Genomic DNA, 72,089 nt, shown 5'->3' with positions numbered 1-72,089 from the left:
GGCAGTTTGGACTGGACTGTTCCCATGAGGCACAGGATCAAGACTGATTTGCATATGGATGGGTTAAAAATGAATTGGTATGGGGATCAAAATAAATGATGGCTTTAGGCCCAGCTCTCTGTACTGGGATGAATGAATGACATTGTTCTGCATTCTGTGCATCAATTGTTCTTTTTGTATTTGTAACCCTGAGTGGGACTGTAATGCCCAACATGGGTCCTATGCTCTCCATCCCACTGGAGTCAAATTATTCTGGTTGATGAGGGGTGAAACCCTGAAACAGGTCCTAGGATGCTTGTTTCCAGTCCAGGGAGGACCTGGCCTGGCAGTTCGGGCTTGTCTGTTCCCATTGGGCCCAGGGTCAAGACTGATTTGCATATGGCTGAGTTCAAACTAGAATAGCATGGATAGAAAAAAACAATGGATTTAGGCCCAGATTTCTGTACTGGGGGGAATGTATGACATTGTTCTGCATTCTGTCAGTCAATTGTTTTTATTGTATATAAATTGCACAGCATGGAAAAACAAATGAAACACAGATCTCAATTCAGCCTAATACTGACATCTATGTGAATATGTCTCTAAACGAGTGATCTGCCAGTTCAACAAAACCTGCTGAGCTATCAAAGATAGATTGGACTGCGTTTGGCTACTTCATCGATTTAGATACCTTTTCTCTGGATCCAAGTGAACCAGAGTCACCGGCAGCTTCTGTTTCCCACAAAGAAAAAGATACCTTTGGCTGAAAGAGACTTACTTTGTTTCTTGCTGGCTTCAGCTCTGGGCTGCAATTGGTCTATTTTTCCTAGTCCTTTGGATCGGTGTAGTGACTGTCTTTTTCCTGCTGCTAAATGGACACTATCTCCCAGAACGCTCTGCAGTACAACATGTGAACTTGGTCTTGAAACCACACGCCATCTTATCGTAAACAAAGACCTGTCTTTTGTGAACATAACAGCAGTTCCCGTTCCTGAAGGAACATTTTCAGATACTGTTTTGTATGCTGTATTTGGTCCAAATGAACTTCTGAAAACATCACATTTGTTTAAAATTTCATGGAATAACATCACCTCCAGTACTTTCTCTGATGATTTAGATTTTGAAACTGTAAATTCTATGCTGTCTGTTTTAGAACAATCTTCTGCATTTTCTAGTAACGAATTGTATGATGATACATCTAATTTTGACACTATGCATTGTTACCAAAACTATGGTCATCATTTCTTGCACAAAGCAAGTATCCCACGTAATGTTTTCACTTATCAATGGGAACATTGCCGAACACCACCGAAAGGTAGCTCACAATCGTTTGCACGGAACCTGCTTATTTTTCTGGGTTTAAAACTTCAGACCAGACATCTTATTATAAGATTGCGCCTACACCCGCAAAGAAAAATATGCTCACCAACACAAAACAGATATACTCCACTTCCTTTATTTCCCAGCTGTCTTTACAGGGTTTCAACTTTTGGAGGGACACCATAGACAAAAAATCTGTCTGGGTATAAAGATTGGCAAGTTTAGGAACCTGAGGCACATTTTAGAGCATGTTTCATACCCTCCCCTAACACACTTTGAGGGGCAGCACAACTATACAGAACATAGTGAGGATATGCTAGATGACATTATACATGATGGTTCGTACAATTCATCAAACCGCAATTGGAAGGGATGTTTGGTTTGGCCTTTCGACACAAATAGGTGTCAGTCAAGATTCAAGGGTACCACTGAAGGGTTTAGTATCCATAGGCCTGACCAGCACTACATACAGGAAGACTCGGGGTGGCGACACCCTACAGTGTTGGGAAGTTGTGCCTAGAGTGGCTAAAATCCTCAACACTTTCCCACGTGAAACAACACTTGTCATTGCTATCGGATGACAATGTTCTTAGGGATTTTTTTGTTAGGCTCCCAGAAACTGGGTCACAAATGCTTCTTATATGCTATTTATAATGAAGTATGGAAAATCTTTCAACAGGAAGCTGCAGAGAGATTGCGTGAGATTGATAGGATTAATTTAGAATAGCCTTTGGCAGTGATCGACAATGGTATGACCACACTAACATCTAGTACTTATTCACTAGGCAACATTGGGTCTTCTGCTATAGATATAATACAACAGGATTGGATATTCTTCAGCATGGGCAATCACAATTGCAGTCTATTCTACTATTGAGCTTGACGCTACCCTCTATGCGCTCTGGTCATGTGTCCTAGCGGTATAACAGTAAGTCTCTGTTTTCAGCATATAATCTAGCAAAAGACAGACAATAACAGCACAAAGAGATGTGAATTATACAATGCTGCACATTGAAAAATTGGAACAATTACCTTTCACTCTGGCTGAGACACCCTCCACAGAATGGTTATTCCATGGCCATATTACACTGCCAGTCACGACATTCCAATTTCAATACGGTCTACAAAATCACCTAGTAGGTAGGTATGAAGCATTGGGTAAAGAATACATTCATGAATCGTGGGAATTATCGTACAGATTTAGATGCATGAATGGAAACACTGAAGTCTCTCAGCGGTTCAGACTGTTAGAACTCGTTACATGGGTCTCTAATTTGTCAGGACATAATGCTTCAAGGAGCTTGTAATGCTTTGGTTGGCTTTCGGCGTGCTCAGTTGGTCTAAAAGTGAATTGACTATTTAGAGAACTTCTAGAGCTTTATCAGTTCCACATTGCTTTTAACACATACCTTGTTTTTAGACTCATATTTTAGCAATGTCTTTTATGATTTTTAAACAGCCATATTTTAGCATTTGTTAATTTTGTTGTCCTGGCGGATGGGGAGTTCCTGTTAGGATTTCCAATTTACCCCAATATAGGCCTAGGTAGTTGCAAGACCTCTTAACTACATTAGTCCTACCTTGCTCTACATACCAGCTCTGGTGCTGACCTTTTACCTAGTTGGGTGCTATATTAATGTCGTCGAAGTCCCTGCCTGAAGACACTCTAGCACGCAGTGGTCTGACATCCATTAAAGGGGTGTCAACTTAATTCTCTCCATCAGGTAATCGGGATGGCCCTTTCCTAGGCGGATTCTTGGCTACACACCTACATACATGCTAGGTACACTTAGGCACATCGATTTAGGGTTTGCATCGTTGGAGTACTCCTGATTACTGCCATGTATCTATATGTCTGCATATATTTGTTGTTTAGAATTCTACCTTTTATTTACTCTGTTGGTGCTTATAATGTATATATCTGTTTGTCTAATGTTTTTGCTGCACACGTATTTTGTACTAGAATGTCTTTAGTTTAATAAATGTCAATTGAAAACGTCCCCTCCATTTATTCTGTACATCTCTCTGAGACGGAGTGAGCAAGAGTGACTAAGTGAAAAGCACAGTACTGTTTCCATGATCCATGAGGGGTAGGGTTGTCATGCTCGATAGTTCCCAGATACTATTTGATGCTTGGTAAGGTTGTGGGGCTTATTGTGGCCCTGTAAGCTAGCTGGTCTACAGACTATCATATCCTTTGGGGGTGTCTGGAATCAGTCTGGACACCAATCCTTTAGTTTATTTTGTCTAAAATGCACAGACCCTATGCAGAATTCTAGGAACTACACAACACATTTTCTTGGAATTTGTATCTTCAACAGCTTTGCTAACAAGAAGTTAGTAGATTAAGTAATGCCTTCTGTTATAGTGGCAGGCAACATGCAGAAAAAAAATCATCCAAGTGAGAAGTGGAGACTCTGCTGGGAGGATGCATGTGAAGGAAGCCAACAAAAAAACACATTTTACAGATTAATTGCTGAATGAAAAAACATCTAGCCTTTTTATGTATAGCGTAACAAGGCAAACAGAGCAGATTTGCACAAAATCATAGTATTTGGTAAATGAATAAAGAAAGACAAACATTTTACTGAATCCCAATCGTATGCTTTTAAATGTGGTTCAAGGAGTCTTCTCCAGAAGCATTCATTGTAGAAATAAAACCACTTCCATTATATCCATACTTCATTTTCTCATGAATCAGGCTCTGAAATGTTCATGGGTCGTGAGGTAGAATAAACCCTCCTTGCTGGACTACAACGAAGGGCAAGTTGTGGTAAATAAATAAATAATACCTCTATTTTTGACTAGATATACAATAACAGATAGCTCAATAAATAAGAGTCAAGATTCGAGGTAACTGGAGTTTGCAGGTTTAATACAGCATAAAGGACAGGAATAGGACAACCTGCACAGGAATAGGATGGCAGCGCTGCACGGGGCAGGGACAAAGGAATGGTAACTTTTCATAACAGTGCACAAGTATATATACTTAAACAAAATACATGGTATTCAATACAATAGGCGTAGCAGTGGGCAGGGCCTGTAACAGTCGCGAAAGATAAAACAGAAAGTAGGTGTAACAAGAGGCGTGAACAGGGCGTATACATGGACATGTGATGTAAACGTAACGGAATATGTCATAAATGGGGCGGAAACATGGAGGGGGCTACCTAAGGAGCCGGGACCTCTAACCTAGAGATGCGTGCAAACTGACAATGACGTGTTACCAGGGAGAAGCTGGGGGCTATGACTTCTGCGCTAGAAGAAGAGACGAAAGTCTGGAGAGTCAGAGCGACATGTACCTAAACACTATCTAGTATCTGATGTTTAGAGAACATGTCGATAGAATCCAAAAGTTATCAGGGTAAAGGCTAACAGACTCTAAGACTGGTGCATGCATTATTCTACATGTAGTGCGTGTTGAGGAATATTAAATGACCATAAATACAGTATTTCTCTTACACGGAGACGTAAAGGCTAGACGATGACTGAAACTATTGATGCGATTCAGTAGCTTAGGAATGCAGAGAAGGAGAGCTGGACTGATAACTAGAATCATAACATACTCTTGGCAGACTGGCAGGCAGAGCCAGGCCGAGCCGGGCACTGTGAGGCAGGAAGTAAGTGAAGGGTCAGGGATACAGGTGGGGGCTGTATCGCTCCTCGGAGAGGGTTCAGGAGACAGGAGCTGAATCTGATGTTCGGGCCCTTTTGAGGCCTAGAAACGGGGACTTTGCAATGAAATAACGTGCACACTGTGAAACGTGGCAACATAACTTTACATAGGCCTGATGCTCATTGTATTCACGAAAACTAGGAACTGGCATACTAGAGATGGACACAGCTGTAATTGCGTCTTTAATCGATCATAGGGAATACATATGCATATTAATCATGCACATACAACATAACATGGGGAACACGTAGGGACACAGAACATGGCAAAATTTACTTTTCCACATTCCCTCCTTGTCACTACGTTTCCATCAGGAAACATCAATATTCATGATACCATCTATCATTTCATACAGTATCATTTGCTCGTCTCGAATTGTCTTGGAACGGGATTTAGGACGGGACTTGGGACTAGGAATACAAGAGGTAGCACAAATGCCGCAAATCGCAGGGCCACATTGTAAACAGAGGCAACAGCTGAATATGATCGCTACTGCAATACCTAGAAATGACAATACTTTCCATCCCCAGGCAGAAACTATACTCCAAAACCAACCGGACCATGTCCAGGTGCCTCGATTCTGGTGTAACTGATGGGCAATTTTATGAAGTCTGGTTATAGCTGAATAAACAGACGGCGCGTTATTAGGAATGAAAATGCAGCAACTAGATCCGATGACTCTACATGCTCCTCCTCTATCGGCCAGTATGACGTCAAGAACGAGACGATTTTGGAGCACGACAAATCTCATAGCAGATTGCTCTTCGGTTAAGTTACCTAGGCCAGAGGCAGTCTCATTCACTACTGCTTCAAGAGTTCTGGTTAACCTACGGATTAACTTACTATTCTGGATAGGTCCTATAAAAAAGAAGAAACCTTTATTGAAATCTGTATACTGTTCTAGAGCAGTTTCAGTTTGATCGACAATTGGGGACTCAATCTCCCTTCTATGTCTGGCATGTACTAGATGTGTGTTTCTATGATAATCAGATGGGGCTAGGAAAACTGGTGGCAGTAGGAAGGCAATGTAACAGGTTCCATCCCAATCGAGGGGCAGACGAACATATGCGGTCTGACCACAAACAAAATAAGAATGACGTGAGGCTTTGAAAATAGATTTCCCACTGCCACTATACTTGACAATAGTAGTACAATCACTATGTCCTACATGTGCGGAACCATTTTTTCGGACACATAATTCGCCTTTGACTGGTAATACTGAAATAGCAGGTAAATCTGGAGTAGTATCAGACTGGACATTCAGAACCATGAAATTCGAAGAATAATTACCCAAATTATAAACTTCATTTTCTAGATCTAACCCTGTTCTGTGGGGAAGACCTTGCTTGTCTGGAAAACATGTACTGTTCAGAAGGGACATATCAGTTGAGGATGACGTTAACATGGACCAGGCTCCACACGAACCATTATGTGAAAACGGATAAGGAAACAGTGGCAGAACTCCCTTCGGTGTCTGGAAAGGGGGGAGTCGACCACACACCCAACAATTAGTGGCATTGCTGGTCTGGTGTGAATAGTGTAACATACGGATAAACGTATTGTTGCGCATAGCAAGACGATAGGATAGTTCGTGAGGAGGCAGATCACTAAACGTGTGCTCTACTGTAGCATTAGAAAACTTATTTACATGAGAAATTGGAAAACATAAATGAAATGCATAACTCGTGCAGGTAACCATCAGACTCAAAAACAATATAAAACTTAGAAAAACGATACATCGGATTGAGTTTTGACTAACTCTCTCACTATGGGGGTCTGTCTCATACATGTCAGATACCTGTCTAACCGTTTCACCCAGGGGGACTTAGACAATTAAACTGGCTGACTTATTTTACTAGACCGTAGCTTACTTTTATACTCCTGTTGCGGAGTTTTCTCTAACAGGGGAGGCTTTGAATCAAAGTCATTAGCGGGACAGTCCTTAAGAATAGTATCTTGGCAGTCTTTAAAATCTTGACAATCCTTGGAAATGTTCTTGGAAACAGTTTTTAGTCGGAGTCCGTGAAATTTCTTGACATGCGACAGGTGCACCCACCCCTTCCTGCCTTCCAACTTGACGGCAGTGCGGGTGGTCAAAAGGACTAACTTCGGCTCCTTCCAGAGAGGCTCCAGCGGACTTGAACGATCGAAATTCCGGACAAGCACTAGACTTCCTGGAACGATTTCATGCGGTTTCACCTCGGTATTGTCTGGAAATGCGGCGGCAACCTGTGAACGACAAGAGTGTAGGGCAGACATCAAGGAAGCTAGGTAATCTGTCAGCATATTACTGGAAACATCGGTAATACTTCGGGGTCTAGGTGTACCCCACATGTTCGGGGGGCGGCCGAATACGACCTCATAAGGGGACAGACCTGATCTGGAGTGTGCGACCATGCGCATATAAAATAGGGCGACTGGCAGAGCTACTAGCCAGTCTACAGCTTTCTCTTTACAAACTTTGGCAATACGGATTTTCAAGGTTTGATTATGTCTCTCTACGAGACCGGCTGCTTCTGGATGGCGTACACAATGGAACTTCCACTGGTACCCTAACAAAAGGGAAACATGCTTCATAAGTTCGGATGAGAATGGCTGGCCGTTATCAGAATACACGACCCTAGGGAGTCCATAGCGGGGGAAGAATTCACGAACCAACTGCTTGGCAGTGGTCGCGGCTGTGTAATCTGGGACTGGATATGCTTCTGTCCACCTGGACAAAGCGCATACAACTACAAGGACATACTTGAAACCTCGACATCGCTCCATCTGAATATAATCCATCTGGAGGACTTCAAAAGGGTGGTCAGGGGGCTGGAATCCACCTTGTTCCACCGGAACACTTTTACCTGGATTGAACTGACAACATATCATACAGGTACGGACTTTCTGCTTGGCTGCAGCTCGTAAATGCTTGGTGGACCAAATGTTCTGGATACTGTCTATCATGGCTTTTTCTCCTAAATGTGCAGGACTATGTGCGGTATTAATAATGACTTGAACCATTGAGTCGGGGAGAAACCATGTGGCCTTTCCCTTCGTCAACCATCCCTGATCTGTCTGGACTCCTCCTTGTTCGGACCATTTCTTGATTTCCTCGGGAGTAGCATGTGACTGGATATCTATGACATCTTGGGTAGGGTCCTTAACTGTCATACAAGTAGTCTGTTCTAGAGCGGATGTCGGTGTCTTGTTAACTGGTATGTCTGGTGTCTGTGCTGTAAGCTTGGCTGTTCGATCTGCTAGATCATTACCTTGGGAAATAATGTCAGTAACTTTCGTATGTGCTTTGCACTTCATGATAGCGATAGATGTCGGTAAATGTATTGCATCTAACAGAGCTTGAATGAGGAGACCATGCTGAATCTTGGTTCCATGAGAAGTCATGAAACCTCTCTCCTGCCAGAGCACTCCAAAGTCGTGTACGACTCCGAATGCGTAGCGTGAATCTGTGTAGATATTAACTTTCAGGTTCTTGGCGTGTATACAGGCTTGTGTCAGAGCGACTAGCTCTGCTGCTTGAGCAGACAGGGTGTCAATACGGTGTGTTTCAATAACTTCAGTGTCAGTAGTCACTGCATACGCGGCTACTAGTTCTCCTGTACTTGTTCTCATACATGAACCATCCACATAAAGTGTCAGGCCGGGATCTGGTAATGGAATATCTGTCAGGTCTTGTCTTGGCTTAGTCATAGTGTTAACTACTTCCACACAGTCATGTGTGGCAGGATTTGAAGTAACTGACGGTAACAGTGTAGCAGGATTTAGAACGTTGCAGCATCTGATTTCTATGTGTGGCTGGAACAGTGTCAGTTCATAACCTGTCAAACGTGCAATTGTCAAGTGCTGAGTCTGTGTTCGGTTTAAAAGAACTTCCACGGAGTGTGGAACTTGTACTGTCAGGGGGTGTCCTAACACTATGGAATCACTTTGTCTGATAGCTAGGGCTGTGGCTGCAACTGACTTGAGGCACGCAGGCAGAGCCTGGGCTACTGGATCTAGTGTGCTCGAAAAATAAGCACAGGGCTTGTATTGTCCTGCTTGATCTTGTGTGAGAACAGATAATGCAGTACCATCACGTTCTGTGACAAAAAGTGTAAAAGGCTTACTGTAGTTCGGTGTTGCTAAAACAGGTGCTTGGCATAAAGCTTTCTTCAACTCATTAAAACTAAGTGTATGTTCCTGGGTCCAAGGGAGGACAGTCGATACGGCTGCCTCCTGTGTCGTTAACTGTATCAGTGGCTTGGCTAGAAATGCATACTGAGGAATCCATTGTCTACAATAAGAAGTAAGGCCGATAAAAGCACGTACCTCCTTCTGGGTCTTGGGCTGAGGAAGACTCGCTATTAACTGGATACGGTCGGGTGTCAACTGCCTACCCCACTTGGACAGTAAGTGGCCTAAGTAGATCACTTGCTGGACACAGAATTGAAGCTTTGAAGGGGACACCTTGTGCCCCATCTCGGCTAGGAAGTACAGAACTGTAAGTGATGCTCGCTCGCAAGCACGTTCAGAACGGGCTGTGATCAGTAGATCATCGACATACTGGAGCAGGGCAGTGTCAGTTGGCATGTGAATATTGTCTAGTTGTCTCTTAAGTGCTTGACTGTAAATACTAGGACTTTCTGTGAAACCTTGAGGAGCTCGTGTGAATTTATAGCTCCTTCCATTTAAACAGAATCCGAAAAGGTACTGGCTGTCTGGATGAATGGGGACACTGAAAAATGCATTCTTGAGGTCGATTACGGTAAAGAATATTGCCTCAGGATCAATAGCTGTCAATAGAGATGAGATATCTGGAACGACTGGGTACTGGGGAATGATACATTTATTAAGTTCTCGAAGGTCAATCACTAATCGATATACTGGGGGTGCATTTGGATCAGTACGTTTCATGACTGGAATGATAGGAGAATTACATACATTGGAGTCAGTTTCTACAACTACTCCTTGAGCAATGAGCTCGTCAATAATTTTGGATAAGGCTGCTACAGCCTCAGGTGGCAATCTGTACTGTCTGATTCGTGGTAACACTACATCTTGCTTGAGAGTCACACGATGGGGTGTGATTTGCATAAAACCAACATCAGTTGGACCTTGCGCCCATAGATGCTGCGGAACATTAGACAATCTTGGATCAAAATCTCGTAAAACATAGTGACCCTTGAAGTCACGTAAAAACAAACGTATTCCCTCTGGGGAACAACAAATAACTGCACCTAATTCTTTCAATGTCTTAATGCCTAACAAATTTTCTGGACATGACTTCGTAAGTAATAGATCAGTAGTTCGGGACAATGGACCTACTTCTAGAGTAACTGGTTTGGAAATCTCGTTAACTATTGGCTTTCCTGAAAATCCAAGGGAAACATTTCTAGAGCCTGAGAGCGGAGCCCCTGGAACCTCGTCATGACTAATAGTAGTCCTACTTGCCCCTGTATCAATCAAAAACTTTCTGTCTTTCCCTAATACTTGACTGTGAACATAGGGACCCTCTTGGTCTACAGGAATCTCGATGAGAGGCAAGCCTACCTCCCTCTCTAGGCTGTTTCATGAGTACGGCTGATACTCTGGATACTCGGACTGTGCATACTGGTACATCTGCTGTGTAACATGCTGTGTTGCAGCAATAGGCTGCGGTGCTGGAACTGTCTGTTGTGCATTCTGTGGCTGAGAAGTCTGTGAAACTTGTTCTTGTCTAGGCGGACGTGGTCTTTCTTTAGTTTTACCAGTGGCTATATTGTGTTTCAGAACTGCACACTCGTTTATAAAATGACCTGGCTGTTTACAATAATTGCAGGTCCCTTTAACGGGAGCTGCAGGATGACTGGCTTGATTCGGACCCCTCTTCTGACTGTCTTGTGGAACAGATTGTGCAACTAGTACTTTCATTTTTGTGTCTTTCATACGTCTTCTCTCGTGTTCTTGCTCTTCTCTGATTCTATTCTGGTGATACTGGAGCATCTGTAACATCTGTGACGGGGTACTAGCTTGCCATGTACTTTCGACTTTCAAAACTCGATTCTTAACTTGTGGACTTGAATTCTCGACTAATTTAGTAACAAAAAGATGAGGGTATGACTCACTACTCGTCTTCAAACCACTGTTGATGCTAAAACATTTCTCAAATCTAGAATAAAAATCACTAGTATCTTCGTCTTGTTTCTGTTTACAGGCTGAGATCGCATCCCAGTCTTCCTTTTTAGTGGCTAATAACCTAGGCAAAACTTGTATTAACAGTTCAGGTAATTCTTTACATTTATCTCCAAGACTGGTACCTGGTACTCGTATCTTATCTTCAGCTTCTAGAGCTGTCCAATCGATCTTTTTCTCTCCCACCTCCCAATCCTTTTCCTTGAGTTTTTCGTATATGCCCGCAGGCAACAGGACTTTTAACATTTTAATTATATCTGGATACGTGTATTCTCCCATACGGAGCATGTCTTTTAATTCTCGGTGGAACCCTGCTGGATCTTTGTCGTGACAGGGAATTAATTTCTTCATCTCTAAGAGTTCCATCTTTGTAACTGGGGTGTAAACAAATACTCGTTGCATTTCACCACCCGCTGTCCTAACTGGGTGTACTTCTCGTAACGGATGCTGTCTATCTATATAAAACGGTTTACTTTCTGGAGGTGAGACATGAACAAAATGTGGATTTAGGAACGTTCTATATTTGTGGCGCTGTTCTAGAATGACACTAATTAAATCAGTACCTAAACCTTTCCATCTATACTGGAGTAACTCGTTCAGGACATCATGTAACGGACCTGGATCAGAATGTTGATCCTCATACAGTGTAATGAGGTGCTGGATCATATACATACCCACCAGTCGCTGCTCGGCTGGGGGCAGTTTCAGAAACATTTGTGCCACTATTTCGTCTGGAAAAGTGGTAGAATCAGTAATCCATCGGACTGCTGATCAGGCTAGTTCTTGTTCATGCATGGTACTTAACTCACTACAACCGATTCGTGATTTCAGAATGTGATCGGTAGCTTGAAATACTTGTTCTAGAGAGCCTTGTTCTGGTGCTGGAAGATGAGAGACTTTCTTGTGTTCTAGGCGTAAATGTCGGTCTGGAAATCTAGATTTACCTACATACGCTATTCTGGCGGTGTTCTCGTCGTCTACCTCTTCAGTAGAAGAGTCATTTTCTTTCTCGCTTCCTAGAGCTTCTTTACGTTGTTCGTGTAACCTTATTATTTCTTTACGTATTTTCTTGTACATACTCTCTATACTATTGAGTGTCTTGTGCTTACCCTCGGCTATATTATCACTCCACTTTGTCAGAATTTTCATTTCGGTCGGATCTTTAGTCGGGGAATCTTGTTCCCTAATTAAACAATTGATCAGAAACTTTAATAACATGAACTGGATCTCAGATTTTCTGAGAGACATGACTTCACCAATACTTTCTGGATCTTGTCCTGTACGAATGAAACGATACATTCTGTCTAGATCTTCTTTCATATTCGGTAGGGTGACCAAATACTCGGACACCTGTCTTATACGTACGGAATATAGAACCATACTATCCTCGCCTGGGACTGGATCATAACAGAATTCAGTAAGAACTCACCTGATTTCTGCAATGGACTGATATTTAGGCGTACGCTGTAACGCACGTTCATGTAACTCGACTGCTCCTAGACGTCTATTTGGCGGCGGTGTACCAGGAGGACCTCCTCCCGCGGCCCCTAAACTGGAATCGTCGATTGATACTCTTCGTGCTGGCAGAGTGACCAGTGTAGCGGGTACTTGTAATGTAGGCTGGACCGGGGGTACCGTAACAGGTGCTGTAACAGGTGCCCCGGTGACTGGAGGAGCAGGATTTACATTATTTACAGGAGCTGGCGGAACAGGATTTGCATATTCTGGGACTGTGTCGTCCAAATAGGACGAGAGAAAAATATCAGCTGCGGTCGGTTTGTGACGTAGCTTGGTCGGAACTAAGGGTGGCGGAAAATTACTGGATGCCTCCGGGGTTGCTTTTGGCAAGCCCTCGGCAAGAAGAGGATACATACCCTTAATGAGGACATTCCTCTGTCTGTCTGACTGTTCGGTTTTAACTCGTTCACCTATTTCGATTAGTTCCTTTTCTTGGGCTTTTTCTAAGGATTCTCTACTTAATTCTGACTTTCTGATTTCTTTTTCGGTTCTTTTATGAGATTCTTTGCGCCATAACTCGATGGCATCTTTCTGTGACTGTCTGGCTTTCTTTTTCCATAATGCTTCTTCTACTCGCATGATGCACTCGGCATCCCATGTACCCGATACGGGCCATCTATACTTTTCTTCTAATTTTTTGGTGTACTCCACCCACAAATCTAGATACAATATGGCACTTATACCATGCTTTTGATACATAAAATGACCTGGACTGTCCCTAGGCGGGACAGGAACTGCCTCTTCTAACAGACCTTTTCTAGTTTTTAGCTGACGTAACTTGGAAAATAGAGGCATGACTGGGCTGGAGTCTAGACACAATACAATACACAATGAACACGATAATTACTGAAGAAACACCACTTTCATACCACGACATTGAAATACATGAATGACATTTAGGATAACAGTTCGGACAAAACACTACCTGGAATACTGAAAACAGAATACATGAATTTCTCGAGAACAGAACGGACTAGAACAGAAACTAGATGCACTGCTGAAACAGTACGAAACTTACCGGTCTCATAAAGAGACACGTCAGGACCCGCATCCACCTAAGTGGACACTTCGTGTTGGATCTGTGTACCCAAACCCACGGACCAGAGACAATGCAATTGACCCTGTCTAGATACTACCCCAGCAATGGTACTCACCGGGCAGCAAGAACGGAAGGCCTCGGACTGGACTGGACTGCTACGACGACGGACGGACGAACTTCGGACTTCTGTTACGGGTGGGCCTCCGGATACCTCGGACCTTGGACTCTCGGCTTGGGCTCTGGTCGGGACTCGCCGCGTTCCTCCACCGCCTCGTCTGGACGCTGGACCGCAACCTCCGTCTCCTCCGTGGGCCTGAGGGATACTTGAAGCAGAAATATCTGCACGTGCACGGTATGGTTCCGTCACGGCTGCAGAGGATCAGGGGGCTTGCGTGGCTTCACCGGCGCGTGGGGAAAGGGCAAGTCCCTGTTCGGGCGCCATTATGTGGTAAATAAATAAATAATACCTCTATTTTTGACTAGATATACAATAACAGATAGCTCAATAAATAAGAGTCAAGATTCGAGGTAACTGGAGTTTGCAGGTTTAATACAGCATAAAGGACAGGAATAGGACAACCTGCACAGGAATAGGATGGCAGCGCTGCACGGGGCAGGGACAAAGGAATGGTAACTTTTCATAACAGTGCACAAGTATATATACTTAAACAAAATACATGGTATTCAATACAATAGGCGTAGCAGTGGGCAGGGCCTGTAACAGTCGCGAAAGATAAAACAGAAAGTAGGTGTAACAAGAGGCGTGAACAGGGCGTATACATGGACATGTGATGTAAACGTAACGGAATATGTCATAAATGGGGCGGAAACATGGAGGGGGCTACCTAAGGAGCCGGGACCTCTAACCTAGAGATGCGCGCAAACTGACAATGACGTGTTACCAGGGAGAAGCTGGGGGCTATGACTTCTGCGCTAGAAGAAGAGACGAAAGTCTGGAGAGTCAGAGCGACATGTACCTAAACACTATCTAGTATCTGATGTTTAGAGAACATGTCGATAGAATCCAAAAGTTATCAGGGTAAAGGCTAACAGACTCTAAGACTGGTGCATGCATTATTCTACATGTAGTGCGTGTTGAGGAATATTAAATGACCATAAATACAGTATTTCTCTTACACGGAGACGTAAAGGCTAGACGATGACTGAAACTATTGATGCGATTCAGTAGCTTAGGAATGCAGAGAAGGAGAGCTGGACTGATAACTAGAATCATAACATACTCTTGGCAGACTGGCAGGCAGAGCCAGGCCGAGCCGGGCACTGTGAGGCAGGAAGTAAGTGAAGGGTCAGGGATACAGGTGGGGGCTGTATCGCTCCTCGGAGAGGGTTCAGGAGACAGGAGCTGAATCTGATGTTCGGGCCCTTTTGAGGCCTAGAAACGGGGACTTTGCAATGAAATAACGTGCACACTGTGAAACGTGGCAACATAACTTTACATAGGCCTGATGCTCGTTGTATTCACGAAAACTAGGAACTGGCATACTAGAGATGGACACAGCTGTAATTGCGTCTTTAATCGATCATAGGGAATACATATGCATATTAATCATGCACATACAACATAACATGGGGAACACGTAGGGACACAGAACATGGCAAAATTTACTTTTCCACAAAGTGAACGTCAGACTATCATTTGATAAGGCAGGCACAAAAAGAAAACTAATAATGACAAAATAGAAAAATTACCAATCATAGTAATTTCAGAGTCTGGAATTTCTAACCTGTTGGTGAATAACAGAAACTGGTGGAAAGCCATACATAACAGAAAAGCCATGATTAAACTATGAATAACTTGCTAGTAGGAAAGTAATAGACAGCCAAAACCTGACAAGATCTCGCCTTCACCTCTGGCAAAGCCCGACACCGCACTAATTCAGGAAGGACATCAAGACCTGTCTCTTCGAATGACCCCAACAGAGCTGCTCCCACCCACCCCTCAGCGCCCTGAGACCCTAATGGGCGAGTAGTGCACTCTACAAAACCCTGATTGATTGATTGAAAAGATATTTGTGTGAAATACCAGATTAGGAAGGAGTCCAAATACTGTGTGGTCTATGGCCAATGTCTGCTAATAGCAGCTGCTTCCACAACTAGGTCACTTGTGGCAGGGCACTGCAACTGCTCTGTCTAAAACCCTCACTCCTACTTGGCAAAAAAATTTAGCGAGATCCCGTAGTGATTGTTCAAAAATAAAACTTTAATTATATTGCTGGTGAAGTCTTCAATTCTCTGCATGAGAAGGAAAGATAAGGCTCATACATTAAATAAGTGGCGTAATATGCATGCCTCCGACGAACTAGACAAAAGATCTTCATTCATGTGGTGGAGAGTCTTTTATGGAGCAGAGGAACTCGGAAAGGAAAACCACACAATATTTTTACAGCCTATTCAATAAAGTGTATAGCACCCGAATTGTGACTGCCATTTTTGCACACTCTGGTTCTGCCATCGCATCTCACTGCAAAGCAAGATGCCCTGAGAAACCCCATCTGTAGTCCAGCAAAGAGAACATGCCAAGTACAAGGCCTTCCAGTCTTCATAACCACATCATATTATGGGATAAAAAATGCCCAATCTTCTCAGTCAACCAGCATTCTTTCTGGAGACTGGTATAGTCAAAGGACTATCAACCGCTGCCATAGGTATAGCATGAGGCTCCATAATGGCACTAGCAGGAGCTGGTAGGTGTGAGAAATCCACGTTAGTGCATTATCTACATTAAGAAGTGGACCTTTTTATTACTTTCTTCACTTGAGAGGTTGAAATTTGCCCCTTCAGAAAGCTGCCTTCACAACAAACTGCACTAAAAGGCTCCCTGTGATAAGTAAAGGACTGCAAAATTGTGTATATAATTGGTTGTCTATGAACTGAGAGCTGGCTTTGAGTAGGGATTCTCTCATAGAGCCTGAATCTTCTATAGAATGTAGGGCTCAAAGACACATGCCAGGTTTACGAGTGGAGTGGGCCATGTCATCCCCATACCGCTGTGCAGTACTGCAAGGGTCTCAAATGAGTGACCTCAGACCTTACCTAGCACGATTAGATTGGATAGGCACAGGTTCTTATGGTTGCATGTACTTGTCTCAGTGCCTGGCAGTGATGGAGTTATGGGACATGGACCATTGGTACAAATAGCCCCTCCCCTAAAAGCTCAAATTCCACTGCATCTTACTTTTCTTCCAAAATCTGGTGTGAATATGAGCAAGATAGGGTCATAATCTTGGGTCCAAAGCTATTCCAGCACCTCTGGATAAATCACCCAGCAAGCCAGTTAAAGATGTCCTTCCCAAATGGCACACAAAGCTAGTGTCAAACTGTAGGAGGCTGGCCTAGTATATGGTGCCCACTTAAAGTGATGCACCTTGCACTAATCCTGGCAACCCTTACTGTGACTTTAGTGGTCTTTGATAACCTTTTTAAAGCTCTCGAAGTGGTAGCTATGGCGTGCAGCCTTCAGGCGTATCTTGAAAGTGTTAAGCAGCTTATTTTACCAGGTTAATCATGTAGTGTAGGTTAAACGAAAAAGAATCACACAGTGTACATATAAAAATTTCTTTATTACACAACACTCACCAACACATTGGTATATCTCCTACCTGGAAATATAAACACAAATACACAATAATACTTTAATTGCAGTAAGGTAAGTAGCACAAAATACAGTGGTCTCCAGGGGGAGACCAAACTGTATATTAGGAAAGTGGTATGTGAACAGGGACCAAAGTCAGACTTGGACCAGAAGACTTAGAGGAGCTGGGGACACAAGAAACAACCCAAGGTAAGTACCCAGGAACCCCACGGATGCTGCGTGCAGAGTGGAAACAGCTGCGTTTCAAATAGAAGTGAACGGGGAAGTCGCGGTTGCAGTTCTTAAGAAGGACCCTTTCCAGTGGACCCTGAATAAACCCTGTGGAAGAGAGAAGGTTGGAGAGTCACCCCACCCGTGGATACACCAGGAACCAGGATACCTACAGCAGGGAAGCCTGGTGCATAGGCACAAAATGACGTCTGAGACCGCTGTACACAATAATGGAGGACTTCAGGAAAGATGCAGCTGGAGAAGACTATGCAAGTGTCCAATGGAATCCAAGGTTGAATTCTTGAAATGAAGAACCTATGAGGACCAGGCTACGCGAAGTAAGAACAGGAGCCATGCACGAGATGCCCCACGTTAGAAGTCGAGAACCAAGGGCTCGTTGTCCAGCGGGAGCACCAACAAGCCATGGCAGCTGCAACTGGTGTGGAAAGCGAAGAACGAGCTACAATGGCACCAACAAGGTCCAAAGGACTCGACACTAGCAAGACAGTCAGAGCAGGTCCCGAGCAAGCATAGGAGCTCACTGGAGCAGAAGAAGACCCTCAAGAGGACCCACACGCCAAAGCCTCAGGAGTCGCAAGAAGACCTCGAGCAGCTCACCAAGAAGGAAGGCCCACAGTGCAGAAGATGCAGCAAGGACGCAATACTTGACAGGAAGAGATGCTGGAGTTTCTTGTAGCCTGAAGATCTTGGAGTGCAGAGCTAACATGCCTTGGCAACGGCACGTCAACACGGTGCACAGGGGTTTGCACCTAGCAGTTAAGACGGAGGAAACTAGCCCCAAAAATTGCAGAGAGGACATGTTAGGCCTCAAGGGAGTTTCAGAATCACCACTTGTGTTACCAAGCCTTTTGTAGTCAGTGGGACGTCAGGTGCAGCAGAACGGTCAGCCTTGTAGCGGTGCATGTAGATGAAGGGGAGTGACTCTTTCACTCCAAGGGAGATTACTTTGATGCCCACAGGTACGTTGAAGATCTTGGGAGAAGCACAGACACCGACATGGGTGGAAGACTTGCAGAACCGAGAGTCCAAGAGCAGCAGGAGTCTTCCTTGATGCAGTCTTGGTTACAGGTTAAGTCCAGGTAAGTCCAAGTGTCCCAACTGTGGAATAGTGACATGGTTTCAGGCTTCAGCCTGCCCATGACAAATCTGAGGCTCCACCCACAGGTAAGCCATTAAATACCCTAGGAAGTCGGTTAGGACAACTCAGGGGTCCTTCCCAGTGGAGAAGGAAGTATCCTCCCATGTCCTTTGTCCAGATTTGCACCAGAGCAGAAGCCAAGGGTTCCTTGAACTAGTTCCTGCTGGAGTATGTAAGGAGGGCACCAAATGTGCCCTTCAAAGTAGTCTGGTGGTGCTGGCAAGCACCCCACACCAGCTCAATTCACTCACTTTTGTCCGGGAGGTGGTCACACCTCTCCGACAGGAAACTTATTGTTCTGCCTTCCCCCTCCTAGAGCTTGGCTCTGCAGAAGGAGGGCAGAATCGTGTCTGGTCAGCAGCAGCACTAGCTTGCAGTCAGACCCCTGGAAGGCTGTAACCAGTACAGTGGGGTACTCTAAGGGAGTACGTGGGATCATACTTCCAACACTCTAATCTGAGTTGGGGTATAATTGCAACATTTTTGATACCAAAGATGAACAGGTTCGGTGCAGCCATTATGTAGTAGGACATCTTGTAATCACTGATAGGGTACTGGAAGCTCACGTAGCCAAATGCCTTTGTGCCTTTATCAAACAGTCTGATTATTTTGACACTCACCAAGCAGGGTTCCGCCTAGCCCCAACAGAGGCAGTGATATTGACTTTGTTGGACACACTCCGGAAGGAAGCCGATAAAGGCTCTCCACAGGCCCTGGTACTGCTGGATTTCTCCGCAGCATTCGACATGGTCGACCATGGCATCTTGGTCGACCGTGTCAGGGATGCAGGTATCCAGGGATCAGCTCTTAGCTGGATTAGATAATTCCAGGAAGACCTCTCCCATTCGGTCGGCACATCCCAGTTCACGGCACCTAAAATGAAAACCACATGTGGAGTTCCTCAGGGTTCCTCTCAATCCCCTCATTTGTTTAACCTCTATCTTCTCCCACTGATCCGGTCCTTGAAAGAGAGGAAGGTGTGCACCTTTAACTATGCAGACGCCCTGCAATTAATGTTCACCATTACTAACACTCCTGAATCGGTCCTTGAATTTCAAACTACTACGCTGCACATGCACAATTGGATTAACAACAATCATTTAAAACTTAATCTGGACAAGACAGAACTTATCCTGACAAGGGGCATTCATAATCCATGGAGCGCACACTTCTGGCCAACTGAACTGGGATCCTCCCCCACTCCATCCCTCTCTGCTAAGAGTCTGGGGGTGATAATTGATTGTGACCTCACAATAAAAACCCAAATTGGATCAGTCATTTTAACCTGTTTCTTTCACTTATGGAATATAAAGATCAGCAGACTTGTGACTCAGGAAGAACTGATACAGGTTGTTCTAGCCATGGTCATGTCTCATATAGACTATGGCAATTCCCTATACTTTGGTATTCCACTATATTGAACTAAAAGATTGCAATTGGTGCAGAACCAGGCTGCTAGACCGATCTTTCAACAGCCTAGATGGCAACATGTCATCCCTCTCATGAGGAAGTGGCATTGGCTTCCCATTCCACAGCGATGCTCCTTCAAAGTTGGCTGCCTTATCCTCAGGTCCTTGTATGACAGGAGTCTAAAATTCATTGACAGCCTAGGCATACACCTACTCGCAACCTACGCTCAACTCACATGCATCTCCTGGTGACACCCTCCTTTAAACTGAAGCGACAGGGCAGCTGCAGGTTCGGAGTACTTGCACCCAAATTCTGGAATTCCCTTCCTTCTAAGATTAGATACTGCACTGACCTCTTGAGTTTCAGGAAACTTCTCAAGACGTGGTTGTTCAGACAAGCATACAATGGATTCAATAGGGCTCCAGTATCTCTTAGAGCAGCGCCATGAAACCAATCAGTGTATGTGCACTTTATAAGAATTTTTAACATAACATTTAACATAACATGATCTCCACAATATGTACAAAAATGGCTGAATCCACTTACAAAGCCTGGAGAATCTACTCCGGGGTTTGAAGAGGTGTTCTGCTCATGCAGGGGCACCCTCACACTAATAACCAAGCACCATGTCTTCAGGATTGAAAGGCCTTGCATAGGGGTGAATGATAGGTTTTAAGTGTAGTGACCGCAGATATTTTTCTGTTGAGAGGTGCAAGCACCAACTCACACAGGCTGTAATGGCAGGCATGTAGTTGGAGTTGTCTCTTGTGGGGGGCACAATACATGCTGCAGCCCATTGGAGACCTCTGGTGTACCTATGGCCAGGGTACTTGAGTCCCATTTACTAGGAACTTAAAGGAGACACCATTAGCCAATTGTGGAGGTGCAGAAGTAGTCACCACGGTCAATATAGGGATGACACACAGTGACTAGGGTCCTGATTAGCAGAATGCCAGTCAGAATAGTCAAAACAGAATCCTGACACCAGCAAAAAGGACAGGTAACCATGAAAGCAGATCCTACCTTCCGACATAACACCCCGCAGTGAAAGGAGATGAGACTAACCTCGCCCAGTTGAATATTTGTTTTCTAAGTGAAAAATATCTGGAGAGTCCATCTGCCTTGGCATGGTTATACTAGGTCTATGTTCCACAGAAAGGTCCATATCCTGCAGGGAAATTGACCACCTCACAGGTTTAGGGGATTTCACCCTTCATTTGTTTAAGCCATAAAAGGGGCTTATGGACTTTTCTTCTAATTTTTTGGTGTACTCCACCCACAAATCTAGATACAATATGGCACTTATACCATGCTTTTGATACATAAAATGACCTGGACTGTCCCTAGGCGGGACAGGAACTGCCTCTTCTAACAGACCTTTTCTAGTTTTTAGCTGACGTAACTTGGAAAATAGAGGCATGACTGGGCTGGAGTCTAGACACAATACAATACACAATGAACACGATAATTACTGAAGAAACACCACTTTCATACCACGACATTGAAATACATGAATGACATTTAGGATAACAGTTCGGACAAAACACTACCTGGAATACTGAAAACAGAATACATGAATTTCTCGAGAACAGAACGGACTAGAACAGAAACTAGATGCACTGCTGAAACAGTACGAAACTTACCGGTCTCATAAAGAGACACGTCAGGACCCGCATCCACCTAAGTGGACACTTCGTGTTGGATCTGTGTACCCAAACCCACGGACCAGAGACAATGCAATTGACCCTGTCTAGATACTACCCCAGCAATGGTACTCACCGGGCAGCAAGAACGGAAGGCCTCGGACTGGACTGGACTGCTACGACGACGGACGGACGAACTTCGGACTTCTGTTACGGGTGGGCCTCCGGATACCTCGGACCTTGGACTCTCGGCTTGGGCTCTGGTCGGGACTCGCCGCGTTCCTCCACCGCCTCGTCTGGACGCTGGACCGCAACCTCCGTCTCCTCCGTGGGCCTGAGGGATACTTGAAGCAGAAATATCTGCACGTGCACGGTATGGTTCCGTCACGGCTGCAGAGGATCAGGGGGCTTGCGTGGCTTCACCGGCGCGTGGGGAAAGGGCAAGTCCCTGTTCGGGCGCCATTATGTGGTAAATAAATAAATAATACCTCTATTTTTGACTAGATATACAATAACAGATAGCTCAATAAATAAGAGTCAAGATTCGAGGTAACTGGAGTTTGCAGGTTTAATACAGCATAAAGGACAGGAATAGGACAACCTGCACAGGAATAGGATGGCAGCGCTGCACGGGGCAGGGACAAAGGAATGGTAACTTTTCATAACAGTGCACAAGTATATATACTTAAACAAAATACATGGTATTCAATACAATAGGCGTAGCAGTGGGCAGGGCCTGTAACAGTCGCGAAAGATAAAACAGAAAGTAGGTGTAACAAGAGGCGTGAACAGGGCGTATACATGGACATGTGATGTAAACGTAACGGAATATGTCATAAATGGGGCGGAAACATGGAGGGGGCTACCTAAGGAGCCGGGACCTCTAACCTAGAGATGCGCGCAAACTGACAATGACGTGTTACCAGGGAGAAGCTGGGGGCTATGACTTCTGCGCTAGAAGAAGAGACGAAAGTCTGGAGAGTCAGAGCGACATGTACCTAAACACTATCTAGTATCTGATGTTTAGAGAACATGTCGATAGAATCCAAAAGTTATCAGGGTAAAGGCTAACAGACTCTAAGACTGGTGCATGCATTATTCTACATGTAGTGCGTGTTGAGGAATATTAAATGACCATAAATACAGTATTTCTCTTACACGGAGACGTAAAGGCTAGACGATGACTGAAACTATTGATGCGATTCAGTAGCTTAGGAATGCAGAGAAGGAGAGCTGGACTGATAACTAGAATCATAACATACTCTTGGCAGACTGGCAGGCAGAGCCAGGCCGAGCCGGGCACTGTGAGGCAGGAAGTAAGTGAAGGGTCAGGGATACAGGTGGGGGCTGTATCGCTCCTCGGAGAGGGTTCAGGAGACAGGAGCTGAATCTGATGTTCGGGCCCTTTTGAGGCCTAGAAACGGGGACTTTGCAATGAAATAACGTGCACACTGTGAAACGTGGCAACATAACTTTACATAGGCCTGATGCTCGTTGTATTCACGAAAACTAGGAACTGGCATACTAGAGATGGACACAGCTGTAATTGCGTCTTTAATCGATCATAGGGAATACATATGCATATTAATCATGCACATACAACATAACATGGGGAACACGTAGGGACACAGAACATGGCAAAATTTACTTTTCCACAAAGTGAACGTCAGACTATCATTTGATAAGGCAGGCACAAAAAGAAAACTAATAATGACAAAATAGAAAAATTACCAATCATAGTAATTTCAGAGTCTGGAATTTCTAACCTGTTGGTGAATAACAGAAACTGGTGGAAAGCCATACATAACAGAAAAGCCATGATTAAACTATGAATAACTTGCTAGTAGGAAAGTAATAGACAGCCAAAACCTGACAAGATCTCGCCTTCACCTCTGGCAAAGCCCGACACCGCACTAATTCAGGAAGGACATCAAGACCTGTCTCTTCGAATGACCCCAACAGAGCTGCTCCCACCCACCCCTCAGCGCCCTGAGACCCTAATGGGCGAGTAGTGCACTCTACAAAACCCTGATTGATTGATTGAAAAGATATTTGTGTGAAATACCAGATTAGGAAGGAGTCCAAATACTGTGTGGTCTATGGCCAATGTCTGCTAATAGCAGCTGCTTCCACAACTAGGTCACTTGTGGCAGGGCACTGCAACTGCTCTGTCTAAAACCCTCACTCCTACTTGGCAAAAAAATTTAGCGAGATCCCGTAGTGATTGTTCAAAAATAAAACTTTAATTATATTGCTGGTGAAGTCTTCAATTCTCTGCATGAGAAGGAAAGATAAGGCTCATACATTAAATAAGTGGCGTAATATGCATGCCTCCGACGAACTAGACAAAAGATCTTCATTCATGTGGTGGAGAGTCTTTTATGGAGCAGAGGAACTCGGAAAGGAAAACCACACAATATTTTTACAGCCTATTCAATAAAGTGTATAGCACCCGAATTGTGACTGCCATTTTTGCACACTCTGGTTCTGCCATCGCATCTCACTGCAAAGCAAGATGCCCTGAGAAACCCCATCTGTAGTCCAGCAAAGAGAACATGCCAAGTACAAGGCCTTCCAGTCTTCATAACCACATCATATTATGGGATAAAAAATGCCCAATCTTCTCAGTCAACCAGCATTCTTTCTGGAGACTGGTATAGTCAAAGGACTATCAACCGCTGCCATAGGTATAGCATGAGGCTCCATAATGGCACTAGCAGGAGCTGGTAGGTGTGAGAAATCCACGTTAGTGCATTATCTACATTAAGAAGTGGACCTTTTTATTACTTTCTTCACTTGAGAGGTTGAAATTTGCCCCTTCAGAAAGCTGCCTTCACAACAAACTGCACTAAAAGGCTCCCTGTGATAAGTAAAGGACTGCAAAATTGTGTATATAATTGGTTGTCTATGAACTGAGAGCTGGCTTTGAGTAGGGATTCTCTCATAGAGCCTGAATCTTCTATAGAATGTAGGGCTCAAAGACACATGCCAGGTTTACGAGTGGAGTGGGCCATGTCATCCCCATACCGCTGTGCAGTACTGCAAGGGTCTCAAATGAGTGACCTCAGACCTTACCTAGCACGATTAGATTGGATAGGCACAGGTTCTTATGGTTGCATGTACTTGTCTCAGTGCCTGGCAGTGATGGAGTTATGGGACATGGACCATTGGTACAAATAGCCCCTCCCCTAAAAGCTCAAATTCCACTGCATCTTACTTTTCTTCCAAAATCTGGTGTGAATATGAGCAAGATAGGGTCATAATCTTGGGTCCAAAGCTATTCCAGCACCTCTGGATAAATCACCCAGCAAGCCAGTTAAAGATGTCCTTCCCAAATGGCACACAAAGCTAGTGTCAAACTGTAGGAGGCTGGCCTAGTATATGGTGCCCACTTAAAGTGATGCACCTTGCACTAATCCTGGCAACCCTTACTGTGACTTTAGTGGTCTTTGATAACCTTTTTAAAGCTCTCGAAGTGGTAGCTATGGCGTGCAGCCTTCAGGCGTATCTTGAAAGTGTTAAGCAGCTTATTTTACCAGGTTAATCATGTAGTGTAGGTTAAACGAAAAAGAATCACACAGTGTACATATAAAAATTTCTTTATTACACAACACTCACCAACACATTGGTATATCTCCTACCTGGAAATATAAACACAAATACACAATAATACTTTAATTGCAGTAAGGTAAGTAGCACAAAATACAGTGGTCTCCAGGGGGAGACCAAACTGTATATTAGGAAAGTGGTATGTGAACAGGGACCAAAGTCAGACTTGGACCAGAAGACTTAGAGGAGCTGGGGACACAAGAAACAACCCAAGGTAAGTACCCAGGAACCCCACGGATGCTGCGTGCAGAGTGGAAACAGCTGCGTTTCAAATAGAAGTGAACGGGGAAGTCGCGGTTGCAGTTCTTAAGAAGGACCCTTTCCAGTGGACCCTGAATAAACCCTGTGGAAGAGAGAAGGTTGGAGAGTCACCCCACCCGTGGATACACCAGGAACCAGGATACCTACAGCAGGGAAGCCTGGTGCATAGGCACAAAATGACGTCTGAGACCGCTGTACACAATAATGGAGGACTTCAGGAAAGATGCAGCTGGAGAAGACTATGCAAGTGTCCAATGGAATCCAAGGTTGAATTCTTGAAATGAAGAACCTATGAGGACCAGGCTACGCGAAGTAAGAACAGGAGCCATGCACGAGATGCCCCACGTTAGAAGTCGAGAACCAAGGGCTCGTTGTCCAGCGGGAGCACCAACAAGCCATGGCAGCTGCAACTGGTGTGGAAAGCGAAGAACGAGCTACAATGGCACCAACAAGGTCCAAAGGACTCGACACTAGCAAGACAGTCAGAGCAGGTCCCGAGCAAGCATAGGAGCTCACTGGAGCAGAAGAAGACCCTCAAGAGGACCCACACGCCAAAGCCTCAGGAGTCGCAAGAAGACCTCGAGCAGCTCACCAAGAAGGAAGGCCCACAGTGCAGAAGATGCAGCAAGGACGCAATACTTGACAGGAAGAGATGCTGGAGTTTCTTGTAGCCTGAAGATCTTGGAGTGCAGAGCTAACATGCCTTGGCAACGGCACGTCAACACGGTGCACAGGGGTTTGCACCTAGCAGTTAAGACGGAGGAAACTAGCCCCAAAAATTGCAGAGAGGACATGTTAGGCCTCAAGGGAGTTTCAGAATCACCACTTGTGTTACCAAGCCTTTTGTAGTCAGTGGGACGTCAGGTGCAGCAGAACGGTCAGCCTTGTAGCGGTGCATGTAGATGAAGGGGAGTGACTCTTTCACTCCAAGGGAGATTACTTTGATGCCCACAGGTACGTTGAAGATCTTGGGAGAAGCACAGACACCGACATGGGTGGAAGACTTGCAGAACCGAGAGTCCAAGAGCAGCAGGAGTCTTCCTTGATGCAGTCTTGGTTACAGGTTAAGTCCAGGTAAGTCCAAGTGTCCCAACTGTGGAATAGTGACATGGTTTCAGGCTTCAGCCTGCCCATGACAAATCTGAGGCTCCACCCACAGGTAAGCCATTAAATACCCTAGGAAGTCGGTTAGGACAACTCAGGGGTCCTTCCCAGTGGAGAAGGAAGTATCCTCCCATGTCCTTTGTCCAGATTTGCACCAGAGCAGAAGCCAAGGGTTCCTTGAACTAGTTCCTGCTGGAGTATGTAAGGAGGGCACCAAATGTGCCCTTCAAAGTAGTCTGGTGGTGCTGGCAAGCACCCCACACCAGCTCAATTCACTCACTTTTGTCCGGGAGGTGGTCACACCTCTCCGACAGGAAACTTATTGTTCTGCCTTCCCCCTCCTAGAGCTTGGCTCTGCAGAAGGAGGGCAGAATCGTGTCTGGTCAGCAGCAGCACTAGCTTGCAGTCAGACCCCTGGAAGGCTGTAACCAGTACAGTGGGGTACTCTAAGGGAGTACGTGGGATCATACTTCCAACACTCTAATCTGAGTTGGGGTATAATTGCAACATTTTTGATACCAAAGATGAACAGGTTCGGTGCAGCCATTATGTAGTAGGACATCTTGTAATCACTGATAGGGTACTGGAAGCTCACGTAGCCAAATGCCTTTGTGCCTTTATCAAACAGTCTGATTATTTTGACACTCACCAAGCAGGGTTCCGCCTAGCCCCAACAGAGGCAGTGATATTGACTTTGTTGGACACACTCCGGAAGGAAGCCGATAAAGGCTCTCCACAGGCCCTGGTACTGCTGGATTTCTCCGCAGCATTCGACATGGTCGACCATGGCATCTTGGTCGACCGTGTCAGGGATGCAGGTATCCAGGGATCAGCTCTTAGCTGGATTAGATAATTCCAGGAAGACCTCTCCCATTCGGTCGGCACATCCCAGTTCACGGCACCTAAAATGAAAACCACATGTGGAGTTCCTCAGGGTTCCTCTCAATCCCCTCATTTGTTTAACCTCTATCTTCTCCCACTGATCCGGTCCTTGAAAGAGAGGAAGGTGTGCACCTTTAACTATGCAGACGCCCTGCAATTAATGTTCACCATTACTAACACTCCTGAATCGGTCCTTGAATTTCAAACTACTACGCTGCACATGCACAATTGGATTAACAACAATCATTTAAAACTTAATCTGGACAAGACAGAACTTATCCTGACAAGGGGCATTCATAATCCATGGAGCGCACACTTCTGGCCAACTGAACTGGGATCCTCCCCCACTCCATCCCTCTCTGCTAAGAGTCTGGGGGTGATAATTGATTGTGACCTCACAATAAAAACCCAAATTGGATCAGTCATTTTAACCTGTTTCTTTCACTTATGGAATATAAAGATCAGCAGACTTGTGACTCAGGAAGAACTGATACAGGTTGTTCTAGCCATGGTCATGTCTCATATAGACTATGGCAATTCCCTATACTTTGGTATTCCACTATATTGAACTAAAAGATTGCAATTGGTGCAGAACCAGGCTGCTAGACCGATCTTTCAACAGCCTAGATGGCAACATGTCATCCCTCTCATGAGGAAGTGGCATTGGCTTCCCATTCCACAGCGATGCTCCTTCAAAGTTGGCTGCCTTATCCTCAGGTCCTTGTATGACAGGAGTCTAAAATTCATTGACAGCCTAGGCATACACCTACTCGCAACCTACGCTCAACTCACATGCATCTCCTGGTGACACCCTCCTTTAAACTGAAGCGACAGGGCAGCTGCAGGTTCGGAGTACTTGCACCCAAATTCTGGAATTCCCTTCCTTCTAAGATTAGATACTGCACTGACCTCTTGAGTTTCAGGAAACTTCTCAAGACGTGGTTGTTCAGACAAGCATACAATGGATTCAATAGGGCTCCAGTATCTCTTAGAGCAGCGCCATGAAACCAATCAGTGTATGTGCACTTTATAAGAATTTTTAACATAACATTTAACATAACATGATCTCCACAATATGTACAAAAATGGCTGAATCCACTTACAAAGCCTGGAGAATCTACTCCGGGGTTTGAAGAGGTGTTCTGCTCATGCAGGGGCACCCTCACACTAATAACCAAGCACCATGTCTTCAGGATTGAAAGGCCTTGCATAGGGGTGAATGATAGGTTTTAAGGGTAGTGACCGCAGATATTTTTCTGTTGAGAGGTGCAAGCACCAACTCACACAGGCTGTAATGGCAGGCATGTAGTTGGAGTTGTCTCTTGTGGGGGGCACAATACATGCTGCAGCCCATTGGAGACCTCTGGTGTACCTATGGCCAGGGTACTTGAGTCCCATTTACTAGGAACTTAAAGGAGACACCATTAGCCAATTGTGGAGGTGCAGAAGTAGTCACCACGGTCAATATAGGGATGACACACAGTGACTAGGGTCCTGATTAGCAGAATGCCAGTCAGAATAGTCAAAACAGAATCCTGACACCAGCAAAAAGGACAGGTAACCATGAAAGCAGATCCTACCTTCCGACATAACACCCCGCAGTGAAAGGAGATGAGACTAACCTCGCCCAGTTGAATATTTGTTTTCTAAGTGAAAAATATCTGGAGAGTCCATCTGCCTTGGCATGGTTATACTAGGTCTATGTTCCACAGAAAGGTCCATATCCTGCAGGGAAATTGACCACCTCACAGGTTTAGGGGATTTCACCCTTCATTTGTTTAAGCCATAAAAGGGGCTTATGGACTGTCTGAACAATGAAGTGTAGTGTAGTTCCTATTTTCCCAATAGGCTCTGCGCATTGGAATAATATCTTCAATAGTATAGACGTAGGACTGTGGTTAACTAGGTCTTCTACTGACGATATTAGACTTAAAGTTATGTGTGCCAGCTAGCTCAGAGTTCACTAGAAACTTTCTCGAATAGGCAAGGAGGAGTTTAACCTCCCTGGATAGACAAGAAGGGATTTAGTTTCTGACAACCATAGAACATGACAACTTTGCTCCCCCCTAATCAAGAGTATATCTCTAGAGTCGTGTGAAAACAAAAGACAACTATTTTACTCAGTCAGTACGTGCATTCTTAGTTTCACCAGCTTGTAGAGAAATAAGAGATGGGCGTGTTTCAATAAAAATATGTTATTTATTGATCAGTCTCTTTTCTCATACAAGAGAAATGAATCGCTATTATTGCAATACTTATAGTTAAGTAAAGTGCATACAGTAAAAACAGGATTATAAAATAATACTGTAAAAGCATTTATATCGTTTCTTAGCCATATGATACTTAAAATGGATAAAAGATATACATACATATATACATTGACTAATCGTTCTCAACTGGTGCTACTAACTACGCCTACCCCGGTGTACCTGACCTAAGCCTAATACGTGGGCGGGAGTAAATAAGTAGCAGTTTAAGTTAAGTTTGTTTTACCAAGGATCTGACTCAAGAATTCTCTGTAAGGGGTTAGTCAGTTCAGTACCTGGGATTTAGAAGGCTGGGGGGTTGGTATCTCTGTCTCAGGACTCGCTATCCCAGTTACCCACGAGGGCGGCTGGAAACGCCGGAGGCTGGATTTCTCGGCAGGAGAAAAGGCAGCGTCTCTCTCAGCGCGTCAAAAGGGAGGGGCAGCGTCCGTGGGCTTTTCTGCATCAGCTGGGCTCTCCGGCAAGTAGCGCTGCTCCAAGCTCGTCACCACCGTGTCTCTGCGTAGGGCAGCGTTGGTATACTTATACCTGAAAGGTGCCGAGTTTGACGTAAGGATGGACATAAGACGTCAGTAAGAATGTCATAAGGACTGGTCGTTCTTACATTCTTTTCAGGAGTTCTCGAGCGAAATCAAAACAATAGCTGCGGGGGATTTCCCAGGTCTGCTGGAGGTTTGATTTGTTTTGAGAACTCGGTGTGCTTTCTAGGGGGCTGGATGGATAGTGCTTGCTTAATGTGACAGCATGCGCTATGACCTAATCTGAAAACGGGTTTCTGTGCCGGTGTATGGACATTAGTGAATTAATAACCAGACAAGGGTCAGAAATAGGAGTATCAATATAGGTACCTAGAAAAACACACTACACCCACTCCACGAGTTTATGTACATATTTACTAAACTAAGCAATAGTAAACATAACTAACAGTGCATGTGTATACCGAACCACCCCAAAACCAATTTTGTTTTCTCGTTTTGTATTTGAAAAATGGCGTATGCAAATGCACGAAATGAGGATAGGTACTGTATGCATTCAAGCAGTATAATCATTCAAAAAGGAGTTGCACATTTTATATCAGCATGAATGAGTTGCGAAATTACACATGAAATGGCTCTTGATACAGAAAAAAGTTGTGAGACCATCTCATCACATATAAACACAGTTAATTGCATATAAGCTAGAGGTTGAGGTAATGTAACGTCTCTAGAATTCCTAAGAATAGAAGCTCTGTTCTCTAAGAATAGTTTTACTTTAAGCAGAAGATAAGTGCCAAAAAGGTAAATATTTTGGAATTGGAAAAACAAGTTTTCGCTTTTCAGGGGAGAAGAGAAAAAATAGTTCACAGTCACTTTGTTTTTAAAAGACTGAAGGCCAAATTCAGAGTTCAGGGAACGCCGTGTGCAAGTTTGTTTAAAGTTATTCTCTCTGTTCCGGTGAAAACATCATTTCAGACAGACTCTCGAAAAAACTGTCTACAGCTTCTGGTGAAAGTTCGACCAGGTTGGAAAATGTCGCTACCATGCAGTCATGCGCATGATTGCTTTCAATGATGGTTCGATCAGAACTGCTTACAGAAGGTCGTACCTGGTCGATGCTGCTTTCATCTTGTACTTCACTACCCTTCAATCGTAGTGGTGAAGTCTCCACGAATGCCGTCATCAGGATAGGTAGCCGTTGGGGACAGCACAATGCATGAGCCTTTACTGGACCCAACAAAGTATCTGCATCCAATGGTACTTCTGATTGTAGTGTAAGACAGGTGTCCAACACGCATTCTTCGCCGCATAGCATGCACCTTAATACAGGCATAACACAATTCTGCCAGATGGGTCTGAATGAAAGAAACCAGGTCATATTTAGATCTCGTAGCCGGGCTAAGCCAAGGACTTTAGTTATGCGGTCCCGGTAGCGGATAGCTAGGATCATTTCTTCCATTGTTTCTGGAGTCTTCTCTGTGACATGGCTTGCCATAACGAAGCAAGAGTAGCAAGAATAAAATGCCTGCTACGAGTCCCAACAGGAGTGGAAGTCCGCCAAAGATGGAATGGACGAAATTTGGAAAAATACCCAGGATCGCTTTGAATGGGGTTAAAGCTCCTGAAAAAACGGTCTTAAATACACTTGCGATACCACTTGTATCAGAAATATTTAAGATTTCGTTCAGCATTTCTGCGAAGTGTAGGGGGCAATTTGTTGCTAACATTGAATTAATCTCTGCCGTTGTCCTTGCAACTTGGAGATCATACGTTTCTTTTGATGACGTCAACTGGGCTGGCGTCTGTAGGAGCACAGTCTTCATTCTGCTTAAAGTATCAATTTGAATAGAAGAGATTTTTGAACTGGGCCATAACCTTCCCTCCCTGTCTGGAGCATCATTCGGGAACAATACTCTTTCACAGCACATGACCCTGGAAGTCACGCTTACAAGATAAGGTTTTCCTGGCAGCAAGCCACAACATCTGTGATCTACAATTAGAATGTAACTCCCGTTCGAAAGTCTTCTAAAGAATGGTTCTATTTGTGTTGCAGGTGTGCCTAACTGGTGACATGAAAGGTTATTTGAAGTCCCTTCACAGGCCCCATGTAAACTAATACCCTGACACAGAAGTATGCCACTTAGTGATTTTTCACAATTATTACCACTAACAAATACACTCTGTCCTTTATTACTGACACATGTGTGTGTATAGGGCAAGTTCCATGTTGACTTAACGTATCCTTTACCCAACCTTTCATACTGGCCTGCCTGTATATATTTTTGGCAGTATTGAAACTGGAAAGTTGTTATCGGAATATTTATTATCCCATGTATTATCCATTCAATGACAGGTCGTTCTGACATTGTCAATGGTAATCTCTCAAGTTTTTCAATGCTCAGAATTGTATAGTCAGCACCCTTTTGTGCCAAACTGATTTGTTTATCAGTAAGGTTAAAGATATTAAATAGTGATGTTGTGTTGATTAAACGCCAAGGCACATAGCCCGAACGCAGATTTTGTAAGGTCCAGCCAAGCTGTACAATAGAACGCAATTGAGACTGACCGTGTTGTAACATCAGTAAGTCTTGTTCTATTATATCGATTGCAGAAGATACAATACTGTCCAGTGAATATATTCTGGAAGACAGAGTCATTAACCCATTGTCCACAACAGAAAGTGATTTTTCCAAATTAACACGGTCAATTTCCCGTATTTTTTCTGCTGTCTCAATTTGAGTTACTTTCCAAGCTTCGTTGTAAGCTGCATATATAGAGGCCGCTATGAAACGTTTTTGACACTGTTTGCGTGGTCCCATGATGAAATTACGCAAGTCAGCACCTTCTTTAAGTAAAGTCAAGTGTTGCTTAATTTCTGACAGTGTGGATGTATGTAGCCATTGAAGGCAGAGTTTCCCCACACTATAAGTAGTTACTATCCCTGGATGTTGTCTCTGGGAGTATCTTGGGTCTGGCCTGGTCAATGTGAACCCCTGTATTTTGTTCAGGAATCTGTCTTGACAGTTATTTGTGTCTGTGGGCCAGATCAACCATTGTTTCCAATCAGCATGTGTTCTGTTTTGGTTTAAAATATGGAATACGTCTATCTCAACATCCATAGTGCTATTACTGTTAGGTGTTGGTTTTGGAATAGACGGTGTATTTAAGTCTTTAATTTTGGCTAGGCCAAGACAGGATGTCTGTTGAATTGTATCATTCAAAAATATAATTTGTTCTGGGATCATGCAGGCTCTAAATAATGATTCTATACCTTGCACTTGCCAATCTTTTGTGCCCCAGATCGTTTTCGTTTCAATGTTATTGTTCCAGAAATCAAAACCGAATGTATTAATTTTCTCAAAAAATGAGTCCGAATATATCAATTTTGTGTTTGTAAGCATGGTTTTCACTCCTGTCTTTTTTAACAATTTGAAATAAAAAGATTCTGCATTACTTGTGTTGAACCCTGAAAAGTATGAATATTTATCAAAAAATTTCTTTGAACTGCCTTTTGGTGGAGTTGCACAATGTTCCCATTGGTTAAAATTTAAAACATTTCTAGGTTGAGTAGATTTATGCAGATAATGGTTACCATAATGGTTGTAACAAAACATTTGATCGTAATTAGATGAACCTTGCAAATAATCATGTTCTGTAAATTTAGCTGACATTACTAGATCAGACATCATATCATTAATACTTTCAAAGTCCCAATCATCAGCAAATGTGCTTGGTTTTACAAAGTCACTTAATGAAATCTTGAATTGATGAGGATACTTCAGGAGCTCAACCAGACCATAGATTTCGTAATCAGTTTTGTCCCATGCTACCCCACCGGGTATAGGATTGGCTGTGAAGTTTACTGAAGAAAGTTCTCTTTTCTCGATGTGTGAAGACTTTTGTGGTTTCAGGACCAAGTTGATGTTCTGACTTGCTGTGTCCATTGTAGCATATTTTCCCTCAATGAAATGTCCCAAGAATAGCACCATGATGAGCCAAAGTATGAGGACAAATACACCTAGTGACACCCAAATTTCAATCCATTGAGAAATCATATAGGTTTCTTGTAGTTGATGAAAGAGTTCCTTTGCTTTGTCTTTAAAAGTTTTTGTTGTCGGCTGTTCCTCAGGTTCACTCAGATCTTCAGAAAAATCATCGAAGTTGATGAAGTAGCCGGATGCTGTTCTGTCAATTGTTTCAATTGCTTCTGGATTCCTTTTTGCTTTAGGTATTTGCTTTGTTTCATTAGCATAGTCTGTGGTTACATCATTGTATAATGGAGTTTCTTGATGTAAAGCTTTGATTTGGGTTTCAAGAGGTTTAAGTTCCATCGCTTTGTTGCATAGTCCTTGTTGAATCACTATAGGTTTATCAGGTGTGATTAGTCTTTCAGTTTGAACCTCTGTGTTTGTAGCAAACTTTGGTGTTCTGCTACTTCTTGGGAGTCCACTTGGCCTACTAATTGTTATTGGCCACATGATTGTGGTTTAACCAGGTCGATGGATACAACTCGGTTCTCCTTTTTACCAGCAAGGGGCGGTAGTACTACTGATCTTGTCCCGTTGACAGACAAGACAGGAACTGCTTTTCTGTAAGAAGGCCCAAATTCCTTCTTCACCGCGATCTTCTCTCTGACCAGATCCCCGATTTTGGAATCCAGACAGGCCTTGCTGGGACAGGCGGTTTCTCCTCAGTGGTTATTGGCTGCTGTTTCAATTTTATGTTGCTCAGGTCTTTTCTTGTTTCGTTTAAGTCCTGTAAAATAGCCAAACGATCTTTGATATCAAAGCATTTTTCTTTAACCACTGAAGTTTGACTATCGAGGTCCTGGATTAACATTCTAGTCCCAAACAATAGTTCGTACGGACTGAGACCTCTCAGAGAATTTCTTGGCAGATTATTAAGACTACGTTGGACACTTATTAAATGTTTGACCCACCCAGCTCCTGAACCTAATACCTTTGCCGTTATAGATTGCTTTATGTCACGGTTTTTTCTTTTCACGATTCCGTTTCCCTCAGGATGAAAGGGACAAGAGTACCGCAATGCAATGCCCATGCTGGTCATGGCCTCCTTATAAGCTCGAGAGCTAAAAGCAGGACCCTGGTCAGAATGTAGCATGCCAATTGCGTATGTGCCGATAAAGAATCGCAAATCTTTTATAACAGTTCTGGCGTCAGCCGATCGCTGGGGCCACATCCATATGAATCTCGTGCATGAATCCACTGCGACCATGATATATTTATAGTTACCGTCCCTTTGTAAGGGACCGCAGTGGTCCAGGTAAACACAGGCTAATGGTTTATCTGAGATTAGAAGGGGCGTCTGGGCTGGTCGTTTCACTGTTGATACCTTCATTCTTTGACATATTTCACATTCTAGAACATAGTTCCTTGTTTGTCTCCTCATTCGTGGCCACCAGTATCTCTGTTTTAATAACGATACTGTGGCTGAAACGCCAGCATGTACAGAAGCAAGCCCTTCGTGTGCCGCTATAATGAGTCCTAACCTATGTTCCATGTTCGGAATTGCCCTATCCCCCACTCCAAGGATTCGAGCAAATGGAACGTTATTAGCATCAGTTATGTATGAGTACTTTACTGGAAAGCCTTTCGGAGTGTTTCTATCGCATCTTTTACCGTAGCGCAGACAGCCTGTAATATTTCGCTGTCTATTTTTGTTTTTGACCGGGTGATGGCAGCTACGGAAGCCGTTTGCACAGCTGCCTTCGCTGCCTCATCAGCCAATGAATTCCCTGCAACGTGAACGCCATCACGTTGATGACTCAGTGTATGTATCACATGAATCTTTTGTAGTTCTTTTTGTAAAAGAACCACTTGTTCCCAAAGCATTTTATGCTTGATTGTGCCACCTTTTGCATCTTTAAAACCGTTCTGATCCCAGATCTGCAAGTATTCATTGTAAGACTGAACGCAATAGTATGAATCGCACACTATGAGTGTGGGGAATTCGCGATCTGTATTTTCAAGGGCCATCTTAAATGCTAGTAGTTCAGCTCGCTGAGCTGTACAGTCTCCTAGGGATTGCGTTTTAGTGACCTGTGGTAAATAAATAAATAATACCTCTATTTTTGACTAGATATAACAATAACAGATAGCTCAATAAATAAGAGTCAAGATTCGAGGTAGTAGGAGTTTGCAGGTTTTAATACAGCATAAAGGACAGGAACAGGACAACCTGCGCTGGCAAGATCTGGGATGGCTAGCCAACAGGGGGGGCCCCGACAGCTGTCGGGCAGGAGCTGGAATGAGCGCGCTGGCTTTTAATAACAGTACACAAGTATATATACTAAAACAATTGCATTACAGTACATACAATAGGCGGAACAGTGGGTGGGGCCTGTAACAGTCGCGAAAGATAAGGGTGAAAGTAGGTGTAACAAGAGGCGTGTACATAGACATGTGATGTAAAAGTAACAGAATATGTCATAAATGGGGCGGAAACATGGAGGGGGCTACCTAAGGAGCCGGGACCTCTAACCTAGTGGTGCGCGCAAGCTGACAATGACGTGTTACTAGGAGAAGCTGGGGGCTATGACTTCTGCGCTAGGAGGAGAGACGAAAGTCTGGAGAGTCAGAGCGACATGTACCTAAACACTATCTAGTATCTGATGTTTAGAGAACATGTTGATAGAATCCAAAAGTTATCAGGGTAAAGGCTAACAGACACTAAGACTGGTGCATGCATTATTTTACATGTAGTGTGTGTTGAGGAATATTAAATGACCATAAATACAGTATTTCTCTTACATGGAGACGTAAAGGCTTGACGATGACTGAAACTATTGATGCGATTCAGTAGCTTAGGAATGCAGAGAAGGAGAGCTGGACTGATAACTGGAATCATAACATACTCTTGGCAGACTGGCAGGCAGAGCCAGGCCGAGCCGGGCACTGTGAGGCAGGAAGTAAGTGAAGGGTCAGGGATAAAGGTGGGGGCTGTATCGCTCCTCAGCGAGGGTTCAGGAGACAGGAGCTGAATCTGAGTCCGGGCCCTTTTGAGGCCTAGAAACGGGGATTTTACAATGAAATAACGTGCACACTGAGAAACGTGGCAACGTAGCTTTACATAGGCCTAATACTCGTAGCTTTCACGAGAACTGGAAACTGGCATACTGGAGATGGACACAACTGTAATTGCGTCTTTAATCGATCATGGGGAATACATATGCATATTAATCGTGCACATATAACACAACATGGGGAACACGTAGGGACACAGAACATGGCAAAATTTACTTTTCCACATTCCCTCCTTGTCACTACGTTTCCATCAGGAAACATCAATATTCATGATACCATCTATCATTTCATACAGTATCATTTGCTCGTCTCGAATTTTCTTGGAACGGGATCTAGGACGGGACTTGGGACTAGGAATACAAGAGGTAGCACAAATGCCACAAATCGCAGGGCCACATTGTATACAGAGGCAGCAACTGAATAAGATCGCTACTGCAATACCTAGAAATGACAATACTTTCCATCCCCAGGCAGAAATTATACTCCAAAACCAACCGGACCATGTCCAGGTGCCTGGATTCTGGTGTAACTGATGGGCAATTTTATGAAGTCTAGTTATAGCTGAATAAACAGACGGCGCGTTATTAGGAATGAAAATGCAGCAACTAGATCCGATGACTCTACATGCTCCTCCTCTATCGGCCAGTATGACGTCAAGAACGAGACGATTTTGGAGCATGACAAATCTCATAGCAGATTGCTCTTCGGTTAAGTTACCTAGAGCAGAGGCAGTCTCATTCACTACTGCTTCAAGAATTTTTGTTAACCTACGGATTAACTTACTATTCTGGATAGGTCCTATAAAGAAAAAGAATCCTCTATTGAAATCTGTATACTGTTCTAGAGCAGTTTCAGTTTGATCGACAATCGGGGGATTCAATCTCCCTTCTATGTCTAATGTGTACTAGATGTGTGTTTCTATGATAATCAGATGGGGCTAGAAAAACTGGTGGCAGTAGGAAGGCAATGTAACAGGTTCCATCCCAATCGAGGGGCAGACGAACATATGCGGTCTGACCACAAACAAAATAAGAATGACGTGAAGCTTTGAAAATAAATTTCCCACTGTCACTATACTCGACAATAGTAGTACAATCACTATGTCCTACATGTACGGAACCATTATTTCTGACACATAATTCGCCTTTGACTGGTAATACTGAAATAGCAGGTAAGTCTGGAGTAGGATCAGACTGAACATTCAGGACCATAAAATTCGAAGAATAATTACCTAAATTATAAACTTCATTTTCTAGATCTAACCCTGTTCTGTGGGGAAGACCTTGCTTGTCTTGAAAACATGTACTGTTCAGAAGGGACATATCAGTTGAGGATGACGTTAACATGGACCAGGCTCCACATGAGCCATTATGTGAGAACGGATAAGGAAACAGTGGCAGAACTCCCTTCGGTGTCTGGAAAGGGGGGAGTCGACCACACACCCAACAATTAGTGGCATTGCTGGTCTGGTGTGAATAATGTAACATACGGATAAATGAATTGTTGCGCATAGCAAGACGATAGGATAGTTCGTGAGGGGGTAGATCACTAAACGTGTGCTCTACTGTAGCATTAGAAGACTTATTTACATGAGAAATTGGAAAACATAAATGAAATGCATAACTCGTGCAGGTAACCATCAGGCTGAGAAACAATATAAAACTTAGAAAAACGATACATCGGATAGAGTTTTGACTAACTCTCTCACTATGGGGGTCTATTTCATACATGTCAGATACCTGTCTAACCGTTTCACCTAGGGGAGGACTTAGACAATTAAACTGGCTGACTTATTTTACTAGACCGTAGCTTACTTTTATACTCCTGCTGCGGAGTTTCCTCTAACAGGGGAGGTTTTGAATCAATGTCATTGGCGGGACAGTCCTTAAGAATAGTATCTTGGCAGTCTTTAAAATCTTGACAATCCTTGGAAATGTTCTTGGAAACAGTTTTTAGTCCGTGAAATATCTTGACGTGTGACAGGTGCACCCACCCCTTCCTGCCTTCCAACTTGACGGCAGTACGGGTGGTCAAAAGGACCAACTTCGGCTCCTTCCAGCGAGGTTCCAGCGGACTTGAACGATCGAAATTCCGGACAAGCACTAGACTTCCTGGAACGATTTCATGCGGTTTCACCTCGGTATTGTCTGGAAATGCGGCGGCAACCTGTGAACGACAAGAGTGTAGGGCAGACATCAAGGAAGCTAGGTAATCTGTCAGCATATTACTGGAAACATCTGTAATACTTCGGGGTCTAGGTGTACCCCATACATTCGGGGGGCGGCCGAATACGACCTCATAAGGGGACAGACCTGATCTGGAATGTGCGACCATGCGCATATAGAACAGAGCGACTGGCAGAGCAACTAACCAGTCTACACCTTTTTCTTGACAGATTTTGGCAATGCGGATTTTCAAGGTTTGATTATGTCTCTCTACGAGACCGGCTGCTTCTGGATGGCGTACACAATGGAACTTCCACTGGTACCCTAACAAAAGGGAAACGTGCTTCATTAATTCAGATGAGAATGGCTGGCCGTTATCAGAATACACGACCCTAGGGAGTCCATAGCGGGGGAAATATTCACGAACCAGCTGCTTGGCAGTGGTCGCGGCTGTGTAATCTGGGACTGGATATGCTTCTGTCCACCTGGACAAAGCGCATACAACTACAAGGACATACTTGAAACCTCGACATCGCTCCATCTGAATATAATCCATCTGGAGGACTTCAAAAGGGTGGTCAGGGGGCTGGAATCCACCTTGTTCCACCGGGACACTTTTACCTGGATTGAACTGGCAACATATCATACAGGTACGGACTTTCTGCTTGGCTGCAGCTCGTAAATGCTTGTTAAACCAGATGTTCTGGATACTGTCTATCATGGCTTTTTCTCCTAAGTGTGCAGGACTATGTGCGGTATTAATAATGACTTGAACCATTGAGTCGGGGAGAAACCATGTGGCTTTTCCCTTCGTCACCCATCCCTGGTCTGTCTGGACCCCTCCTTGTTCGGACCATTTCTTGATTTCTTCGGGAGTAGCATGTAACTGGATATCTAGGACATCTTGAGTAGGGTCCTTAACTGTCATACAAGTAGTCTGTTCTAGAGTGGATGTCGGTGTCTTGTTAACTGGTATGTCTGGTGTCTGAGCTGTAAGCTTGGCTGTTCGATCTGCTAGATCATTACCTTGGGAAATAATGTCAGTGACTTTCGTATGTGCTTTGCACTTCATGATAGCGATAGATGTCGGTAAATGTATTGCATCTAACAGAGCTTGAATAAGGAAACCATGCTGAATCTTGGTTCCATGAGAAGTCATGAAACCTCTCTCCTGCCAGAGCACTCCGAAGTCGTGTACAACTCCGAATGCGTAGCGTGAATCTGTGTAAATATTAACTTTCAGGTTCTTGGCGTGTATGCAGGCTTGAGTCAGAGCAACTAGCTCTGCTGCCTGAGCAGACAGGGTGTCAATACGGTGTGTTTCAATAACTTCAGTGTCAGTAGTCACTGCATACGCGGCTACTAGTTCTCCTGTACTCGTTCTCATACATGAACCATCCACATAAAGTGTCAGGTCGGGGTCTGGTAATGGAATATCTGTCAGGTCTTGTCTTGGCTTTGTCATAGTGTTAACAACTTCCACACAGTCATGTGTGGCAGGATTTGGAATAACTGACGGTAACAGTGTAGCAGGATTTAAAACGTTGCAGCGTCTGATTTCTATGTGTGGCTGGAACAGTGTCAGTTCATAACCTGTCAAACGTGCAATTGTCAAGTGCTGAGTCTGTGTTCGGTTTAAAAGAACTTCCACGGAGTGTGGAACTTGTACTGTCAGGGAGTGTCCTAATACTATGGAATCACTTTGTCTGATAGCTAGTGCTGTGGCTGCAACTGACTTGAGGCACGCAGGCAGAGCCTGGGCTACTGGATCTAGTGTGCTCGAAAAATAAGCACAGGGCTTGTACTGTCCGGCTTGATCTTGTGTGAGAACAGATAATGCAGTACCATCACGTTCTGTGACAAAAAGTGTGAAAGGCTTACTGTAGTTCGGTGTAGCTAGAACGGGTGCTTGGCTTAAAGCTTTCTTTAACTCATTAAAACTAAGTGTATGTTCAGATGTCCAAGGGAGAACAGTCGTTACGGCTGCCTCCTGTGTCGTTAACTGTATCAGTGGCTTGGCTAGAAATGCATACTGAGGAATCCATTGTCTGCAATAAGAAGTGAGGCCGATAAAAGCACGTACCTCCTTCTGTGTCTTGGGCTGAGGGAGACTCGCTATTAACTGGATACGATCGGGTGTCAACTGCCTACCCCACTTGGACAGTAAGTGGCCTAAGTAGATCACTTGCTGGACACAGAATTGAAGGAGACACCTTGTGCCCCATCTCGGCTAGGAAATACAGGACTGTAAGTGATGCTCGCTCGCAAGCACGTTCAGAACGGGCTGTGATCAGTAGATCATCGACATATTGGAGCAGGGCAGTGTCAGTTGGCATGTGAATGTTGTCTAGTTGTCTCTTAAGTGCTTGACTGTAAATACTAGGACTTTCTGTGAAACCTTGAGGAGCTCGTGTGAATTTATAGCTCCTTCCATTTAAACAGAATCCGAAAAGGTACTGGCTGTCTGGATGAATGGGGACACTGAAAAATGCGTTTTTGAGGTCTATGACTGTGAAAAATGTAGCCTCAGAATCAATGGCTGTCAATAGAGATGAGATATCTGGAACAACTGGGTACTGGGGAATGATACATTTATTGAGTTCTCGAAGGTCAATCACTAATCGATATACTGGGGGTGCATTTGGATCAGTACGTTTCATGACTGGAATTATAGGAGAATTACATACATTGGAGTCAGTTTCTACAACCACTCCTTGAACAATGAGCTCGTCAATAATTTTGGATAAGGCTGCTACAGCCTCAGGTGGCAATCTGTACTGTCTGATTCTTGGCAGGACTATACCTTGCTTGAGAGTCACACGATGGGGTGTGATCTGCATAAAGCCAACATCAGTTGGACCTTGCGCCCATAGATGCTGCGGAACATTAGACAATCTCGGATCAAAATCTCGTAAAACATAGTGACCCTTGAAGTCACGTAAAAACAAACGTATTCCCTCTGGGGAACAACAAATAACTGCACCTAACTCTTTCAGTGTCTTAATACCTAACAAATTTTCTGGACAGGACTTCGTAAGCAATAGATCAGTAGTTCGGGACAATGGACCTACTTCTAGAGTAACTGGCTTTGATATCTCGTTTACAATAGGCTTTCCTGAAAATCCAAGGGAAACATTTCTAGAGCCTGAGAGCGGAGCCCCTGGAACCTCGTCGTGACTAATAGTCGTCCTACTTGCCCCTGTATCAATCAGAAACTTTCTGTCTTTCCCTAATACTTGACTGTGAACATAGGGACCTTCTTGATCTACAGGAATCTCGATGAGAGGCAAGCCTACCTCCCTCTCTAGGCTGTTTCATGAATACGCTTGATACTCTGGATACTCTGTCTGTGCATACTGGTACATCTGCTGTGTAACATGCTGTGTTGCAGCGATAGGCTGCGGTGCTGGAACTGTCTGTTGTGCATTCTGTGGCTGAGAAGTCTGTGAAACTTGTTCTTGTCTAGGCGGACGTGGTCTTTCTTTAGTTTTACCAGTGGCTATGTTGTGTTTCAGAACTGCACACTCGTTTATAAAATGACCTGGCTGTTTACAATAATTGCATGTCCCTTTAACGGGAGCTGCAGGATGACTGACTTGATTCGGACCCCTCTTCTGACTGTCCTGTGGAACAGATTGTGCAACTAGTACTTTCATTTTCGTGTCTTTCATACGTCTCCTCTCGTGTTCTTGCTCTTCTCTGATTCTATTCTGGTGATACTGGAGCATCTGGAGCATTTGGGACGGGGTACTAGCTTGCCAAGTACTTTCGACTTTCAAAACTCGATTTTTAACTTGTGGACTTGAATTCTCGACTAATTTAGTAACAAAAAGATGAGGGTATGACTCGCTACTGGTCTTCAAACCACTGTTTATTATAAAGCATTTCTCAAATCTGGAATAAAAATCACTAGTGTCTTCGTCTTGTTTCTGTTTACAGGCTGAGATTGCATCCCAGTCTTCCTTTTTAGTGGCTAATAATCTAGGTAAAACTTGTATTAATAATTCTGGTAATTCTTTACATTTATCTCCAAGACCGGTACCTGGTACTCGTATCTTATCTTCAGCTTCTAGAGCTGTCCAATCGATCTTTTTCTCTCCCACCTCCCAATCCTTTTCCTTGAGTTTTTCGTATATCCCTGCGGGCAACAGGACTTTTAGCATTTTAATAATGTCTGGATACGTGTATTCTCCCATACGGAGCATGTCTTTTAATTCACGGTGGAACCCTGCTGGATCTTTGTCGTGACAGGGAATTAATTTCTTCATTTCTAAGAGTTCCATCTTTGTAACTGGGGTGTAAACAAATACTCGTTGCATTTCACCACCCGCTGTCCTAACTGGGTGTACTTCTCGTAACGGATGCTGTCTGTCTATGTAAAACGGTTTACTTTCTGGAGGTGAGACATGAACAAAATGCGGGTTCAGAAACGTCCTATATTTGTGGCGCTGTTCTAGAATGACACTAATTAAATCGGTACCTAAACCTTTCCATCTATACTGGAGTAACTCGTTCAGGATATCATGTAACGGACCTGGATCAGAATGTTGACCCTCATACAGTGTAATGAGGTGCTGGATCATATACATACCCACCAGTCGCTGCTCGGCTGGGGGCAGTTTCAGAAACATTTGTGCCACTATTTCGTCTGGAAAAGTGGTAGAATCAGTAATCCATCGGACTGCTGATCGGGCTAGTTCTTGTTCATGCATAGTACTTAATTCACTATAACCGATTCGTGATTTCAGAATTTGATCGGTAGCTTGAAATACTTGTTCTAGAGAACCTTGTTCTGGTGCTGGAAGATGAACAGTTTTCTTGTGTTCTAGGCGTAAATGTCGGTCTGGAATTCTAGATTTACCCACATACGCTATTCTGGCGGTATTCTCATCGTCTACCTCTTCAGTAGAAGAGTCATTTTCTTTCTCGCTTACTTGTGCTTCTTTGCGTTGTTCGTGTAACCTTATTATTTCTTTACGAATTTTCTTGTACATATTCTCAATACTATTGAGTGTCTTGTGCTTACCCTCGGCTATATTATCACTCCACTTTGTCAGAATTTTCATTTCGGTCGGATCTTTAGTCGGGGAATCTTGTTCCCTAATTAAACAATTGATCAGAAACTTTAATAACATGAACTGGATCTCAGATTTCCTGAGAGACATGACTTCAGCAATACTTTCTGGATCTTGTCCTGTACGAATGAAACGATACATTCTGTCTAGATCTTCTTTCATATTCGGTAGGGTGACCAAATACTCGGACACCTGCCTTATACGTACGGAATATATAACCATACTATCCTCGCCTGGGACTGGATCATAACAGCATTCAGTAAGAAGTCGCCTGATTTCTGCAATGGACTTATATTTAGGCGTACGCTGTAACGCACGTTCATGTAACTCGACTGCCCCTAAACGTCTACTTGGCGGCGGGGTACCAGGAGGACCTCCTCCCGCGGCCCCTATACTGGAATCGTCGACTGATACTGTTCGTGCTGGCAGAGTGACTGATGTGGCGGGAATTTGTACTACGGGCTGGACCGGGGGTACCGTAACAGGTGTTGTAACAGGTGCCCCGGTGACTGGAGGACCATGAATTACATTATTTACAGGAGCTGGTGGAACAGGATTTGCATATTCTGGGACTGTGTCGTCCAAATAGGACGAGAGAAAAATATCAGCTGCGGTCGGTTTGTGACGTAGCTTGGTCGGAACTAAGGTTGGCGGAAAATTACATGGTGCTTCCGGGGTTGCTTTTGGCAAGCCCTCGGCAAGAAGAGGATACATACCCTTAATAAGGGCATTTCTCTGCCTGTCTGACTGTTCGGTTTTAACTCGTTCACCTATTTCGATTAGTTCCTTTTCTTGGGCTTTTTCTAAGGATTCTCTACTTAATTCTGACTTTCTGATTTCTTTTTCGGTTCTTTTATGAGATTCTTTGCGCCATAACTCGATGGCATCTTTCTGTGACTGTCTGGCTTTCTTTTTCCATAATGCTTCTTCTACTCGCATGATGCACTCGGCATCCCATGTACCCGATACGGGCCATATATACTTTTCTTCTAACTGTTTGGTGTACTCCACCCATAAATCTAGATATAATATGGCACTTATGCCATGCTTCTGATACATAAAATGACCTGGACTGTCCCTAGGCGGGACAGGAACTGCTTCTTCTAACAGACCTTTTCTAGTTTTTAACTGACGTAATTTGGAAAACAAAGGCATGACTGGGCTGGAGTCTAGACACAATACAATACACAATGAACACGATGATTACTAAACAACACATTCATACCACGACATTGAAATACATGAATGACATTTAAATTAACAGTTTTGACAAAATACTACCTGGAATACTGAAAACAGAATACATGAATTTCTCGAGAACAGAACGGACTAGAACAGAAACTAGATGCACTGCTGAAACAGTACGAAACTTACCGGTCTCATAAAGAGACACGTCAGGACCCGCATCCACCTAAGTGGACACTTCGTGTTGGATCTGTGTACCCAAACCCACGGACCAGAGACAATACAATTGACCCTGTCTAGATACTACCCCAGCAACGGTACTCACCGGGCAACAAGAACGGAAGGCCTCGGACTGGACTGGACTGCTATGATGCCGGACGGACGAACTTCGGACTTCTGTTACGGGTGGGCCTCCGGATACCTCGGACCTTGGACTCTCGGCTTGGGCTCTGGTCGGGACTCGCCGCGTTCCTCCACCGCCTCGTCTGGATGCTGGACCGCAACCTCCGTCTCCTCCGTGGGCCTGAGGGATACTTGAAGCAGAAATATCTGCACGTGCACGGTATGGTTCCGTCACGGCTGCAGAGGATCAGGGGGCTTGCGTGGCTTCACCGGCGCGTGGGGAAAGGGCAAGTCCCTATTCGGGCGCCATTATGTGGTAAATAAATAAATAATACCTCTATTTTTGACTAGATATAACAATAACAGATAGCTCAATAAATAAGAGTCAAGATTCGAGGTAGTAGGAGTTTGCAGGTTTTAATACAGCATAAAGGACAGGAACAGGACAACCTGCGCTGGCAAGATCTGGGATAGCTAGCCAACAGGGGGGGCCCCGACAGCTGTCGGGCAGGAGCTGGAATGAGCGCGCTGGCTTTTAATAACAGTACACAAGTATATATACTAAAACAATTGCATTACAGTACATACAATAGGCGGAACAGTGGGTGGGGCCTGTAACAGTCGCGAAAGATAAGGGTGAAAGTAGGTGTAACAAGAGGCGTGTACATAGACATGTGATGTAAAAGTAACAGAATATGTCATAAATGGGGCGGAAACATGGAGGGGGCTACCTAAGGAGCCGGGACCTCTAACCTAGTGGTGCGCGCAAGCTGACAATGACGTGTTACTAGGAGAAGCTGGGGGCTATGACTTCTGCGCTAGGAGGAGAGACGAAAGTCTGGAGAGTCAGAGCGACATGTACCTAAACACTATCTAGTATCTGATGTTTAGAGAACATGTTGATAGAATCCAAAAGTTATCAGGGTAAAGGCTAACAGACACTAAGACTGGTGCATGCATTATTTTACATGTAGTGTGTGTTGAGGAATATTAAATGACCATAAATACAGTATTTCTCTTACATGGAGACGTAAAGGCTTGACGATGACTGAAACTATTGATGCGATTCAGTAGCTTAGGAATGCAGAGAAGGAGAGCTGGACTGATAACTGGAATCATAACATACTCTTGGCAGACTGGCAGGCAGAGCCAGGCCGAGCCGGGCACTGTGAGGCAGGAAGTAAGTGAAGGGTCAGGGATAAAGGTGGGGGCTGTATCGCTCCTCAGCGAGGGTTCAGGAGACAGGAGCTGAATCTGAGTCCGGGCCCTTTTGAGGCCTAGAAACGGGGATTTTACAATGAAATAACGTGCACACTGAGAAACGTGGCAACGTAGCTTTACATAGGCCTAATACTCGTAGCTTTCACGAGAACTGGAAACTGGCATACTGGAGATGGACACAACTGTAATTGCGTCTTTAATCGATCATGGGGAATACATATGCATATTAATCGTGCACATATAACACAACATGGGGAACACGTAGGGACACAGAACATGGCAAAATTTACTTTTCCACAGACCAGTGGTTTAAATTTTCCCTCGTGCCAGCGACCTTTAACAATCGCGCACGCAGCACTGTAAGCTTGTTTACCCCCAACTGCGGGTTGTGCTGATCCATCCGTATATATTATACAGCCGTAAAGTTCTAGAGGCAGAATTTCAGTCGGCAGAGGACATTCAAATTCATATTGGAGAAATTCTTGTGTTTTTAAATTAGGGTCAAATTTGTATACCACATCTGTTGCAGCAAGGGAATTAGCCCACTGTATCCATCTCGGATGTAGTGCTTTAGCATTCGGAATGCTTGCCTTTGTTACCGCCTCCAGGGCTGGTATTGGTGTCACGATGATTATTCGTTTACCTTGTGCTAGGGCTCTTTCTTTCGCTACAGCAGTCTGTACCGCGGTTAGAATTTTTTACGTTGGGCTAAATTTCATTTCAGCTTTTGTGTACAAGTGTGATTTGTATGCTATTGGTACCGTTTCTCCCTCATTAGAGGTTAGGTATGTGAATCCGCATCTTCCTGGGATGACTCGAATCACAAGGTTGCGTGTGTTATCGCGTGTTTGCAGCTTTGTTTTAACTAACATGTCTGTTTGTAAAGATCTCAAAATTTCTGTGTGTTTTTGAGTCCAATTGATTCTTTTAAAATGTGGTTTTATTAGATCATAGAGAGGTTTAACCCTCTCTGCATAGTTTATAATGTAAGTTCTTCCAAAATTCAGGAAACCTAGAATTGATTGCAAGTTTTTCAGTGTTCTAGGTGCTTGGATTACAGCACATTTCTCTAGGAAATTGTCAGCCAGGCTTTTGCCTTCACTTGATAATTCATATCCTAAAAATAGGACAGTCAGATGGGCAATTCTTGACTTTTTGAAGTTGAATTTGTAACCCTCTGCTGCGAACCCAAGTATTATGGTGTTCACTCTTTTCAAGTGAGTCTCCAAGTCATCATCTGTTAGATAGATGTCATCGACATAAGATAATGCCTCGTCATCATATATTTGTAGTAACTCTGTTACTCTCGCTGAGAATAATCCTGGGCTGTTCTTGAACCCTTGGGGCAAACGACAAATTTTTCTGTGAGCCATTTATTGAGAAAGCGGTCAAATATCTGCTTTCTGGTGCTATATTTTGACAAAAGAATCCATTAGAGATGTCTAATGTTGTTTTGTATTTTTTGCGCACTATGCTATTCATTAGTGCTGCACTGTGTGAGTTTTGCACTGCAAACATTTTGCAGCATGAGTTAAGGTGTCTGTAGTCCAAAACTAGACGATATGAATCATCTGGTTTGGAGACAGGAAACAAAGGATTGTTCATTTGTGAGGTGCATGTTTCAATCACCCCCTGGTATTCAAGTTGATCTAAGATCTCCCTGACCTGTTTTTTAGCTTCTTGCTTAATTGGGTACTGCCTCTGTGCAGTCGGTTGAGATTTTAACTGGATCTTGTGAGGAGGAGAGTCCTCATCCCATCCCACATGATTTTTATATAGTGCAGGAGCCTGGGCTACTGCCCACTTTCTTGCAAGTGTATATTTTTTATGAATTGGAATATGATTTGAGAAGGCAGGCATAATCATTTCTTCGCCATGAGGGCACTCCCTGACAAACTCTGGTGGCCAGTCTTTTTCAGCTAGAAGGATGTCATAGCCCTTGGAGAGATTATCCCAAAATAGACCCCTTATTTTCCTAGTCTTATCTCCCTCTATACGTAAGGTTATTTCATATATTTTATGAGGTTTGCTAACTCTGGTATCTGCATTTTCCACCTGAATGTATTTATTCGTGTCCACTGTCTCCAGATGATTCATCAGGATCTTGCGAGCTATGCTCACTTCTGCTGCGCTGTCTAGCATTGTCTGAGCCCACTCTCCGTTTTTCAGCTGAGTCCTCAGGATCCTCTGCATGTTTGATTATTTTAATGCTGGCTACCTTCTTCTTTGGAAATTGTAACTTTTTACTCTGATGAGCAGGTTCTTTGTCTTTGGACTTGACGTGCTCTTCCCTGTGTTCTGACCGTCCTCTTCTTTCCGATTTCTGCGAGGAAGTCTGAAAAGATCAAGAGGGACGGGTATCAATATCTTGATATCTATCAGGTTTCTTCAAATTATCCCTATTTCTAAGGTTGTATTTTTTCTCAGAGGGCTCCCTCTGGGGAGACTTGTGTCCTTGGTCCGGAGATCTTTCTCTCCGCCGAGGAGACCTTCCTCTGGACTGGAATTTTTTTTCTTTGGGAGTGGAATGTTTATTTCCATCCCAGCTCTTTTTCGAAGTGTTTAGATTATTTTTAATAAATACCTTTTCAGGATTTTCTATTAGTTGGGGTTTCACTGGTTTCCCACCCAAACTATCTCTTCCTAGTTTTTCATAGGATTTTTCTATGATTCTGGCAAGTTCAAATGGTTGTTCTGCTATATCTGTTTCCTTTAATCTCTGGTGGATTGCCACATTTGCTGCTTCCCCCTTTATGTTTGCTAGTAATATTGCCGAGACCTGCTTAAAGTCTTTCAGTAATTTCATACCCAGAGTTAAAGCAGGTTCCGGACCGTATTCATTTTGAATCTGTTTTAGCACCTCTGGTATTACCGACATGGACGGAACACCATGTGTTTTTGGTAGATTGAAGCAAAGACTGTACCCCAAGTGTCACAGTCCTCCACATGTGGTGCGATCCCCATTGGAAGACAGATAGTCAGAATTCTGTGTTTCTCAACAGGGGTGGTATCTGGAAATACCGCCTCTATTTGAGTGATTTTCTGTGCTAACCAGAATGGAATTTGTTCCCGTTTAATGGGTACTTTACCTAGTCAGGACTGTATGTTCTGTGGTGTGATTTTATTTGTGTTCCCCTGATGAGGGGTCAGCTGTGGAATTTTAATAGGTGGTTGGACTGTTGAAGTCCGCAGTACATATTGGACTAATTGTCTGTGTATTTTAACCAGTTGTTCTAGCTGTGCTAAGAGTGCTGGTTTCGACATTTTTTCAATGTCTGGGTGTGGTGTGTAGCCGGCTAGAACCGGCCACGTTGCTCCTGGTCTACCTAGTGGACCGAGCCTGGTGATGTGATCATTATGTTTTAGGGCGCCTTTAAACCAGAGCAGGTGCTCTTGGTATTTGAGTGGTATTTCCACCTCCTCGAAAGGGGTGTACTCATCCGGAGGTTCCTCTATCTTGTAATAGTGGAACTCCTTTGTTACAGCGTTTGCTGCTGGAAAATTTATCCATGAATAGAATACCTCTGTCTGCCGATATTCGTGTGCCTCAATTACGAATATGACTGTACCACCTCTTGGTGTTAGTCCATTTTCTATAAGTTTAAGTGTTATAGTTTTTCTTATGCTGACCGGGATGAGTATTGCATCCGGGTCTTGCTCTAGGAGACTTCTGTCATCCGCTAGGAGTTGAGATGCTAATCTAGCTGTCTCCCTATCTCCTTCACCGTCTGACATTTTACTGTCAGGAAGGTTTTTTGTTGCAGATCAGGTTTCCACGGAAACAAAGATTAGATGTACAATATTTTGGAACACTGTATCCTTCAACGTTGAATAAACCAAAAACCATACATAGGAGTCTCCTCCTACTAATTTGGCGGATTTAACCTTTCACCCACTCCAGACATCTTTGGAGTTTTATGGGAAAAAGGGGTCTGTGTGAAAAAGCACGACTGAGTTACTCTAATGTCTTGCGTTAGATTTATCGCCTATCCAAACCGTTGGGCGCCATGTAGTGTAGTTCCTATTTTCCCAATAGGCTCTGCGCATTGGAATAATATCTTCAATAGTATAGACGTAGGACTGTGGTTAACTAGGTCTTCTACTGACGATATTAGACTTAAAGTTATGTGTGCCAGCTAGCTCAGAGTTCACTAGAAACTTTCTCGAATAGGCAAGGAGGAGTTTAACCTCCCTGGATAGACAAGAAGGGATTTAGTTTCTGACAACCAAAGAACATGACAACTTTGCTCCCCCCTAATCAAGAGTATATCTCTAGAGTCGTGTGAAAACAAAAGACAACTATTTTACTCAGTCAGTACGTGCATTCTTAGTTTCACCAGTTTGTAGAGAAATAAGAGATGGGCGTGTTTCAATAAAAATATGTTATTTATTGATCAGTCTCTTTTCTCATACAAGAGAAATGAATCGCTATTATTGCAATACTTATAGTTAAGTAAAGTGCATACAGTAAAAACAGGATTATAAAATAATACTATAAAAGCATTTATATGGTTTCTTAGCCATATGATACTTAAAATGGATAAAAGATATACATACATATATACATTGACTAATCGTTCTCAACTGGTGCTTCTAACTACGCCTACCCCGGTGTACCTGACCTAAGCCTAATACGTGGGCGGGAGTAAATAAGTAGCAGTTTAAGTTAAGTTTGTTTTGCCAAGGATCTGACTCAAGAATTCTCTGTAAGGGGTTAGTCAGTTCACTACCTGGGATTTAGAAGACTGGAGGGTTGGTATCTCTGTCTCAGGACTCGATATCCCAGTTATCCGCGAGGGCGGCTGGAAACGCCGGAGGCTGGATTTCTCGGCATGAGAAAAGGCAGCGTCTCTCTCAGCGCGTCAAAAGGGAGGGGCAGCGTCCGTGGGCTTTTCTGCATCAGCTGGGCTCTCCGGCAAGTAGCGCTGCTCCAAGCTCGTCACCACCGTGTCTCTGCTTAGGGCAGCGTTGGTATACTTATACCTGAAAGGTGCCGAGTTTGACGTAAGGATGGACATAAGACGTCAGTAAGAATGTCATAAGGACTGGTCGTTCTTACATTCTTTTCAGGAGTTCTCGAGCAAAATCAAAACAATAGCTGCGGGGGATTTCCCAGGTCTGCTGGAGGTTTGATTTGTTTTGAGAACTCGGTGTGCTTTCTAGGGGGCTGGAGGGATAGTGCTTGCTTAATGTGACAGCATGCGCTATGACCTAATCTGAAAACGGGTTTCTGTGCCAGTGTATGGACATTAGTGTCCATACACATTATGTGGACTCAGTAGAAAAGGCCATACACATTATGTGGACTCAGTAAAAAAGGCCTAATGCAGTTGCAACGCGTCCAGAACGCAGCTGCCAGGCTTGTCCTGAACCTCCCTAGGAAGGCCTCTGGGAAACATGCATTGCGTTCCCTGCATTGGCTTCCAATTAAGGAACGCATAAAATTTAAAACTATGTGCATTACCCATCGCATAGCTCACAAAAAGGCACCTTCATATCTCCAGGATTTGCTTCCTATCTACCGTCCTTCGCGCCTTCTCAGGTCGATGGGCAGCATGCTATTAGTGGTTCCCCGGATCCACAGAGCAAGGATGGGAGGACGGTCCTTTAGACTCCTGGCCAGTAAAGATTGGAATGACCTGCCCATCGAATGGAGGATGGAACCGTCTGAAGCAAGGTTCAGACAGAGGTTGAAAACCCATCTCTTCCCCAAGGCTTAATTTGTTTAGTTTCCCTCCCGGCCCTAGTGCTCCTTCTCCCTGAGCTAGGCTGTTACGATGATTAGTGGGATTTTCAGCGCGGGGACGCACTGTTCCTTGTGCAACCATGCGCTTAACAAATGTCATTAATAATAATAATAATTAGTGAATTAATAACCGGACAAGGGTCAGAAATAGGAGTATCAATATAGGTACCTAGATAAACACACTACAGAAGTGAGTGAACAACAGGCAAGGGATCAACTTTGTCAATGCCCAGACCACAACAAAAGCCTCACTCTCAACAATAGCTGACCAACACTTCTCTGTGGGGGTCAACCTTCTGTTTACAAAAGCTACTGGTTGGTCCTGGCCACCTGTTAAGTTCTGACAATACTGTACCTACCCCTATCTTAGAAGCATCTGTCTGGACAATGAAGGCTTTGGGAGTAATCAGGACTTTGCAGGATGGGTGCAGAGCACATGATCTGCTTCAGGATATCAAATGCCTTTTGACAGCTAACTGTCCACTACACTTTCATAGATATTCTTTTGGAGGTGAGATCATTAAGGGGCGTCACTATGGATCCATAGCCCTTTAACCTCCTGTAGTACCCAGTCAGGCCCAAGAAAGCTCTGACCAGAGTCTAGGTAGTGGGAGCAACCCAGTCTGTTATGGTCTGGATTTTGCTCTCCAATGGTTGAACCTGGCCTCCACCTACAAGGTGTCCAATTTACCAACCCAGCTCTGCCCTATCTAGCACGTGGTGGCCTTGCTAGTGAGGCCTACCTTTTGCAAGGCCTCCACAACATACCTCAGGTGGACCAGGTGATCATCCCAGGTAGAGCTAAAGACAGCAATATCATCTAGATATGCTGCTCTATATGCTTCCAAGCCAGATAGGAGTTTGTTCACCAACAGGTGCTTTTTTTTAAGCCAAAAGGCACTACAATAAACTGATAGCGCCCAGTAGGCATTTTAAATTGCTGTTTTTGGTTTGGCATCCGAGTGTCTGATTTGCCAGTGACCAGCATTCAGGTCAAATGAACTGAGATACTTGGCAGAGGGCGGAAAATCAATCAGCGTATCTGCCCTTAGAATTGGATGGGCATCAGTACTAGTGACTGCATTGAGACCTCTATAGTGTATACAAAACCTCATCTCCTGGGTGTAAGGTTTTGGCACAAAGACTACAGGACTAGCCCTGGGGCAATCTGAAGGTTCACTGACCCCCAAGTCCAGTAACATTTGGACATCTGTCCTGATGCAATCTCCGTTATGGTCAAGCTGTCTGTAGATTTTACTATTGACAGACAGACAGACTTGTCACATGTGCCCACTTCATGGGTACACCAGATGGCTTGACTGAGAGTCAGAGAGGACAAGCTAGGAAACTGATGAAGTAGCCTTGGCCGGCAGCCTCACTGACCAGCAAAAAGCTGATTGTAGGCAATTTCTCAACTAACCCATCAACAGGGTCCTGAGAGGAGATCAGGGAGGTCACCTCCTTCTGTCCCTCATCAGTTACCATGAGCAAGCTCATGTCCGCTCTGTCAACAAAAGGTTTCAGGCGGTTAACATGAAGTACCCTGTCTGGACTTCTTGGAGTGCCTAGGTCAACTATGTAGGTGACCTCCCCTTACTCATGGGTGGTGTGGATACCACTCCACTTATCTTGGAGAGCTGCTGGGGCTACAGTCTCCAACATCCACACTGTCCTGACTGATAACAATCAGTACAGCCTTTTCATCATTCCAAGCATTCGGAAGCTCTTTGCTGGCCTCAAGGTTTTTTCTGGCCTTCATTTACTCAGCCAAACATGAACCTAGGCCACGGATTTAGTCCACTATGTAATGCTTAGTGGGTTTGAGAGGCGGCCCATAGCCCTCCTTAACCAGAGCCAATATATAGCTAAGTGGATGTCTAACCAGAAGTTGAGGAATTACTACAGTAATGCACATATCACACATACACTGTTCACTTACGTTATGCTTACTTTTCGTTTTAGGGTTATTCCCTGATGAAGGGCTGATATAAATACCCAAAATGCATTGGATGTAATTTAAACAATGTCAAATGTTGAACATATGAAAAGGAATGAACATGATGCAATGAAAAATCATGAATGAAGAACTACTACTAAAATAAAAAGTGTGAAGAATAAAAACACTGCTATAAACTATAAAAAGTATTGGAACCCTCATTTTGCGCTGAGGGGAGACAGTGTACCTTCAGGGATGGATCTAGTGGCCCACTAGAAACACATTTATTTTCAAACTTGTCATTTACACCACACTCTTTCCACATTGCAGTGATGTAGGTAGGCATGAAGTTTCTACATTGGTCTAACAAGACCTCCTTGGGAAACCCCATTCTGGAAAAGACTCACAGAAGAGCCCTAGCCACAACAGGGTTGCATTGGTCCTAATTAGAATAGCTTCTGGATACTTAGTGGCATGGTCCATCACCACTAGTATGTAACTATGTGCAGATGCAGTTGGAGGTTTTTTATGGACCAACAATTCCTATCCCTACCCTCTCAAAGGGAACCCCAACATCTGGAAGTTGAATTAATGAGGCCTTTGCAGTGCCACATGACTTACCGCTGGCTTGGCAAGTGACACAGGAGCAACAAAACCTCTTGGTATCATCAGACATGTGGGGCCAGTGAAAGTGAGGAACAAGCCTGTACCAAGTCTTGCTTTGCCCAAGATGTCCAGCAAGAGGAATGTCATGTGCTGAAGATAAAAGAAAATCCCTGAATTTGAGGTGGACCATCCTCCTGGTCCCTCGAGGCTTGGAGTCTTAACTTTCACAAAACAGCTGCCCATCTGCCCAATAGATCCTATGGAACCCAGTGACACTCCCTGCTACCTCAGCAACAGCTTGCTTTCCGTGCTGTTCAGAGCGAGAGGCAGGATTTGTGATCCAGACTCAAGTCTGCCCTGAAAGGGCTCATGCCCCCAAGAGAACTCTGCTGTGTCAGGCCCAAGTTCCTCTGGGACAGTTCATTCACAGGGGCTAAGGTCATGTCCCTCAGGAGACTGTTCTTCACTGGGAGTCTGAGAGGAGTATAATTCCTTACCCTTCCTGCCCCTTCCATTAGGAGCTAGCTGTTCCACTCTTCCATGATCCAGAGTTCCCTCAGTGCCCAACTGTTTGGCCTGAGCCCTTCTAAGCACAAATGCACTGGCAGATATTTCTATCTATGCATGTGTCCTGAACTCAACCTCCAACCAGGCTGAAGTTTCTAAGTCATTGCCCAACACTGTCCGCAGGTAGGTCTGGGGAGACCACAACTCCTTTAGGGCCAGTTAACCATCCCAAGGTAAAATTCACAACTGCCAAGGAATGATCAGTCCTGACATTGCTTGCATTGGGCACTTGGTAAAGTTGACCAAGTATGGTTTGGCCAGGAGAAAAAAGTTTCTCTGTCATCATAGTAGCATTGGCTCTGATGTCCCTGTATGCCACAGCTGCCTGGCCATTAACCAGGGGCCGCTGCCGGTGCTTGCCCAACTTAGTGGGACATACAAGTAAAGTGGCAAGTTCCAGGCCAGTGTCACAGACAAGAACAGCCTGAGTGGGTGTTCGGACTAGGCCAGAACCCACGTCACAACCCAAGGTTAACTCTACTAATCTTTTGGGTGCACTACTACTTATACTGGAGCTAGGGGTGCTAGTTGCCTGAGGGGGCAGTAGTAGCAGTTTCTTTGCATTAGCTTTAGAGCAATTGGCAATCCTTGTGCTATGGCCTTTCTCCTTAAACAGGTAATACCAAGGATTCTTGCCAGAGGAAGGGGAGGTTTGCGACCCACCCCAGGGGAAGGTTTTCGGGGACCTTATGAAGACTCCTTTTTGTCGTTACCTTTCTGTTCACCCTTCACTTGGGCCTTAAAAGAATTTTGCTTCTTTTGGTCACCACCACTATTATTATTTTTCTGCTTGACCTTAGTGCATATCCATTAATCTACCTTCTTTCCAAATTCTTGGGGAGAGGTCAGATCAGAGACCACCAGGTACTGGTGCAGTTGCTGATTTGGAGAATTAAGGATTTGCTCTCTCATTAAAACATTGTACAGTCCCTCATAGTCCTATAAAATACTTCCATGAAGCCAGCCTTCCAGAGCCTTAATAGCACTATCTACAAAATCTACCCAGCCTTGGGTGCTTGCCTTCTGTGTGTCCCTAAACGTAACCCTGTATTGCTCAGTGGTTAAACCACACCCATCTATGAGGGCACTCTTCAAGACTGTAGTTGTCAGCATCTTCCTCCTTGACAATGAGAAGTTGGTATCTACCTTTGCTAGCAAAGGAGTACCACAGGATGGCTACACATTGCCCTCGAGGGACCTTCTGTACCTAATGGACCCTCTCCAAGGCAGTGATCAATTTATTGATATCATCCCCCTCCTGGTAAGGAGGGATTATCCTGCTCAATTCTGTACATTCTGACTCGGCTTCACATTCAGCCTTGTCAGTTGTAATGCAACATTTTACACAGAGGATAAAGGAAAGACAGCAAAAGGAAATACAACAAAAGGAAAAAACCTCCGGCCCTCCCTCGCCCTCCCCCAACTGAGTGCCTGCAAACCTTGTTCTCTTAATCTCCTCTAATGATACTAGTTAACCCCTGGGTCTCCAGTTGTGTCTGTTTGTAAATTCTTGGGATAAGAGTGCTATAAATACATGCGTGTATCAAGAGGGAGAGAGAGGACCAGAAAGCTAGTCCTTATCCCCCGAATTATATGTCAATAAATCAAAAATGGACTAGCTAAATAATCAAAAGAAAATAAATTATTTTAATTTATTTTAATTTATCAAGGACTCAAGTATGCTTCGTCAATGGTTTTTTGGCACCTGGTAGGTGTGCTCAGAAAGCCCTCACCCACCAACCTAGTTGGTGGCATGCTTCATCATCGGGCCCACCCAGTGACACCTAGCGTGTCCCGGGTGTGCTTCGACGCCTGAAGACAGCGGAGCAGGTATGTCGCTGTGTGTGCGGTGAAGACTGTTATGGATCGTGATTTTAAAACGGCTTGGCGGGGATCCCAGTGCCCGAGGGCAAATACACTTTATTAGCTGGGTCACCGTCAGCGGTTAAAAAATAAGGCTTATTGGATGTTAGAGGCGAGTTACGACCTCCCACATCCTGGGGTGTGTCAACATGTTTCAGCCAGTGCCTTATTACTATGCTGGCTTTCTTCAGGACGGATAAAAAAGGTGTGTGCAATTAAAATTAGTGAGTGTATATCCAGACTATGTGTATACACGCCCTAAAGTGTTTTTCTATGTGTGAGTGGGGAATTCCCATCTCAAGAAAACACCTGTACATAAAACATTTAGGACAAGGACAAAACATACAAGGGAAAAAGTTAGAGTCACTTGGCTGTATAATATGAATACAGTTGGTTGCCGGCTCTATAGCGGTGTGGGTGCTGGCTATGAGCGGCTAGGGTGTAATGGCACTGGTGGTACCATTAGGGTGGGATTCGCACTGGATTGCGGTAGTGGGGTGGCTAAAACACGAATAGTTCAAATTGGTGCACAGTGGTACAAGAGGAAAAACATAAGAGTTCGATCTTACGCTATTTTGTAAAAAGTGCTACTTCATGGTTTGAGAAGTGGCATAGGTTGACCCTGTGGAATAAAAACATAGGTTTTGCCACAGTGGTTGAGAGAGAGAGAGACCTGTAGGGGAGAAAACGCTTACCAGAGATGAAGAACCGTCTTAGTACTCACTGAGTTCTTGGTCAGAGCCTGCCGTGGACCTGTACTGCCTCCTTCGCTGCACCGGTAGCGAATGGCCATGGGAGTGGGCTTTTTATACTGCAGGCTGATTGTTAAATTATTGCCACCTGTGTTTTTCGAGAAAAAGGGTGAAAAGACTCGAAATACCGGGTCAGTGCGCTCGCAAGCGCTAGTCATGGTTGGGGTGGCGGTCTGCGCATGCGCGTAGTAGTGTGCTGTTATCGCACATGCGCATAGGGTGCTCGTTCTGCGCATGCGCACGAGTGGGAGTGCCGGTACTACTCGCTCGCGCGTGCGCGGTTAATGCGGCGCGAGTGAGAACCATCAGGTGCTTTTAACAAAAGTGGTGGGGCAATAGGAAACGACTAATGATGGAATTACTGAGGCAAATGTATGCCTCATTGCAACTGGGCACTGGTCTTGTTAGAGTGCCTGTTGTCAAGGCGACCGGGCGATGGTCTGGGGATGGCTGGCACTGCTGGGCTGGGGGTGTGAGTTTGGGTTTTTTTTTATTAATGTCCAGATCATGTGTGGCACAATGAGTTCCACGGGATGGCATCGTTGAGCCCATTGGTCGATGTTGACAGACGGTATACCCATCTTTGTTCTTTGCCCAGGAGTCTTTTGTCATTTTCAGTGGCACTTTCTGGGATCTGCTCGATTATTGTCCAATTAAAGTCATTAGGAGTGTGACCTTGGGTAATGAAATGGTTCGTAAGCTTGCTTACGTTTTTCTTGCATCGGATCGTGCTCCGATGCTCAGTGATTCTGGTCTTGATCTTTCGGGTGGTCATCCCCACATAACGGAGGCCACATGTGCAGGTCAGGAGGTACACCACGTTGCGTGAGTTGCAGTTGGTGTGACTTTGTTGAGTCCTTGATAAATTAAAATAATTTATTTTCTTTTGATTATTTAGCTAGTCCATTTTTGATTTATTGCTATAAATACATGCCAGGTCTCTCGGAAAAGTCTCCTTTGGACCGAATTGACGAAGAAGGGAGCTCCATCCCCGGATTCGATGTAGACAAGTTGGTCTTAGCAGAACTCTCTCAGTGACCCATAAACCTAATATAGCTTCTTGCACTGCTCTGAGCACTAGGGTTATATGTCTGCCTCTCCTTGATGTGAGTGGGTAGGTGAGTGAGTTGAGGAGACCTAGAATTATATATGAGGCGAATTTAGGGAGTTGAGTCGTGAAGTGCATATCTATCGCTGTTAGAATCTCTTCTCAGAAATGTTACAGTTTTGAGCAGTCTCAGAGAATGTGTTTTAGTGTTCCTGTTGACGTGCTACATATCCAGCATATGCTGTCACGAGCAGGGTTGATTGTGTGTATCTGAGCTGGGGTCAGGTACCAATAGGTAATTAATTCACTGGCATTTCAGAACTGGATGTGTTGGAATCGGAGTGTCTGGCCCTATAGTGAATGTACCTCCGCTACTTTTGACTCAGTTCCTTCCCCAGTTCCCTCTTACAGTGTTGCTGTGCTGCAGATTTCAATTATCTCTGGGCCCATTAGTATTTTGTATAAGTCAGCAACTAGCCATTTGTCGGAGTCTCTGCTAAGAAGCAATTTCTTGAAGAGAGTTAAATGTCTCCGTCCCGCTTCTCTGGTTTCTAGGTTCATCACCCAGTGTCTGATTTGTGCAAAATGGAATCTTTCTTCCTCAGAAAGCACCCCATTTGCTCTTAAAGTATTGAATGGGATAGGGCCTTCTTTGTCAAATAGATGACCTATTGATCTGCACTCTGGTTTTTGCCAGGCCTAGAACTCTTTGTGATTCAGCTCCAGTGTGAAGGCAGGGTTCCAGACTACTGGGATCAAGGTGGATCGAAACGTTGTGAAGCCCCTCTTCACCCCGACCGTGTCCCAGACCCTAAGCGTGGGGGGCATGACTGCCGATAGGTAGAGGCTAGGTGCACGGCTAGCCTTTTCTAGGAAAGGGATCTTTCACAATGGTGAGCCCTACTGCGCCCTGCCATAAACAACCACGCTTTCTCTCATTCCGAGCAGGATCATCCCACAAAGCATCGGAGTTGGGCTGCTTGGAAATAGCTTTTTATGGATGGTACTTCTAAACCTCCCTCCCCTGGGGCACACATGTTCAGCTTCCTTCGAGTTTGGGTTGTTTATTAGCCCAAACAAATGAGCAGAAAGCCCCCTGCAGGTCTTGTAGTGCCCCCCGGTTGCAGCCAGAGAGGTAGAATCAGACACATGCACAATATTCTTGAGAGAGCCATCATTTTTAGGGCCGCAATCCGTCCTAGCCATGAAAATGCATAAGGAAGCCACCCGGCTAAGTCTGCTTTTGTTTTGTCTTTTAATTCTCTGTAGTTGATCTTTAGGATCTCTTGAATTGTCAGAGCTAGGTGAATCCCCAGGTAAGTTATGGAGGAATGCCAGTTGATAAAGCACACCTGCTTAAGATGGTTTTGCGTTTCAGGGGAGACTGTCAGATTTAGCACCTGCGACTTGGACATGTTGAGACTGAAGCCAGAGACTAGTCCAAAGTGTTCAACCTCAGTTAAGGATTTTGGGAAAGACACTCTTGGATCGTCGAAGGAGACGATGATGTCATCTGCAAAAAGTGTAATGCAGTGGTCTTTGCCCCCAAGGTGGATACCTCACATCTGGGTTGTCCCTCACTCTTTGAGCAAATGGCTCCATATACAATACAAAAAGCAAAGGGGAAAGAGGGCATCCCTGCCTTGTGCCACGTTGAATCGGGAAGCAGTCCGATGTTTTGCCATTTACCAGTACCGACGCCTGTGGTTGCTCATATCCGATCAATATCCAAGCACAGAATCTATCTCTGGGCCCAAAGTGTCTCAATACTACCGCTAAATACGGCCAATGCTCTCTATCAAAGGCCTTCTGAGCATCTAACGAAAAAAGCATCAATTCATGGTGTGTACAGGGTGCGTTATCTATGAGATGGAGGAGGTGTTTAGTGTTATCTGAGCCCTGCCAATTTGGTAGGAACCTCGACTGATCCAGGGTGATCAGTCCATGCATTAGTGGTGCCAATCAAGCTGCTAATACACTAGTAAATAATTTTCATCTACATTCAAGAGTGAAATGGGTCAATAGGACCCGCAAACAGCCCTGTTCTTTCCTCGTTTCACTATGACCGAGACGGATGCCTGAAGCATCGATGGGGGAAGTGTTCCCACACTTGTAATTGCATGAAATACTTTGTTGCGCAGAGGGGCTAGTATGGCACAGTATGTTTTATAGAATAGAGATGAGAAGCTGTCCGAGCCTGATGACTTATTAGGTTTCAGTCTTGATATCGCAGTTATGACCTCTTCTTTTCTAATAGGGTAATCTAGTGTCGACGCCGGATCAACTGTTAGTTTGGTTACAGTAGCTTCCTCAAAGTAAAATGAGATCAAGGTGGTAGGGATATCTTGGGCAGTATATAAATCTTTATAGAAAGTTCCAAATTTAGCTGATATCTCATCGTCTCTAGTTAATATGTCGCCAGTCTCGGATCTTAATTCCTCTACCGCGTTGGCTTGGCGCTGGACTTCGAGATTGGCAGCAAGTAGTTTCCCACATTTATTGCCCCCTAGATAGTACGCATGTTTAAGACGCAGGATTGAGTATACAGCATGGTCTAAATCCAATCCTGCAAGCTGCTTCCTTGTCGACTCCAATTGTCTCCAGTGGGGCTCCAGTGCAATGGTGGATATGCTCAAGCTCTCATACCCATGTCTGGAGTTCTGTGCGTTTCTCTCGTCTGGCCTTGTTTTTGGCAGCTGAGATCACTATCAGCACCCCTCTAGTTACCGTCTTCAGTGCATCCCATACCATTGCGGGGGAAGTCTCGGGACTGTTGTTGATCTCGAAGTAATCCTTAATTGTCTTCTGTATTTGTTGGATTATTTCTGGACAGGGGAGCATAGGTTCTCTCAGTCACCAGCAATGTGGCCCTCTGTGTTTTGGCGGAAGGGCGAGGTACAACTGGACCACCAAGTGATCTGACAAGGCTCTCAGCTTGATCTCTATTGTAAGCACCGCCAACTGCACCTCTCTAGAGCCTAAAATGTAATCCAGTCATGCTTATTATCGATGTGCGTGTGAGTAAAAAGTTTAATCTCTAGTCTCAGGGTGGGACTCTTGCCAGAGGTCTCTCAATCACAGTTCCCCAATCCATCGAGCTCCCCCTTCGCAAAGCGCACCTGTCGTCCCATGTCTCTTGGTCAAGCAAACTAGGTTGTTTTGGAATACTAAAATCAAGTCCCCCGCAGTAGTTCCCTGCTATATTATGTTACCATTAGGTCCTTTATTATGTCTTGTAAAAACTGTTAATTTCTTTTCATTTGGGGTATATATCGATCCCACCATCAGAGTGTGCCAAGGTGTATGCGGTGTCACAAGTGGTGGCCTTTGATATCTGCTACTTTTTTTCCCATCTTCCCTTGAGAGGGCAGTGAAAACAATATTGCATCCCCACGCAGATTTCTGGGTCATTGAAGAGAAGAATGGTTGTGGGAAGGCTTTGCATTCAAGTCTATGCCAATCTCTGCGCAAAAGGTGTGTCTCTTGCAGGAAGCATATGTCTGCTCGAGTATTTTCAAAGTATGAAAGAATCACTTTCCTCTTTACTGGGTTATTTAGCCCCATGACGTTGAGGGTCACTAGTCTGAGTCCGTCACCCTACAAGTTTCTTAGGGGTAGAGGTGTTTGTTGCTGTGCATGCCCCCCGTCCTAAGACCATAGCCCAGCAGAGTGTATCATAATGTAAAAGGAGATACTTAGGTTGAATAGATAACAGGCACCCGTAAACAAATCCCAAAACTAAAACCATAGTTTACCAAAATCTCTGGAATGGTAATAGACTTGGGCTAACCATCCCCATATCAGCAAAGAGTATGTAAAGTGGGGTGATGTGGCACTTCTTCCTGTCCCTCACTCCACCCCGGGCCCCCATCTCACCCACTCCCCATAGTCGCTATGTCACCTCAAACCGGATCATTGCTGCAGCTGTCCGCCAACAACCTGGCCAGGAGCAATTTCCTTTCAGTTGCCATTGTTTCGGGGTCTGGGCCAGATCCCTGGCCACCTCCAGGTATCTTCCTCTATCTTTCTCTGATGTTTCTTCTCTGGGTGTTTTAAGGAAATCTTTGGTCGGGAGTCCTCTTGGATCTCGATCTGTAGTAGCTTTGCCGCTTCTGAAAGGGTACAGAGCTGCTGAAGTTGGCCCTGCTATTTAAACACCAAGCGGAATGGGTGGCCCCATTAATAAGTCACGTTCTGGTCCCGCAGTTAGCTAGTGATAGGTCAGAACTCTTGTTCTTGTAGGTCCGGATATGAATGAAGGGTGTGGCCTTTGAACTGGATGGCGGGCAGTTCCCAGTACTTTTTCATTATTGCCTCAGAGTTGGAAATTCTTGACATCAAAATGTCCGGTGTACGCGCTCCTCCGGAGCTCCAAATCCCCACTTTGTGGGTCCAATCTAGTCAGATTGGCTCTGCAGTGGTATTGCCCAGGATTTGTGGAAAGAATTGTTACAAACACCTCTATGTTGTCTCCTGCGTTCCTAGGGGCTCCCCTAATGTAGATATTGTTCCTCCTGGAACGATTCTCCAAATATTCTGCTTGGCCCTTAAGATCTAGTTGCTGCGCCGACAGTCGGATGATTTCCTGCTGCTATTGTACAATGTCCTTGTCACGTGAGGTTCCCTGTTCCGCTATGGTATATACTCACTGTCCAAAGTCTGTCACTTCTTTTCGCACAGCTTATAGTACACTAGCCAGATCTCATCAGGTTCCTGATAAATCGTCCCTCACACTTAATATGAACTCCAACCGGTGACCGGTGCTCCAGAATCTTGTGGCAATGCAGAAGAGGCTCTGCTTTGTCCCCCCTCTCCTGGGACCCTCCTGTTTTAGCAAACATGTCTTTAATGAAAACCCCCTTTTTTCATCCTTCCTCATGCCACTGCATGGTATACTGGGTGGTGTCTTCCTGTCTTTCGCAGTGGTTGCTAGAGATCTGCCCTTTCAGCGGGTGCACCTACTTTTTTCACGTGGCCGATAGGGACATTGTCGACATCACTAAGTTAGAATGAGACCTGCAGCCATGATGCAGCTTTTGGGCACTTTACTACATGGCTTTATTTTTGCAAGACTCTGTTTATGTCTTTCACATGAGAACTGCCTGCTGTGTTTGTTCTCTGCCTGTTCCTGGAGTTTAGTCTGAACATTGTGAGCAAGGTCAATAAATAATGCCCTTGTTCTTCTGTTCTGATCAGGACGTAGCACCTAGACAAAACATTATAATGCAGCTGTTGCTGGAGACTCACACTTTGATATTATGGGGATACAGGTTTAGGAGACACACTTGGAGAGGGGCCTTTCCAGGGAGAAGAGCAAAACGCACCTACGATGTAGAAATACCATCTATAGTCCAAGGTATGGGGTTTGCTGACAAAGCCCAGAGATCTTCTATTATGTAATACTTCTTCTTACCAAGGAAGGGAGGTTAGGCACTAAAGTCCTTTTTCCATTGGCTTTGTATGATATCTCACTTTATGCTGTATGGCTTAGCTGCAATTCCAACCATATTTGTGTTCTGCATTTTTTTGCTTGTTGTGGCACGTATACTGCATGTTAGAGCACAATAGTTAAAATAAACTTTTTGAACTATATTAGTGTCTCTGTCAGATCTTATTGTGGACAGGTAGGAGAGTGTGAGCGAAAAGGTGCGTCTTGTTACCACAATTCCTGAGAGATCTGGGAGTGTTGTGTTCTGGGGTGTCTAATCATTTGCTTGTCCATGAGTGTGTAGGAGAACGAGTGAGACAGTATAGCTAGTCGGTCCTGGGTTTGTGGGCACTAAGGTGGTAGGAAGGCACAGTCCCTGTACACCAAGGTCCCTTAATCCAGTGCATTGCTCTGTGTATGTGCTGAATCCCTGCAACACTTTCAGAGGCCCACGTGGCTTCACGCCTGGTGGGTGACTACACTTGCACCCCTTGCGACTGTTGAGTGACCAATCTAGGTGTGCGATGTGCCAGTCCCTCCCTACCTTTGTTAGGAGTGTTGGGGTGTCACAGTTGTTTAGATCTCCGTTCCAATCCAGATCCTCCGTGGTTGTTTCCTATGTGCCTCTCTTCTTTCCAGCAAGCCTCTTTTACATGTTATTCATGTAGTGAAGGTTAAACGATAAAGAACCACACAGTGTATATATAAAATATGTCAATCTATTAAACAACATTCACTAACACATTGTGTTTCTATCTCTGGGTAGGAGATACACCAAATGCACAATAATACTTCAATTGCAATAAGGTAAGTAGCACAAAATACAGTGGTCTCCAAGGGGTTACCAAACCATATATTAAAAAATGTGAAATGTGACCAAAGTCAGGACTTGGACCAGGAGACTCAGAGGAGATGGGGACACAAGGAACCACCCTAGTAAGCAGCCAGGAACCCCACATATACTGTGTGTAGAGAGTAAATACAGTAGCTTGTCAAATAAAAGTCAACAATGAAGCTGTGGTTGCAGCTTAATAGGGACCCTTTCCAGTGGACCCTGAATAAACCCTGTGGAAGACAGAAGGTTAGAGAGTAACCGCACCCATGGATACCCCAGGAACCAGGATACCTACACCAGGGAAGCAGGGTGCTAAGTGAAGTTGAAAACCGCCCTAGACAACAATGGAGGACTTCAAGAAAGATGCCACTAGAGAAGAATGTGCAAGAGTCTGGTGGGATCAAAGGTCCTGGAAGAAGCAAAGACAGACGACAAAGAACACTTGCAGAATAGCGAGACCAGGAGCAGCAGGAGGGCCCACTCACAGGTAAGCCCTTAAATACCCTAGGAAGAGGGTTAGGCCTACTCAGGGGTATCTCCCAAAAAAGAGGCTGGAACAGGGGGAGGATACTACCATGTCCTTTGCCCAGTTTCACCCCAGAGCGGGAGCAAAGGGCTTCCTGAGCTGGCTCTAAGTACAGTATGTAAGGTGGGCACAAATGTGCCCTTCAAAGCAATCGGGGGCACTGGCAAGTACCCCCACCCCAGCCCAATTCACCAAATCCTGTCTGGGGGGTGGTCACACCTCCCTACAACAGGAAACCAAGTCTACCTTCCCCTGCTTGAGCTTAGCTCAGCAGCAGGAGGGCAGAATTGTGTTTGTTTGGCACCAGCACTAGCTTGCAATCAGACTCTGAAAGGCTGTAACAGAGTACAGGGGGGTACCCTAAGGGAGCCCCCCCCCAGCACATGGGATCATACATCCTACACTGGAATTGGTGTTAGGCTATGTTTCCAACATGTTTGATACCATACATGACCACGTTCATTTCAGCCACTAAAATTAGACATCTCATAATGACTGATGTCCAGATGTATCTGAATGGCTGACGACACTTACAAAGCCTGGCGAATCTACTCCAGGAATTGTAGGGGTGTCCTGCTCCTGTAGGGGCACCCTCACAACTAAGCACCCTGCCTTCATGAGTAAAAGGCCTACCATAGGTGTGACTTATACGTTTTAAGTGTAGTGACCTCAGATATAAGGAAACATATCTGTTGTGAGATGAGCGAGCACCAACTCACACAGGCTGCAATGGCAGGCCTGTAGTCACAGTTTGAGTGGTCTCTCATGGACGGCACAATACATGATGCAGCCCATGGAAGACTTCTTGTGTACCTATGCCCTGGGTACCTTAGTACTATATACTAGGGACTTGCAAGGGTACACCAGTAGCCAATGTGGAGTTACAGAAGTACTTACCATAGTCAATTTAAGGAGGAAGCACAGTGACTGGGGTCCTGATCAGCAGGATCCAAGTCAGACTGTCTCTGCACCTGTGCTTCTTGGGTATCAGAGACTGAAGTAAACATTTAAAACAAATCAAAACTCAGGGGAAGCTGCTAAGACACGTTTCCTTTCTTCTCCGACAAGTATTCTCGCTTACCAGTTCTGCATACTTCACATCCCAACAGTGGTTCAATTTGTGCAGTCTGCTTCCCACTTTTACATGGAAAGAGAAAAGCAGGGGTGTGGAATTTAATAAAAGATATACTTGTCCATGGGACAAGATGCTTCACAAATGTACTTGTCCTGTAACAAAATCCACTTGTCCCTTTTGTGCCATGTGAAGCGACGACAAATTATGGCAGCAATCTCATTATATAAGAGCTCTGATACAGCTTAGAGCTCATACCATAGTAGCATTTGAATACTAACATCTCCCTTATTTTGCCACGTTTTCGCAGCTCTACATACCGGCGATAAAGGTAGTGGTAAGCAATAGTGCTAGTTTTGGAATGCCCTTTTGAGTCTACTCTTCTCTAATTTTTTCCCATACTGAGAACAGTTGAAAATGTACTCCGGACAATAGCAGACAAAAAGTCTTTCAGGGTGGGGGGTGAGGGGGGTGAGTGTTTGGAGGGAAAGTGAATTTGCAAACACTCAACAGATTTTCGCATGAGCAAATCTACACTTGCATATCAGCTCATGCGTATAAGTAGTTGACAAGTATTTTCAAGGAGTGTTATTTCTTCACCTACTTCTACAAATTCTTGTGAATTCATGAAAGCCGTAAATCTGCACTTAATGAAAGGACATATCCCATAAGTGCACTCTTCAGACTTTCTTTAATAATTGGGCCACTAATTAGGTCTGGTGTTAACCATGACCTTTTGTGTTTATTAAAATTCTGTCTATTGGCTGGCTTCTCTGTGAGTGACGGTATTCTGCTTTTCACAAGGCGCATATCTGCAGACATAGTAGTTTTGTTCAGTGACAGGAACTACTGCAGAAATGTGTGTTTTAGACTAAAAACAATGCTTTTGCCAATGTTTGGTATAACAGGGCGTGCCCGGCTCCTCCCACACCACTAAGGTTTTACTGATAACCATGATAAAACTAGAAAATACACACGTTGACAAAATCAAAATGCTGTCCACCTATTACAGACCTACTGGTTTTGCCAGTGCTTGTTTCTTTTTAGGTTTCCCATAATCTTATTGAAATTGGTTACATTGATTTTCCATTATGAAGATTTTTAGGAAATGCTAGCAGACATCAACACATTTTGCTAAATGATGCAGCAAAGAAATGGTACCTAACATTTTACAGTAGTTTTGCGAAATGTTTTATTTCCTAGTTGCATTTTTTTGTGAGCATTTTATTTTGAAAGCAAAAAATAATCAATCTTGCTTTCAAACTTCGAAAATATTTGCATCTAATATGAGAATTCTGGGAGCATTATACATAGCCTCATATTGATAGACTTTGAAACAATGTGCACACATTTTTAGACTGGAACCACTGTCAGTAGAGCAATCCAAACTTAAGGGCATAATATCAAGGAAATGTGTTAATTATCGCATTTCCTGCTTAGCACGACTTTGCACAATTCCGGCTATCGCTGGAATAAATCACCAAGATATCGCGTTATCAACGCATATCTCCATGGTGATAAAAATCTGGCGATAACGGCGAAATACGGGTTTATCGCTGGGAATCCAGCGATACACCGGCAGCGTAAGGGGAATCCTTGTTAATACGGAGATGTGGATTGAGCCGTACAATCTACCTCCCATGTAACATATAGGCAAGTCAGGATTTTCTTAGACGTTAATTCCTGGCGATAACCGCAGTTAGCGCGGCTTTTTATAACATTACGTGTGTCCTGGGCCGTCTTGTAAATACGGCGAAGGACAGCGATATTTTCCTTTTAGTTTTGTCAGGGATCACCTACTTGGCATCTCATTAGAGATGCAATGAGAGGCGTGTGAAATACGGCTGCTAACATGCGCTAATGCATGTTAGCGCCACATTGGTAATAGGGCGTTATTATTATCTCCACTTTTTTGGCTTTTAAAGCCAAAAAAGAGAAGACAGGCCCTTGTTAATTTGCCCCTCAAAACATTAACTTAGGGCGATTACCCTAATAATAAAGGCTTTGCATTAATGAGCCAAGTACAAGTTTGACCAGCATTAACACAGGCACAAATATTACCTTAACTGCAGACAATGCCATTCCTTGATCCATAATGTTGGACTGTACACTGGCCAAAGGGTGTGTGCTGAAAGGGGTTGGGCCTACTTGTCCAAAGGCCAAAATACACATGTAAAACTTGCTGCCCTTGACACCAAACAATTTGTCCTGGGCGTCAGGCTACAGGAATTCCACATCCCTGGAAAAGCATGTTTAGCTTAAGTCCACCCTCCCCTTGCTTGGCTTCTGCAGATTTAAATTGTTCTCCCCTTCTTTGTAGGAAGAATGTGAGCCTAGAACACTGAAATGTTGCCTGAAGAGCCAAGTTCTAAAGAAGGCTACTCACTCTGCAAAGACAAGAGGTGAAGGTCTGAGCATGCTGTCCAATTTCTATTCCCAAAGAAGAAACCCTAGGCCTCGTTTATGAAAAGTGATGCATTGCTGCGTGAAAACAGCGATGCATCACTTTTCATAGCGCTCTCCTTGCGACACCAATGATGCATCATATTTACAGTATGACGCATCATGGAGCAAGGATTTACAGATATGTCAGTATTTCTGATGTATCTGTAGGTGCAAAAATGATGCATACTGGAAGAACTCAAAATGGACATAGACAAAACCAAACAAGAACTAAACAAACTAATCACACCAGAAGAGATGACGATTATCTTAGAGGACATCAACAAACAACTCACTAAGCACACACAGGAAGTGAATGACAGAAAAATACGAAAATATAGACGAGACACCATCGACTATAAATTGGAGGAGGTGTATACATGGGTCGAGATATACGCAAGGAAGAGACTAAACAAAACTCACACATCACAAACAGATACGTCGTCCACCAAAAGCTATATATCAACTACACATAAATCAAGGATGAACAACAACCAGCAGCCACAAGAACAGGCTAGTTCAACATCAAAACGGCCTTTTTTAGAGAGAGGCTAAGAGGAAAGGGCTGACCCAGGAGGGGACAGGGAAAAAGAAAAAGACAGGGGACCCCCCCAGATGAGGAACGTCACAGCCAAGAAGGACAAAACAAGGAAATATCTGAACTAAAAACAAAGGAGGACAACCTAGTCATAAATATATCGAAATGTCCACTAACCAAAACTCAACAACAAACCCTCCAAAAAGGTACATCTTATGTGCCCACGGCACATACTAACACCCTTGAACTAGAAATAAGTCTATTTAAACTATCTAGAAAGATTAGATTGAGACACTTCTTTGATAATGTGGTCACCGAAAGAAACCAAAAAGTGGAGGACCAGTTAAAAGGATTGAAAACAACGAGTTCCTACATGGCTCCGATAAGCCACAAAACCATAGACTTATTTGAGAAACTATGTAAGCAAGACATCCAAAAGCTAAACACACAAAAAAGAAGTAAACATTTAAACATGACCAAAAAAGAATACGGAATCATAGAAAAGATTGGCAATGACAAGGAATTAATATGCAAAAAGGCAGATAAGGGAGGAGCTCTCGTCATATTGGACCGAACGTATTATGAAACACAAGTAGAAGATCATTTGAAAGATGAGAACATCTACATGCAATTGGATTCAAATCCAATACAAGAGATAAGAAACACTCTACAAGCCATACTAGACAAAGCCACAGAAAAAGGAACCATACAAACCAAAGTCAAACAGTATTTAACACAAGACAATCCAACTAGCCCAAGCTTTTATATGGTACCCAAAGAACATGAGAGTTTACAGACTCCACCGTGTCGACCCATTGTGTCAACCAGAAGAAGTATTCATGAGCCAGTGGGTAAATTCTTGGATAAATACTTACAGGCTAGCGTCAAAAGTATGAAATGTTACATTAAAGACACCACGGATTTTCTCAATAAACTATCTACCGTACGAGTAGAGATTGGCCAGAACATTATCATGGCAACTATAGATGTGAAGGCGGTGTACACATCCATTCCCCACAAACAGGGATTGGAAGCAGTGGAGAAGGTACTACTATCCAGCGAATATGATCAAGACATGCAAATATGCCTAATGGAATTACTAGGGTTTACTCTAATGCACAGCTATTTTACATGCAACAATAAATGGTATTTACAGAAGAGTGGGACCTCAATGGGAAATTGTGCCGCTCCGGCCTATGCTAATATTTACATGAGCGTATTTGAGGAAACCAATATATACCAAAACGAAGCTTGGAAAACCAACGTCGAACTATATGTTCGTTTTATAGACGACATTTTCGTAATCTGGAAAGGAACTAAAGAATCATTACACGATCAAATAACCCAATTGAATCAAATAGATGATAGAATACAATTTAC

The sequence above is a fragment of the Lissotriton helveticus genome, chromosome 2_1 (assembly GCF_964261635.1).
Source record: "Lissotriton helveticus chromosome 2_1, aLisHel1.1, whole genome shotgun sequence".
Taxonomy (NCBI): Eukaryota; Metazoa; Chordata; class Amphibia; order Caudata; family Salamandridae; genus Lissotriton; species Lissotriton helveticus.
This window is presented reverse-complemented; position numbering follows the sequence as displayed.